The 71,177-nt window shown below is 47.1% G+C and overlaps 3 protein-coding genes across 4 annotated transcripts; 2 read left to right on the top strand and 1 right to left on the bottom strand.

Moving 5' to 3' along the window:
* Positions 1 to 2,287: 2,287 nt before the first annotated feature.
* Positions 2,288 to 18,804, bottom strand: hunk (hormonally up-regulated Neu-associated kinase). Its single transcript, XM_061247304.1, has 9 exons — positions 18,158 to 18,804; positions 13,819 to 14,111; positions 12,705 to 12,760; positions 12,129 to 12,264; positions 10,418 to 10,545; positions 8,552 to 8,678; positions 7,804 to 7,972; positions 6,220 to 6,373; positions 2,288 to 4,753 (listed from the first exon to the last, which is right to left on the bottom strand). The coding sequence occupies exons 1-9, from the start codon at positions 18,392 to 18,394 to the stop codon at positions 4,065 to 4,067; spliced, it is 1,989 nt and encodes a 662-aa protein (XP_061103288.1). The 5' UTR covers positions 18,395 to 18,804; the 3' UTR covers positions 2,288 to 4,064.
* A 1,805-nt stretch (positions 18,805 to 20,609) lies between these two features.
* On the top strand, positions 20,610 to 41,831 carry scaf4a (SR-related CTD-associated factor 4a). Of its 2 annotated transcripts, none has more exons than XM_061250332.1 (20): positions 20,610 to 20,805; positions 23,367 to 23,450; positions 23,702 to 23,746; positions 24,022 to 24,183; positions 24,639 to 24,780; positions 26,016 to 26,122; positions 26,489 to 26,674; positions 27,515 to 27,600; positions 28,148 to 28,268; positions 28,966 to 29,142; positions 29,895 to 29,989; positions 30,438 to 30,628; positions 31,443 to 31,543; positions 31,673 to 31,786; positions 32,348 to 32,504; positions 33,099 to 33,205; positions 36,568 to 36,727; positions 37,215 to 37,286; positions 39,153 to 39,272; positions 40,235 to 41,831. In XM_061250332.1, exons 1-20 carry the CDS (start codon positions 20,776 to 20,778, stop codon positions 41,344 to 41,346), a joined length of 3,369 nt encoding a protein of 1,122 aa, XP_061106316.1. In that variant the 5' UTR covers positions 20,610 to 20,775; the 3' UTR covers positions 41,347 to 41,831. The 2 variants fall into 2 exon arrangements, with proteins under 2 accessions (XP_061106316.1, XP_061106315.1); XM_061250331.1 differs by having other exon boundaries at positions 25,998 to 26,122.
* A 1,551-nt stretch (positions 41,832 to 43,382) lies between these two features.
* sod1 (superoxide dismutase 1, soluble) lies at positions 43,383 to 51,264 on the top strand. The gene is made up of 5 exons (XM_061247807.1): positions 43,383 to 43,580; positions 46,686 to 46,782; positions 48,219 to 48,288; positions 49,806 to 49,923; positions 50,817 to 51,264. The coding sequence occupies exons 1-5, from the start codon at positions 43,497 to 43,499 to the stop codon at positions 50,922 to 50,924; spliced, it is 477 nt and encodes a 158-aa protein (XP_061103791.1). The 5' UTR covers positions 43,383 to 43,496; the 3' UTR covers positions 50,925 to 51,264.
* The last annotated feature ends 19,913 nt before the right edge of the window (positions 51,265 to 71,177 follow it).

Below are 71,177 nucleotides of genomic sequence, written 5' to 3'. Positions count from 1 at the left end.
TTCTAAATGCGTTTTTTTTTTTAGACTGGTGTTGGTTTTTATCAATAACCCACATGTTGATATGACCTTATCTAGCGTTGGGATTTCAACTTGCAATCAACCATATTGCAGTCACATGGGGTATGGAAGGTAATGTATATTTGTTTACAAACCTCCAATGCACATGGTATACTTTGCAAAAAAACAAACCAAAAAAAAAAACTAGAAAGCTTCTTTTGTGGACCCCCGGAGATAACTGGCGTATCTCCACCCAACCTAGAGAGATTGGTGGAGAGTAAAAACAACGACTAAAATATTGAAGGCGGTGCAATCGACCAACCAGAAACCTGTATCTAAGGGAATGGAGCCGATGGAAACAAAGAGCACGTGCTTGCAGCGAGTCTGTTGCCACAGCGTCACGTCTCCGAGCCAGCCAGTCAGTCAACGAGCCAGCCAGCTTTAATATTCATACACTCTCCTCAGACAGCTCCGGGGCCAGCTTCCGCATGGATTAATCCCCGCACGTCGTGTTGTTGCGTCCCCGGTCACCCCCCAACCTCATCCCCGCCCTTCAGCCGCCGGAAAAAACAAGCCGCGTGGCTTTTGTTGTCGGCGAAGGCACCGTTTCTCCGTCGGGCGAATAGGCAGATAGTCGCTCGGCTAGCACCGGGTTCGTTGAGAGCCTTAGCCGGTGAGCTGTAATTGGCCAAAAAAAAAAAAAAAAAAAATAGCGCGTTCATTATAGGCTGGCGCTAACCAGGACATGAAAAGCTTCTAAGAGGCAGATTTTGCACCGTTATTTATTTTGGTTTCAAAGTAAGACGTCTAAGGTGGCTACTGCTTTGGTAATGTTGAAATGTTTGTGCTTCTCAGTCCCATCCATGCGCTATTGCACTTTATGGAGCAATGATTGCAGCAGTTCCAAGACGACCCCTCCCCACTGACAGCGCCCCTGATGTTTTTTGTTGAAAAACTAAATCATGTGGACAGAAGCTTTTGTTATAAAGTAGGGGGCGCCGTGTGTACAAAAAGGTGTAATGTAGCCGCATTATATATATATATATATAGGCACACGGGTCTCCGTTTTATATAGGCTACTGAAAGGAGAAATTCTATAGCATATGTCAGGCAACATAATTGTCAGATCTTTAATTGTAAAGTCATTGCTGTTATTAAATTAAGAACTTTGACATTGACAATTGTATATAGCCTACAAAACATATGTTAAAACGAAAAGCTATGGTTGTACGTTTTCTCATTTCTTATTATAAAAAATATATATTCTGCAATAATCGCAATGTGTTTGTTCCCTGTTGTGTCTGATGTGCCGTCTGTTTTGTTTTTTTTCCACGCTTTCCAGAAAAGAAAAAAAAACACACACCCTCAAAAGGATTAGTCTTGTTAGATTTGCATTTAAGCCTCAACAGATTGACTGAGACACGACGTCTGTGCACAACAGCCCGCGTGAAGCTCGGTCTGAAGCTAATGGGGGGCCCGACAGAGTTACCGGTTCGCGGGAGCCCCCTCGTTGTTAACGCCCAACCCTTGGAAACAGCGCTCCGATTGGCGCAGCAGTATGTTGCCGCTCGTGTCTTTGTTATCGGCTGCTGCTGCTCTCTCCTCCTTGCCCGCCCTTTCATATTACAGCCGCGCTGAAATGTGTTTTTCGCACCAGGGACCGTCTTGTTTTTAAACCTAATCCATCTTACATTTATGACTCCCTCTTGTTTTCCTGGCCATTTTGTTCATGCTCGGGGGTTGAGAGCGAGGCGGGGTTTTTTTATCTAAGGCAGCTGAACACTGCCCAAGGTTGTAGACGGGTTTTTTTTAGAGAACAAATAATATTCAGACGGCGCGCGTAGTTTCCGTTAAATAAGACTGGACAGTAGTATGTAATATGGGTTGTCTATCCAAAAACATAGCGGCACTAACTCTTAAGTCACCATACAAACAAAAGACTTGGGTGGGCGTTGATATTCGACAGCTTTTATCGGTTTAATCGTCCAGTTTGTTAAAAGTAAAGTAGGGTAAAGCAGTGTCTTTTCTAATATGCAAAGGGCCACCTAGAAACTTTCTTTTTTTTGTGCAGTGAAGCACCACGTGGTGACCATGCGATGGGACGTGTCAATCAGTCAAAACAGTTCTGCTACAAATAAATGAAGTTGATTCAGTTGCAAGCATCCTGTAGGGAAATCCGAACAAACCACGTAATGCACTGTCAAGGCTCAACTGAAGGCATGCCTTGCTTTAAGTTAAGTTTCGTCATAAGTAATGCATTATAGACAAAAAAAAATAGGCCAAACACAAATGCATTTGTAATATAAATATTTTAAATATTATTTACAGCATAAAAAATACTTTCACACTCAGACATTACAAAAGCTTTAAAAAAAAAATGTTTTTTTTGTATGAACAAAAGTTACACAGAATCTTAAATCAATGGATCAACAACTCTTCAACTCAACAACTCTTCATTGATATTAAAATGATTTGCATGCACAGTTGGTGTAGAAGTTTGACAAAGAAATTCAATCTGTCGTAAATAGCCTTGTGTATATAAAGCAGCTGAAAGATCAGAAACACATTTTTACTATCGTAATACTACCATGAAACTGCTGCAGCAATTAACATTGACTTTCAAAAACCCAAACCACCATAATACCCTTCACAGTAAAACAATTCATCCTTCAGAAAAAATAAAATAAAATACTCATCTACCATTTTAACAAGTAGGCTATATTCAAATCACAGGACCAGATTAATTCTGGATTTTTTTTGGCAGTGTTCTATGTGAAGACATTTCTAACTTTTAAGTATTGCATAATACATATTGCAAAAAATTCTAGTATTACTATTATGTGTTCAGATGACCTTGATGAGGGCTTTATGGAGTTACAGTCATACTTAAAATATTTAGTTCACCTTGGAGAGGCTGTGTCGTGAGGTTGTGTTAAGGCTTTTTAAATGTTCGTTCAGCATCTGTACAGAAACGCAGTTCCGTCCTTCAATAAGAGAAGAGGTGTACTGCTTACACACGGGTACACACACAATAACAATCGATACGCAGCAATTTCCCTACGGGGGTTTCTGATGGAAGTCACAAACCGCCGGCAATCACGACCGCTCGGGAGAGCGATCCGCGTTCCGGCGTTCTGAACAGTCGGGTCCGAAAATAAGACGATGCGTTCGTCGATTTCGGCAGAGGTCGCTTGTTTAAGATATCTATCATTCTTTAAAAAAAGTATTCATTAGTACCCTGCTGAAAAAAAAAACTGCTCAAGCTAGGTTTTGAAACCGCTGGTAGCTGGTTGACCAGCTCTATACTCAACATGGTTTGACCAGCTCAACCTCAAGTTTTGAAACAGCTGGTATTATTTCAAGCTGGTCATAGCTGGATTTTACACCAGGGTAGAAAGTTTAACGATCCATGACCCATACCCAAAAGACAGACAACACAATTCACAGACATCACACAGCACAGTATTCAGCTATATCATGAGGATTATACACGCGGCACTTCCTGGAATGAGGCCATGAACAATGACGGCACGCGTTCAGGATTTGTGATGTCACGTATGATGTCACAAGTACACTAACTCTTCCGCTCACTGGTGGCATGCAGCATCTATTTGAGGGATTTGTGATGTCACACAGGATTTGTCATGTTACGTATGATGTCACAAGTACACTAACTGTCTTCCGCTCACTGGTGGCGTGCAGCATCTATCTTAGAGGAATGAGGGTAATATTATGTAAGCGCAAATATCCCTGAATACATAATACAAGCCATGGAGAGCTAGAACTGCTTGTACTGCAAACGTGTACACAGCGCATCTAGGACTAAAGTGTGGTCACTCCCGTAGTGTTTTTTATTTATTTATTTATTTATCTTCTTACAGTTCACCTCGGGGAGAGCGAAAATCTCCGATGTAGAGAATGTGGAGGGGACGTGACCCTGCTTTGCTTCATAAAAGTTTCGTTTCGTTAGAAAAAGAGCAAAACAGGTGGGCCGCCACGGTGTCCCTTAGTTCATTTTTTTTTCTTTTCTTTTCTTTTTCTTTTCTTTTACATTCTCCCACAATGCATCAGCAGAGGGTCTTGAGTGCCCCGGACGCACAGAGCAGGGTCTGCATGTGGTAGGGCGGCAGGCCCCCGTGGGGGTCCATGTCCAGGGAGGGCCCCGATTTGGGCCCCAGCTGGGGGATCTTCTTCTTCAGGATCTGGCCCATGCCCATGGAGGGGAACTTGCTGCGGTGCTGGGGGCTTTCGGGGTCCGCCATCCCGCCCCCACCGGGGGGGCTCCCGCTGGAGTCGGACGAGCTGGTCCAGTCCGTTTTGGAGGGGGGGGGGGCCTTCCTGGGCGCGGCGGGCGGGATCAGGACAGGCGGGCTGGGGATGGTGGCCTTCTTCAGGTAGGAGCTGTCGGGCTGAAAGGCGGAGGTGTGTCGTGGGGGGGACAGGGCTCCGTTGGTGAGCTTGTACCAGGGCGAGGGGGGCTTCTCCACCGGCTCGCCGCAGAAGGAGTCCCAGGAGTGGGACCCCAGGCTGGCGGGGGAGGGGGCGGGCGCCGGGGGAGGGGCCAGGGCGGGGACGTCAACGTCGTGCGGCCCCTGCTCGGGCGGCGGCGGCGGGGGCTGGGTCCCCAGCCGCCTGATTGGCTGCGGAGTACGGGTGAACAGCGGGTGGATCTCCAGGTACTCGAGCGAGGACGAAGCCACGCTTCCTCCAGGACCCAGGGGCGAGGCTTTGCCCCCAGCCAGGGACCGCAGCAGACCTGGGGGGCACAGGGGACAGAGGGGACCCGGTCACCCGCCCGTTCCGGAACAGCCCTGTGATGTCATAAACCGTTTTATTCACAACAATGATGTCACACTGCATGGTAATCTACTCCATCCACCTGGAACTCTCAACAATGAATGACCTTTGACCCACCACCATTATGTCATCGTAACAAAGGATTGCGGCTTTAGCGATGACTAGCCCTAGCGCCCGTTCTCCGGCCATGATTTATGCATCTTTTCCGTGGCCCACTTTTCTGTGAGTCACGCTTAATGGCTAAACGGGAATTGTAAATGGTTCCCATTTAATTCACAACAATGATCGTTTGATATCTAATCTGCTGATCCCTTGCTCTGAACAATAAATATCCTGTTTGTGTTTTATTCTTTCTGTTACTCGAAACCTTCTTGTTTTCCATGTGAGTTTTTCCCTCTGTAGATTCTATTTTGAGTTCAAATGTTCCAGACCTCAGAGACCACATGGTATTAAGCTCCTCGCAATAAATGACGCGGTGAACGGTGTACGTTAAACTGGTCTTCCCACTATTTCTGTGAGAGAAAAAAAGGATGAAAACCCCTGCAGTGTGATTTTCACCTTTGCATTAAAAAAAATTAATGCAATTATTTTGTCAAACAAAGTGGTTCACAAGGGCCCACAAGGGAACTCCACCCTGAACACCATCAGGAACATTCTGTTTTGCGAGAGACAGCCAATAAGCAGGTGGTATACGGTGGTATTTAAGACCTGCAGCTAGGGTTGGGTGGATTATCTAAAACATAACAATGTGTCCTCAGACTATTGACAGATGTAGTGTTTTTATTGCAATTCATAACCAGTCACATAACCAACAGCAGCCATCACAAAAGTGTCAAACGTGAGTTGCCCGTCTCTACAAAGAGCCCTTTGCGCTAGACTGGTTAGCACTGGCTGCAGAAAGTTTTTCATACTGCCCCGTGTCAAAACTGCTAAAAGGCTCAATAACGGTGTGTGTTGGGGGAGTTAGTTCTCACTTTGCGAGTGGGAGTTGTTGGTGAGAGGTTGATATAAAGATCTGGCTGTTATTCTGTGAGGGCGTGTGTGTCTGTATGTGTGATGGCACTTGAGTTCATGTGTGGGTAGCTGTGTGTTTGTGTGTGTGTTTGCATCTGTTGTATGTTTGTGTGCAAAGTTATCTGGTGTGCGGATGTGTGTGTGTATGCATTTGAGTGAGCATATGTGTGTGTGTGTGTGCGCACGCAAGCGTGTTCATGTGTGTATATGCGTGTGTGTGTGTGTGTGTGCGTGCATGCCTTTGTGTGTGGTGCGTGCGTGTGCGTGTGTGTGTGTGTGGAGCGTGCGTGCATGCCTGTGTGTGTGTGTGTGTGTGTGCGTGCGTGCGTGTGTGGTGCGTGCGTGCATGCCTGTGTGTGTGTGTGTGTGTGTGTGTGTGTGCGCGTTTCTGCCCACGCCCTGGTCACTGACCTATTTTCTGCTTCTTGTCCTTGGAGGGGGCCTTGCTGAGGGCCAGGTAGATGGGGGTCTGCTTGGGGGGGATTGTGATCTTGTCGATGGGCTTCCTCCAGTGCGTCTGGAACAGTTCGTTCTTCTTCTCCTTCTCCATCACCTCCTCCTTCTCCTGCGGAACGAGGAGGCGGTAAAATGGCATCAGTCCGTCTGAAGGCTTCAACTCATTTCACAGCCCAGCTCTTTCCAGAAACTTCTTCAACAGACCGTGAGGCAGCAGAAGAGAAAGCCCCCACAGACACGCTGTACCGTTCTGCAGGGCTGTACCGGGGGGCCGGGGGGGGCGCTCCTTCAGCTAAAGGAGTTTGACTTTGTTTCATGGCCAATTCCCACACGATGGGGCAATTAACTGGGCCAGGCCTGAGCACGGCTGACGCTAACATTTTTCACAAGAAGCACCAAAGTTAAATTCCCACTTCCAAATTAGTGCTTCTAAATGCACTGCAAAAAGCTGCAGTCTTAAAACGCGCTTTAGTCTTGTAATAAGACTTATTTTCTTTCTCTCAAGTAGAACATATTAGCTAGGTTTAAGGTAGTTTGCTTGACAGGTGAAATTATTATTCTAAATCTTTGGCAAATCTTGAAATGTGTCGAAATGTCTTACCTCACCGGCAATATTTTTGTCTTATAAAGTAATAGAAATAAGTTAATACGAAATATAATTTTCTCAAGTAAATGCTCCTAAAATGGAGGCACTGGAGAGTCCCTGGGCCTGGGTCAAATATATACACATACAGGGCTTAAAATCTATATCACAATATATTTCAAATTTTGGACTGCAACCACATGTAACCATATATATTTATGGTATATGGTGTGTATATACACATATGTGTTCAGTTGAAATAAAAAATAAATAATAATAATAATTATTATATTTTAAATATATAATAATATTTTATATATATATATATATATATATATATATATATATATATATATATATATATATACACACCTTTTTTTTTTTTTTTTTTTTTTTCTCAATGTCAACAGAACATAAAAGGAATATGAGACAAAGGGCTAACTGTTCCCTGGAGTTATTTGAAGCATTATTCCTGTCATGTAACAGGGACGCACGCACACGCCTGCAGTCTCTGTCACGGGGGTGAACAGGCGGCGGTGCGCTGGTGGGAAAGGTGCGTTTCCCGTACGTTTCCCGGGCTCGACATGAAGAACACACCCCTGCTCCGCCCGCCCCAGGTACATTTCCACTGGCCCAGATGCCAAAATAAATACCATCGCTAAAAAGATTCCGCAGACAATCTGCATTAAAAAAGTGTCAAAACGCCAATCTGATGCGCTTACAGTGACTTTTTTCCAATGAAATGCTTTCTATTCTAATTTCGCAATGCTACCAGGATGGGTTTTTATTTTTATTTTTTTATTTTTTTTACATATTTTACATCAATACATATTTTTCCTCAATATTGGTAATACACTTTTTGCATGCGATCTGAAACGATTCCGACAACGCATCCGACCCAGGCGTGGGCGGGGCCCGTCCGGGCGCCGTGATTGGCCGGCCGGGCTGTCACTCACCCTGTACTCCTTGGACAGCCTCCTCATCTTGTTGTTGAGCAGGAAGTAGACGGCGAGCGTGTGGCTGGCCCGGTTGGTGAGCACGGCGCTCAGCACCTCGCTGTGCTTGTAGCTCATCTTCTCCGTCATGTGCAGCAGCACCATGTGGTTGATCTCCTCGATGTGGATCCTGCGGGGGAACAGGGACAGGTGCCGGTGTTAAGAGAGGGTTCGCTGGGGACCTAAAACCCCCGCCCCGGCGAATTCGGGCCAGCACGAGTACGCCATGCGGGGGCTGCCCGGAGCAGCCTGTCCGTTGTAATTGTATTCAAACGCTTTTCTGTGCTCGATTGATTTTGCCTGGTGCAATTGAGCCAATTGAGATTACCTGAGATTTGTAGGGTTTGCACTTTTTGAGAGCACTTCATAGGCTCCAATACACTACGTTACGTTAGACAAGCTCAGTAAAGGGTAGAAGACTATTTGAATCCAAAACAATGACATATTTGACCCAGGTCTGGTTCACTCTTTAACGAAAAGGCAGGGCATATCTTGTTATCTCCAACCAACCATTTTGGATTCATTTGGATTAATGGTGGGTGGAATCTATTGATCGATTCATCAGCGGACGGAATCTTTCAATTGATTTGTTGAGTCGAGAACTGACAGCTTTTAATTGACCCACCGATTATAGAGTTTAAAAAGAGCCTCGGTTCCCCGTTACCGTAGATATGCCGCTCCCATTTTTGGGCGCAGACCCCAGCCTCACCTGTTCAGGTACGGTGCTCCTGTCTGGGGGTTCCCCAGGTTCAGCCAGGGATCGGACATCACCTGGTGGATGTTGGGCCTCTTGATGGGATCGGGTTCCAGAAGTTTCTTCACCAGACTGATGGCATCTGTCGACCAAACACACCAAATAAATGAAGCTAGTCCACACATACAAAAAACCCCCCAAACCCATAAAAATGTGTAACCAACACCAGCCTGTTACATTTTCACGCATTTGCCTGAGAGGCAAGAAGCATAACAAAGACGCAAAAAACACACATTAACAGTAACTCAGCAATCCACTTTAAGCCAACAAGAGAGACACGATTGGGCAATTTGCCTCTTTAGCCGCTCATTAAACGCCCCCCCCCAGGCATTCAAGAGCTCATTTCGGGGAGTGTAATCCGGACACAATCTCCGGAAAAACAACTTGGAATCCCAGACCCGTTCTTTCACAGACAGGTTTACGAGGGGGCAGGTAAACCGGCGGATGGGACACGTTGTGCGTTTTATTCTCAGCCGTTTTCCGCTCTAAAATGTGAATCCCGTGACGGGTGCAGAAACGGGCGGGAATAATAATAAATAATAATAATAAATAATAATAATAACGACCAGACGTGTCGTGGGTCAGGGTGAGAGACTCGTCCTGACGGGGAGTTTGCATCGATTTCCGTCGCACCGGACTGCGGACATGCACAGACACACACACACAGAGCTCCCATACAACACCCACACAGAGCTCCCATACAAACTCCATAGACAGTGGAGTTATCCGCTTTAGGCCCAGGGCGACACAGCAAGACTGTATTTGCATAAGACGAAGATCGAGGTGTGTGATAACCTACAAAGGCCTTGACACGCCTTCCTAGACTCATGACGAATCCCTCGTTTTCTTACATTTACTTTTTTGACCCTGGAAAATTACAAAAAAGTGAACAAAACTGGTTAGTCCTGCTACCACTATTTAGCAAATATAATGAAGGAATTTCACTACTCAGTACAGATCATTTGTCATCACTTCTGAACGCAATGTTCATTTAAATGTTCCTTTTGTTTATCGTGGAACTGGTTTGCGTTGACTCATTTCCTGTGCGCTCATTAATTATGCAAATGAGCATAAAACAAAAGGAATAAAGAATACTGACACAGAAAAATAAAACTTTCATATTAATCTCTTTGAAATGTAACTACTGTGAGACGTGTCTTGGAGCAAAGGGCCTGGTAGGGAACACAATGTTATGAGCACAGGCATTTGCTGAAGTTCAGAATTAACGAGCCTGTAAAATCCTGAGATTTTTATGTTCGGTTACATAACTCACTGGAGGACCGCCAGTCTGTTGGCAGTATGTCATACTGTACTAACATGTTCTGATTTACATGCCAAAATGTGAAAGCTCTTGCTGGAGAAATGACTGTGGCTCCATCTCACTTTACAGCCTGCGGAATTTAAGCGTTCCAACAGTTCAACTGAAACACCGACTCCCGAGAGACAGAGACGACACAGCCAATTCCTCAAAATGTTTTCGACCAAAAAAAAGCTCCTTCTATTAGATTTTCTACTGGAGACTTGGCCAGAGCTACGAAACCGAGGCAGGCGGAGGAAAACGCGAGAGGCCGGACTTCAAACAGACACACGAGCAAACAGGAGACACAAACAGACTGAGGAGTTGTTGTTGTTCCTCAGGCCTAATTTGACCTTTTAATGGCTGATGGAGATGAGGTCGCGCACGCACACCCTCAGTAAACAAAGCTTGTTGTCGTCTTAGGCTGTGTGGTCGTGCACACACACGCGTGGAAAGTTCCAGAACAGAACGTACAGGCGTGGGTGAGCCCGAGGAGAACTCGTAAGTGCAGAGCGGGCGTTTACCTGTGGACAGGTGAGAGGGCAGGGGGTTCATCTCCTTATCCACCATTTTCTGATGCAGAGCTCGGAGGCTGAAGGGCTCCACGGTGAAGGGAAGGGTTCCGGTCAGCATGGCGTACATGTTCACCCCTCTGCACACACACACACACACACACACACAGACACACACACACGCCACACGCACACGCACACACACAAAAGAAAGAAAGGCCCAGGTTCAATAATACGATCACAATCAAAATCTGAAACCTTCATTTAATAGAAATTCCCTGTGAAAGTTGTCGCTTGGCTTTCTAAAATAACGAATATATTTCAGAGTGACCGAAAGTACGCAGCACCTACGCAAGTCAGCTCGGCTCGGCTGCGTCCTCCATTTTACAGCTTCACATGAAGCAGAATTTCCAGAATTTCACTGGAACAGTTCGGTTCCAGTTAAGAGCAGAGCGCAAAACAGCAGCACAATAGAGCTGACAACAGGCAATCAAAAAGATGACTGCCTGACAGGTCATAAACCACAAAAACATCTCCCTGACTTGACAACATGCAAATCACATTCAGGAATGTGTCATAGCCTCCGATCCAGAACCACCTACACGGGTTCCATTCTTTAAACACACGCCATCTATACCACCAGATATTTGTGCGCTGAATCAATTCAGGTTAGATAACTTTATCAGGGGCACGGACAGCCACGCGACATTGAAAAGCCGGTTCTGTACCCGTCACGCCGTACCGCTGGCCTTGCCGTCAGAGTAAACGGGGACACTGGCATTACATCAGTTTTTTTATTTGACGGGCACCTTTATCAAACGCGACAGGCACCGAGCGTGGCGAAGGTCGTCAGAACGCCTACAGAACACGGGTCAGTTAAGGTTCTGATTCTGATGAAGTATCGGTTATCCATCGCCCTGGACCTCGAGTCTAGTCACACGCTAAGCCTCGGCTAAGTCAGTAAAGTCATGGCAAGTTATAAAAAAATATATGTTAAAGGACAAATAAGGTCTTACAATATTCAAATAAAAATATTAGATGTAATTTTTAAGTAGAAAATATTAGCTTGTTTGGTGTCGGTTGCGCAGCCTGCAGAGCACTGACCGCATGCTCATTGCGAGCCGCGACGTCGGCGGTTCGAATCCGACCGTCTGACATTTGTCGCATGTCTTTCCCTCTCTCTCGCTCCCATTCTTCCTGTCTCTCTATACTGTATACTGTCCAATAAAGCTGAAAAAATATCTTTAAAAAAAAAAAGAAAAGAAAATATTAGCTTGTTTTAAGTTTGACTTTACCTCATTGCCAAATCTTAAAATGAATAAAACTGTCTCGCCTCATTGGAAAAGTCTTGACTTGCTTAGCAAAAAAAAGTCATAGAAATAAGATGAGAATAAAATCCTTTTTTTTTTTTTTTTTTTTGCAGGTTACAACATCAAGATGAAGATACACGCGGCGATACGACCGTCCCTAGAAATGAAGACCCGAGAGGAAGACACGATGACGAGCTACGACACGGGGAAGGTTCTAGAGCGCGGCGGGGAAGGTTCTAGAGCGCGGCGGGGAAGGTTCTAGAGCGTGACGGGGAAGGTTCTAGAGCGCGGCGGGGAAGGTTCTAGAGCGCGGCGGGGAAGGTTCTAGAGCAGGGCGGGGAAGGTTCTAGAGCGCGGCGGGGAAGGTTCTAGAGCAGGGCGGGGAGGGTTCTAGAGCGCGGGGGGCCACTCACATGGACCACACGTCCACCTTGGGGCCGTACTTCTTCCGGGACAGGAGCTCCGGGGCGGCGTAGGCAGGGCTTCCGCACTGCGTGCTGAACGGGTCCGAGTATCCCAGAATTCCTGCGCAGTTGCTCAGGCCAAAGTCTGGAGGGGGGGGGGAGGGGAGAGGGGAGAGCTGGGTAAATTAGGGCGTCTGAAGAGGGGGTGGGGCGGGCCTCCACGGTGGAGGTGTGAAGTGCTCCAGTTAAACGGCTGAACCTGTTTGCCACACTTAACGTCGGCCCATAAATTAGGCCGTTACCCGCCATGATGCTTTTACACAAAGGCGAGAGGTTATTTAGCATTAATGAGATACTCGCCGGCACTTAAACACGGCCACATGTGCAAACATGTCTCCTCTCAACCACAGTTAATGGACTCACAATTTCTGGAGTGAGGCGAACTATCACTGCCATCCCCAGTGATTCAATTATCTCTCAGATAAGAAACAATACCCTGAACGTGAAGGAGATTCTCGCACCAAGACCGAGAAATGAGAGTTGCGAATTGGATAGGTGCAAACGTTTCCGACGCTGATGAATTACCTATCAGCTTGATGTTGTCGTTTTCATCCAGCAGAAGGTTTTCGATCTTCAGATCTCTGCAGGGAAAGATTCACGGGTTAATTTAATCTAGTAATGACGGCGCAGACAAAGAAAGGTCTCACACAAGATGGCCGACACATTCACAAACCAAGTTCCTGCTGATTTACATTTATTATTATATTTTACTTTTAAAACTGCAGTCTTCACGATGTCACACTATGCCAATTTGCAAGCGTTTATTATGACACATTGGACTTCACACCAAAATTAGGTGAATACCCTGACAGTTAGAAGTTAAAAAGTATCAGAAGGTAAAAATGAATGCTTATAGATATGCACATTTAGCTCTCAGTTTGACAGAAGGGTATTCAGTTTTTTGGGCCGGAACGGTCAAACCAGCATCCTGAGAAGTGGTCACCGCTGGTGTCCTTAAATGAAGGGACACGATTGATGCCGAATCTAAAAAGATCCACCATTTCCCAAAAGAAGCGAAGGGGAACGGATGGACTGTTGGTTTCTGTGCATCCCACAAGGGGCACATTATGTCCCGTCACCAGGATTCACAAAAGCCAGACTGTCCGGTCCGGAGTCGGAATACTGAGCGATTCCCACCGGGAACGGTGACTCATCCCTGTACCGGGAAGCCCTCTCCTTCTCTCCGCACCGCGTAAAACAGAGCTGCTACACACACACACACTCTCTCTCATACACACACTCTCACACTCTCTCATATACACACACTCTCACACACACACACTCTCTCTCTCACACACACACACACACACACACACTCTCTCTCTCTCACACACACACTCTCACACACTCTCTCTCTCATATACACACTCTCACACACACTTTCTCTCTCTCTCTCACACACACTCTCACACACTCTCACACACACCTGTTCATCACAGGGAGAGCGCTGGTACTCACACCAGTCTCATTTGAATTACACCCGAAGAAAAACAGCAGTTATGCGTATGCATGAAAACACGCACACATATAGGTGTGTGTGTGTGTGTGAGAAAGAGAGAGAAACAGACAGAAAGAGAGGAAGGGAGGGAGAGAAACAGAGTGATATAGAGGGAGAGAGAGAGAGAGGGGGGGGGCTCACCTGTGGACCACGCCCGCACGGTGCAGGTGCTCGACGGCCATGACCAGCTGGCGGACGTACTTCTGGGCCTCGCGCTCCTCCAGACGCTTCTTCTCGTAGATGCGGTTCATGAGGTTGCCCCCGGGGCACAGCTCCATCACCAGGTAGTAGCTGTTCTCCGTCTCCAGCACATCCAGCAGCTGCGTGATGTTGGGGTGCCGGATCATCTGCTGGATCTGCCCCTCCCGCCGCAGGTTCTTAGTCACGTACGAGTCCTTCTTCGCCTTCCGCTTATCGATGACCTTCACCGCCACCTGAGAAAGAGGGAGAGAGGGGGGAGAGAGGGAGAGAGAGAGAGCAGAGAGGGAGAGGAGAGAGAGCAGAGAGGGAGAGGAGAGAGAGCAGAGAGGGAGAGGAGAGAGCAGAGAGGGAGAGGAGAGAGCAGAGAGGGAGAGGAGAGAGAGCAGAGAGGGAGAGCAGAGAGAGCAGAGAGAGCAGAGAGGGAGAGGAGAGAGAGCAGAGAGGGAGAGGAGGGAGGGGGTGGGGCAGAAAGGGAGAGGGAGAGAGGGAGAGCAGAGAGAGCAGAGAGAGCAGAGGGAGAGGAGAGAGAGCAGAGAGGGAGAGCAGAGAGAAGGAGAGCAGAGAGGGATGGAGGGAGAGAGAGGTTGAGTTAATACACTTTTATTGTAACACGACAACAAAGCATCAGAAGGCACAGAAAACCACCAACTGCCACAAATCACAAGGAGAGAGGGAAAACAAAGGGTGTTCCATTGTAGTCGTTATCGCAATGCATCACTCTTAACTATTCCTGGTTCTGTGTGTACGCTTTAGCAATATTTACAAATGTGTTTCATGCCAATAAAGCATTTTCAATTGGAGAGAGGGAGAGAGAGAGAAAGAAAGAGAGTAAGTGAGTGAGTGAGCAAGGGAGAGAGAAAGAAAATGGGGAGACAGACAGAGAGCAGGTGGGTGAAGAGGAGAGAGGGGGAATGGAGAATAGAAAGAACAGGAGTCTAGACACTGGAGATCTGAGATTATGGTAATATGCTGCCGTCCCAACCGCCATTGAAGAGCTGAGATTATGGTCATGTGCAAACTGAGTGGACTTCTGTTTTTTTTTGTTTTTTTTTAGCTGAAGGAGTAACGCTACGGGAGTTTGCTGATGGTTAATTAAAAGTCTCTGTGCTTAACGGTGTGTGTCCGCCGCCCAGCGGAGGGGAACAGGTGAGCTGGACACACACGGACCCCCTGTCGGGTATATCGAGCCCCGGGACCCTAATTTCACAGCAGCTCTGAGAGGAAGCACAGCAGGCAGGCAGGCGTATGAGTGTGTGTGTGTGTGTGTGTGTGTGTGTGTGTGTGTGTGTGTGTGTGTGTGAGACAGTGTGTATGTGTGCGTATGTGTGTGTGTGTGTGTGTGTGCGTGAGACAGTGTGTATGTGTGCGTATGTGTGTGTGTATGAGTGTGTGCGTGTATGAGTGTGTAACGGTGTAAGTGTGTGTGTGCGAGACAGTGTGTGTGTATGTGTGCGTATGAGTGTGTGTGTGTGTGTATGAGTGTGTAACGGTGTAAGTGTGTGTGTGCGAGACAGTGTGTGTGTATGTGTGCGTATGAGTGTGTGTGTGTGTGTGTGTGTGTGTAAGTGTGTGCGCGCGCGAGACTACAGGGGTGAGACACTCGACTGTTCTGAAGCGAAATGACTTCACAGCCAGTGAAACCGCCAAATGGCCTGTTCGCTCAGCCCATTTGTCACACGCTATAAAGGGATGCCTCGGAACAAAGCACCAAATGTAAGAATCCAGTCACCCTGAGAGGAGACCAAGAACTCTCATTTTCCATTATTATTAGTATTATTATGATTATATAAAGACTCATGCACTTTGATAAAACATATCTATGCAATATGACAGTATTATATAATGCACTTTGACAAAACACCTTGACGTGTCAACTGTAACACGCGTTATTAAATCATCTCTTTGTTTCAAAGCCATTATGAATTCTGCTACCGTCGGCATTTGGCACCGTTCCGAGTCCTCCGGTTGAAAACTGGCGTGACTACATTGTGCACAGACCAAGGGCACACATACGGCATCCACACTGGCGTGTGACTGTTGTACAGATTATGTAAGATGTAAATGTATTATTTTGTTTTTAGTTGACTCGGCCAAAAAAAAAAGAAAGAAGAAAGAATTCAAACTGAACTGGATTCCCAGAAGAGGCTCGAAGGTGCAGTTCCTCCTCTTGCATATTTCTCACCCAGTTGGTGGAGGCGCTTCGGAAAACATTGTTAAATTAGTCTACACCTTTGTCTAAGACGCCACCTTGGTGAGGTCATTCCTTCCTAGAGAGTGCACTTAACCGCCTTCTGCATGGAGGTCAGCGGGCAAACAGACATGCACCTCCAGTGGAGCAAATAATTGCATCGGTTACGTTCACTGAGAGTCTTTTTTTTTTTTTTTTTTTTTTGGGGGGAGGGGGAATGGATGAGAGCCCCAGCCCCGACCCCTCCCCAATGCCAGGAGTCACCCCAGATACCAATCTGGCATCCTGGCACCCTTAGCCATCACTACAGATATCCCTGTTTTTCCTGCCTCTGATAACATGGAAAGGGGGGTACGGGGGGGGGGGGGGGGGGGGGCGCGGCGAAGGTGTGGAGTAGGGAGAGGAGGCAGGGCTGGGGGGGGGATCTGTCTGACTGGCGCCCCGTTTATCTTCACCCCTCAGACAAAGAGCCGGGGTGAAAATCTGGGTTAGACATGTTCACAGACCCAAGGAGCATGTGCTACACTCCCACCCCCCTGCTCCCCTCATAACCCCCCTCCCCCACTCGCTGCCCCCGGTGATGTGACGTGAGGTTAAACCGCGCTAGGATGAACGCAAGTGAGCGCAGAGGGAGAGCGAGACTGTAAACATGACGATGAGACGCTTTCTGATTTCCTGGGTTTGCATCATCCGGAGAAGCGTGCCCCCGTTTCTCCCCGGCAATAGGGAGTGTTCCCCCTTTTTAACGGTTGTGGTGGGGGTGATACTAATGAACGTTTTTGGGGAAGGGGGGGGGGGGGGGGGCTTAATCCTTCATATGCTAAATAGGAATTCCAGGTCACCCACAAAAACGAAGACAAAAAAAACAAAAAAAAAACACAAGTGCTTGTTTTCCCATATGCTAATGAATGGAGCCACGGATCCCCAGCACAAAAGCAGACAGACGGCAACCAATAGCAGAGAAGATCAGACTGTGTGGTCGACCAATGGGAGCGCAGGCGACGGCTGGCGGTTCTCGTTGCTCGTTAAAGATTTCTGCGGCAGAGGTCAATATCTGTGCGCCACGCGCGCGCAGACCATGAATAAATGCATCACGTCTTCAATTCATGGGTGTGATCAGGGAGTGTCTGCCAACACAGAAATAAAAGGTACGAAAAATGCCCAAGGTACAAATGCTTAGGTACCCTATGTAAGTTCTACCCCTTGCTAGCAATATATAATTAATTTGTACCTTATTAGCTTGGAAAACGTAATCATTTGTACCCAAAGAGAACATTACTCTACTTTCTACCAGGATACATTCGGGAAAGTTTAAATCCTTGAAGAACAAAAACGTTTCTCCACTGCCACTTTATTTCTCAGAGTGTGTTGTCTTGCATTTTCAGTGAAGGAACCCAAGTGTGCTCGGTACACAGTAGCCTACAGTAGAAAGAGCAACAGTCCTCCTCGAAACTCAACTGCCAACAACCCAGACCTGGAAGTAATGCGCATTACAGAACCCCACAAATCTACATAATATGCTTAATAATATGCTATGCTATTACACCCATTATTATCCTGATTTGCGTCAGTCACTTTCTCCGGGGCTTATTAACTCAATAAGCTTCCGATTGTCTTGGTTACCCAATAGCCCTGACTGGAAGGTGTGACTAATCGAGGATTGCGTTATCCTAATCACAATTACGCTGCTTCTGACCAACACCTTTCCGAAGAAATACACGAGAAATCAAGTGTTTCAAACGAATGGATTATTAAGTATTGAGCAACTAATTTGGAATTCAAACATGATTAACTATGAGTTATTATCACTCACTCACACACTCACTCACACACTCACACACTCTCACACACACAGAGCATACTATAAAAAAATAATCTCAGAATAAGTTTACAAGAGAGAAAAGAAAAAGAAGACGAGCATGAATGGAATCGTTAATATAGCCCCGAATCGTTAATGTCGCCTAGTGTTTTTAAATTAAACTGTTGACTGTTGACATCGTGAAACATATCTGTCCCATTTCTAATTTTCTGTAAAAACTTGTAAAAAGAGATTCTCCTCCACATGTAACTGCGGAATGCACAGAGACATACCTTTTCCCCGGTCATTGCGTGCAGACCCTCACGAACTTTGGCGAAGGAGCCCTCTCCAAGCTTCCTTCCGATAAGATAATTCCCAACCCTTTTGGTGTGGTAAAAATTGCGAAGTATGTCCCCCGACGTGGAGCCATTCAGGGGCGGCGGGGCTACGTTCTCTGCCACACACGCTGTTGGTTTAAAACCAAAAAGTCGAGTACCGTCAATGACCATTTCTCTGTCCGCTGCGGGCATCCCGATACCTTCCGACGCCGTACAGTTTGCTTCAGTGATAGTGCGTAGTGCTGGAAAAAGTGTTCGGCACCAGCTCGTCCTGTGTGTGCTGAAACGGGATTAGTCCTGTCAGCAGTGGACATCTGAAGCAAAGTCCCCTCTGTATGAATCCAAACGGCTAATTCAATGCACGTAACGCACGACACCTGTAAGCTTCTGAATCCGCTGTACTCGCAACTCTCCAAGCCGAACTATTATGTAACTGTACCATTCGTGGCTGAGACGAAAAGTTTAAAACAGTTGCTCTATTGGAAGATAAACACTACCTCTCAGTATAATGACAATAATTCCTTATGTTGCCGTGGTACTGTAACGCACGTGAACACTATTCCTTACACAAAACCGTTGACCCTCTGTACTGTAGCAGTAGAACGAAGTAACTGTTTCGCGGCAGTGCAAGCAGGGGTTTCTAGTTTGAAGCACGGAGCCCCGCCTCACTGCGCAGTTATGGTAGGCTGTAACCCGACAACAGACTTCGGTGGGAGCAAATGTGCTCGCACCTCCAGCTCGTAAATCATCCGAGCACCGCCTCCAGCCAGCCCCCCCAGATCAGCTCAGCAACAGCGCAGACAACAATGAAAAACCAAAGTACAGCGGAAACTTTCCTCCTCGTCCTCAGCGGATGTGTATGACTTCTGACATTTCCCCATCCCGAGGATCAGACACTTCATCTGTTCTATTTGTCCCGAAGCAGCTCCTTAGAGGCAGGTTTACGTGACAAATAGACATACCCTACGTTGTAATATCTTGCCTTTAGATAAGCCCCGGGTCCCCAGACGCCAATATTGAACCAACGAAACATTTGTTTTTCCATAAATGTTTCAGGAATATATGTAAAGTAGCTAAGAATGTTATGACATGTTAACCAAAATCGGTTACAGGTGGTTGCACAATTCATCTGTTAGGATCATGTTCAGTCTTTGGGCTATGTTATTGTGAACATTTTAATACTTAAATTGATAAATAACAATGCAATAAGACACACACACAAAAAAAAGATATACATTTCTGTCTCTTTTTATCCATAAGGTGGCACGTGGCTCCGCAGTTCATTGGCAGGTAACACTCGTTTGGCTGCTTCAGAAAGTGTGAAATTATTTAGCTACAGTAACATTGGCGGCGAGAATAGAACCACCTACTGGGAAATGTTCTCCTCCGCAGAACAACAATCAATTAAAATGCTGGAATGATAACAAAAAAACAAAAAAAACAACGGGCACTCTTCTGAAATGTGCATTTTTAAAGGATGGGCTTTTGCAACGTGTGCGATCAATCGAGTGCAATTGCCAGCGAAACAAGCGAGAGAATGAGGAATACAGTAATAATTAACAAAGCGAACCTTTTTCACTGTTTGCGGCAGAGGGACGTGAGAGGTGGTCTACTGTCGCGAGCAGACTGCCCTTTTCATTGTCCTTATACAGGCTAATGATGAGTTATATATCCCGCAGTGAGATAATTAGCATTCTCTTTCACTGCTTTTCGTGAGACGGTCCGCATTTATTTAGATTTCTTTTTTTTTTCAGCACAAAATAACACATTTTCTATCCGATTTTTTTCCGTACAAAATGACACGGGCTGTCTAAATTGTGAAACGTGAAAACAGCTCGCACGAGGTGAATATGGATCTGTCAAAACATTGAAAAACGGGAACAACACACCACCTAGCGGTCTTTATTTGCAACGCAAGCGCAGTTTTCGACAAGCTGTTGAGTGTTTTGTAAACTAGAAAACTAGAAAATGTTCCCAATTTTGAAAAAGTAGCCTACATTCAGCACAATTAACACTTATTTGCTTAGGGCGTATATATATTTTTTGATTATTCTATTCATTAATTTTCAAATGACCGCATTGATAAAATAAATATTACATAAAATTGTGAATTATTCTGTTCAAAGTACCCGACTAAATGTAATGTACATGTATATGCATACAATTTATTTATTATTATTTATTATTATTTATTTATGCATATATTTTTTTTTTAGGACAGTTCAAGTTACTGATCCAGTCTGGTTCCATTTGAGCCATTGACCAATTTGTGATTTCACTTGGAAAAACTCAAAAACAATGCACTATGTGGTGCTCCAAACAAAAGTAAAGGATGCAACACGGTAATATTGGCAATGTTTTATGAAGGAAATCTCAGACAACACCGCCACATTGCGGAGATCTGGGAGATTGTAGCAATCCCATCCTGCTCTGCGCTCGGCTCCATACCCGCCGACCGTCTGCTGCTTACAACTGCTGGAAGCGGACATGTTAGACCGGCCTATCCGGAGATAAACATTGGCAATATTAGAGTGCTGGACGCTACAGAGGAAAGGTCGTAGAGACGGGAGACAATGGACGCCGTCAACGCTTTCAACCAGGAGGTAAGCCGGTCTGTGTGGGCGACTGGGGCCTGAAAAACTCTTGGAACCGTGGCGGCTCCCGTCAAGAGAACTCGGCCGTCCGAGTCTGCACTTGTGGAGGCCGCGGACGGAGTAGTCTTGCTCTGGCCGCAAGCTTGAACTGCACACCTGCTGTGAAATTGATAGCACACGGACACTTTGCTGTGTGCTTTAGGTACACCGTGAAAGCTCCGGACCAGTTTGTGCTTGTTTAGTGCATGCAAAACCCCGCCGTACTGTCTAGCTGCCCCAATGTTGCTGGAGTGACGTTCTGGTCTCCCAAAAAGCGAGCTAGCTGCTAGCCAGCAAACTAACCAGGTTCAGTGTGGGTGTGTTACTAACCAGGTGTCATTTGTAATGAGCTGCAACGTAAATAGTTACATGTGTCTTGCTTGGTGTATTGCAGTAGTCGAATTGAGCTTAAACTCGGGAAAGGTATAGTTATGTGCAGAGAGCGTAACTCCAGTGGTAGTGTGTGGTTACCAAGGTAGCTAGCAAGCTAATGTTAGCTGGCAGCTTGCTAAACTAGGCAATACGCGGGGAAGAAGGTAGTACTTCCTCGTTGGGGCTCCATCTGATTGTGTGTATGTTTGCGAGAGGTTGTGCGGTGTTATTGGCTAGCTATGTCTAGCTTCTTGCAGTCTTGCTGTTTCCCAGTTTTGTGATGCAAGTGGGTTAGCCCCTCTAGTGTGCTATAATAACAAGATAGCTAACGGTTAGAGTGGAGAGTTCATGCGGTATCCGCATGTGCCCTCGAACTCACACCCAAAATCTGAAGCATAGTTGGCTAAATCTCTCTCATATGTCTCCGAGTAAACTTAATAAAATAGTTCTCTTGAATGTGTCCGAAAGACGTTTTTCATATTTAGTGTTCTGTATTCAGTCTGACACTTAACTTGTAATATAACAACCATTATTACTTTCCATCCATGCCTCAGGTTGCTAAAATCTGCTTGTAAGGTAATTACAAGCAATTCCAAGAAAGACAGTCGAATAAATTATTACTTGGCCTAACTTTGGAGTTCCTAATAAGCATTGTATTATAGCGTATATATAGCCGTTAAACACGCGCACACACCCAGGCAACATATACCAAAGTTGAGTAAAAGTAAAGAGACTGTCAGACAACTGTCATTTGTTTTATTAAAGATGTCTTCACAAAAACTGCACAAGTCTTGTATTTGTTTAATAACATAATAATTAGACAGCAATTAAAGGTTAAATTAAGGGTGTTAAAATATCAGACATCACTTTTTTTCTGTAGCTTATGCGGTCATCTGCTGATTAACAAGGAAATGTAGCCCTGATCCGAATACTGACATATCGCTTCTGGTATTGCCTGGCGTTTAGGCCCTGTATGATTGGAGACACGTTTTCTCCCTCCCCACAAAGTGTTCTGGTTGCGTGCGTGCATTTACATGACATTACATACATTGTAAGACAGGACTGTCGAGAATTATTAGCCAGTTTATGGGAGGGTATTGCATGTGGTTAGATAATGAATGAACCACAGTGTCTTCCTTGAAAGAGTGTTAGGAAGCTCTGATAGAGATCGTCAAAGTGATTTTCGTTCAGGCTTAAAAAATAAATGAATAAAATGAAATCAAACCAAGTGAACACGAGGGAGTTTGCGTTGTCGAAGGCTGAATTTCTCTTGATTCAGGATGCCGAACTATTTTAGTATTTGTATTGGTCAGCTTTTGTGTTGCTAAAATAATGGCCTAATATGACTGCTATGAAATGGAACATAGATGCCACTGTGTTTGTGTGTGTTTGTGTGTGTGTGTGTGTGTGTGTGTGTGTGTGTGTGTGTGTGAGACAGGTAGTTCGAACGAACACACATTTACCAAGTGCTGATTTTATTTTACTTGACCACTTTTGAGCTGAGAGGGGGACAGGCAAACAGAGAGAGCTCACACATCATTACTAAGTGCTTTTTTATATGACCACTGTTGGGCTCTAACAGTGTGTGTGTGTGTGTGTGTGTGTGTGTGTGTGTGTGTTTCTTCCTTTCTTTGTGTTTGACAAGCCGTCTGATGGTGCCTGAGGGAGCCCCGAGTAATTTTAGAGAGCAGTTGTGTCTGCTAGTTTTCAGCGTGTTTTCAGGATGCAAATGCTTATCACCGATTGGCTGAAGAGTCCGAGATCCTAAATTGGCTGCTGATTGAACGACAGCCCGCAGACTGTGCGCCCTGCAGGACGGCAGGCCTAAAACCCGTGTGCGTAACGGAGTAGCCCCTCATTTGAATGTCCTGTAACTGTATCCTGTTCTGTGTCTGTCTGTGGTAAACAGGGAACATGACCTCAGCTGCTGTGCCGCTGTGGTGATGTGACTCATTCTGGTGACATCCATCCTTTTAGTCGTTGGTGGCGAGGCATGTGTGACCCCCAGTTGTCAGTCTGCCATGTTGGTCCTCCAGTTTCCCCCCCTCCCTACCCTTTTCCCCACCGCCGTGCGGCAACCGGGCACCTGCTGGTGTGAGTGCGGCTCTGCACGCTGGTACACTGCATTCATTGATGAGTTTTACGCGTCTCTTCCACAGTTGTTCTCCTTGATGGACATGAAGCCACCCATTTCTCGAGCGAAGATGATCGCCATCACAAAGTCGGCCATTAAGGCCATTAAGGTAAGCCATGGATTGTGCCGAGGATATTTACTGCTGTTGTGTTAGTCATCGTTTTACTGTCAGAACTGTAGGTCTAGTTGTGTGTGTGTGTGTGTGTGTGTGTGTGTGTGTGTGTGAGAGTGTGTGAGAGTGTGTGAGTCACTATTGCTGTGTCATCAATGAGTAAGAGAACAGACTTGGTCTGTGACTATGGGCTGTGCAGAGAAGCTGTTTCTGCACTGAGTGAAAAAATGTCTTGTTGTCGTTTTTAGTTGTACAAGCACGTCGTCCAGATTGTCGAGAAATTCATCAAAAAGGTGAGCGAATTAAAGAAAGCACGTGGACTTTCTGCAAAAGAAACAATCTTATCTTTGCTGTATTGTTATCAACAAAAATACATATGCTATAGGGGAGTTATAGAGGAAAAATTCGGATTTTTGGCCAATTGGACTTCTGAATGAGGTCATTTAGATTTCTCTACAAAGTTTTAGATTTTGAAGTAGTTATTTTTGAATGAAACCTGAATGTGACTGAAAGGCTCTTTTCTGTCTTTAACTGTGATCTGAATCCCCCCCCCCCCCCCCTCCTCCAGTGTAAGCCGGAATACAAAGTCCCGGGCCTGTACGTGGTGGACTCCATCGTGCGGCAGTCGCGGCACCAGTTCGGGGCAGACAAGGACGTCTTCGGTCCCCGGTTCACCAAAAACATCATGGGAACGTTCGAGAACCTCTGCCTGTGTCCCAACGAAGACAGGGTAGGTCTCTGTGACGCTACGCTAACATGCCGATGGTGTTGAGATTAATAGCTGGAGGATGTGGTACAAGTCTGCACGAAGACAGGCTAGGTCTCCGCGATGCTACGCTGACAAGCTTTCACTGTGGTGAGATGCAGTGTACATTACTAGTGTGTGGTTTTTGGTTACTGATATTTACACTACTTTTACTTTGAAGAGTTTTTGTACATTTTAAAGTCCTCAGGATTATGTGTGGGTTGGTTTCAGAGTACACTCGTGCGCCTGCTGAACCTAGTGTTGTGTGTGTTTCAGAGTAAGATCGTGTGGGTGTGTGTTTCAGAGTAAGATCGTGTGGGTGTGTGTTTCAGAGTAAGATCGTGCGTGTGCTGATCCTGGTGTGTGTGTGTGCGTGTGGTGTGTGTTTCAGAGTAAGATCGTGCGTGTGCTGATCCTGGTGTGTGTGGTGTGTGTTTCAGAGTAAGATCGTGCGCGTGCTGAATCTGTGGCAGAAGAACGGCGTGTTTAAGATCGAGATCATCCAGCCGCTGCTGGACATGGCTGCAGGTTCCAGCAGCGGTGGAGCCCTGCCTGACACAGAGAACCACCTTCCAGACCCAGGTAACGCAGCGGGGTCAGGGGTCGGGGGTTTCACTGCAGGGTAGGGTTGCATGGGATACTGATAGCATTATATACCGCGGTATTAAATGTTTTTCATGGTATCTATTTTCAACACTGCTTCACCAGATTTGCTTCCCCATTCCAAAACATAATCAAATAAATTCAGATAAGTGACATTTTGTGTGTCACATGAGGTCACAGTCATGCCCACCAAATTCGAACCTCAATTGAATTTTGGTGCCATGGTTTTTGATTGACAGGTGTCGTGCACAGGCTAAATGGCAAAGAGTCTGGCAGTGTACACATTAAGTGATAAATAGGCAGAGCCAGATATCAAATCATTAATTTCGCCAGCTCTATTTTCATCAGGGAATTTCTGTTACTGCCACCTCGTATGTCAGCGCCATCTAGTGGCTGGAGAACTGTGAAGACTACTTTTCCAGGAATAGAAATAATTGTCCTGCAAGTCTGGTGTGCCAAGCCTATGATTTATGAAATGACAGGAATGCTGTATACTGGGGTATGACAAATCTGATACTGTGCAGCCATACTGCAGTCTTTCACAAAAATGTCTTCAATGTCAAATTTTAAATGTCAGCAAGTTTTTAAAAAGGATTAGAGAAGCAGAGCTGTAGAAAAGAAGAAATTGATTTTGTGTGTGCCTGTGCACTTGCTTTGTGTGTTTGTCTGTCTGTGTGTGTGTATGTACGTGTGTGTGTATGTATATACGTGTGTGTGTGCGTGTGTGTATGTGTTATGCATGTGTATGTCTGTTTGTGTATGTGCTCTGTGTGTGTGTATTGTGTGTGTGTGTGCGTGTGTGTATTGTGTGTGTGCGTGTGTGTATTGTGTGTGTGTGTGTGTTGTGTTGTGTGTGTTGTGTGTGTGTGTGTGTATTGTGTGTGTGTGTATTGTGTGTGTGTGTCTGTGTGGTGTGTGTGTGGTGTGTGTATTGTGTGTGTATTGTGTGTGTGTGTGTGTGCGCGTGTCTGTGTGTCTGTGTGTCTGTGTGTGTGTGTGTGTGTGTGTGTATTGTGTGTATTGTGTGTGTGTGTGTGTGTGTGTGTGTATGTGTGTATTGTGTGTGTGCGTGTGCGTGTGCGTGTGCGTGTGTGTGTTGTGTGCGTGTGTGCCTGTGTGCGTGTGCGTGTGCGTGTGCGTGTGCGTGTGTGTATGTGTGTGTGTGTGTGTGTGTGTGTGTGTGTGCGCTCCTGCAGGCTCCCCCTCTCCTCCAGTGCAGGCGGTCTCTGAGGCTCCAGTCAGCTCCATGGTGCCTCGGCTGCACAACTCCGACGCCTTCGCCGCTGTCGCCCAGCTCTTCCAGTCCTCCCAGGGCCAGCAGGTCAGCCCCGCCCCTTCCTGCCCGCGCAGGCAGCTGTCACAGGCTGTACCGTAGGAGGCCAATATCGTCTGCACATTGCGTCATTTCCATTTCAGTTCAGACAGGCCTGGAAATTCATTGGAATTTCAGTTAATTGGGAAGGAAAACCCTCTGGGCAATTTTCAATTCAGTATTATGTATGTGAACAAGTCTTTATCAGGGTAAACCTGTTATTTTCCCTTGTCACATTCAGCAGAAGTTCTGCTTTAAAACCACATTTACAGCCTACCTCGAAACCGAACCTGCTATCTTGCGCCAAGAGTCCAGTTTCATGCCCATTACAGTACACTACCGTCGACCTTTGACCTTTGACCCTTCCTCCACCAGCTCCAGCAGATGCTGCAGACGTTCCAGCAGCCAGGCCGGCCCCAGTCTCCCGCCGTGGAGAACAGCGTGTTGCCCCAGCAACAGCGCCAGGGCCACGCCCCCGTGCCCGCCCCTGTCCCCGCCCCTCAGCACCCCCCCCTCGCCCCTCCCCCCAGGGAACAGAAGGCAGCCTTCGACAAGGTCACGGTGAGCCCCACTTGTTGATTTCTCTCTTTTCCCCGTCGATTAATTAATCTCTGTCTCTATCGCTTTCTGACTCTCCCTCTCTTAAACTCATAATTCAATTTCAATTTCGTATTGCCGAAGCATACAGTGTTGTAAAAATGTATATTTAAACAGTAACCGCACATTAAACCAAGATCTTTCCTATGACGGGGGGGGGTATTGAGAAATAAGAATAAAAAAATAAAAGTAAAAGATAAAATCTATCGTGGAAAACCTAAATCACTCTCCCTCTCTCCCTTACTCTCTCACTCCCCCCCTCTCCCTCTCTCTCTCCCCTCCCTCCCTCTCTCCCTCATGCACACAGGGGAAGGTTTGTTTGATAATGCATACAGGGTTGGGCTCCTCTGTGATTAATGGGTTCTGATTAAAACTGGTCCAGCAGAAGAATCTCTGAAACAAAATCAATGTTGTTGATTTCTCCATGTTCAGCTCCCCTGCTCGGTTATTCTGCTCAGTGCTGGCTCCGCTGGGCGGCTCCTGTAGAAAAGGGGCCGGGCTGTCTTTGTTGCTAATGTAGGACGCGCTCCTTTGAGTTGTGTTATTTCATCATCAAATGAAATCTTGTGTGTGTGTGTGTGTGTGTTCTCGTGTGTGTGTGTGTGTGTGTGTGTGTGTTCTCGTGTGTGTGCGTTCTATGTGTGTGTGTGTGTGTGTGTGTGTGTGTGTTCTGTTTCTCGTGTGTTATTGTGTGTGCGTGTTCTTGTGCGTGTTCTGTGTGTGTGTTCTCATGCGTGTTCTCTGTGTGTGTGTGTGTGTGTGTGTATGTGTGTGTGTGTGTGTGTTCACGCGTGCGTTCTGCAGAAACTTCTGGACCGCTTCGACTACGACGATGAGCCGGAGGCGGGAGAGGACGCCAGGAAAGAGGACTCGACGGCGCCGCCTCCTTTGTGAGTTCACTGTGTGAGAGAACAGCGTTCTCTGGCACTCCTCAACCAATCCTGGTCCTCAACCTAGCCCTTCATGAGTACAGTCAGGTGCCTTAGTGCTGGGATGACACAGAAACCTGCTCCCACACCAGCCCTGGACACCTCCAGCGTGCAATGTCCCTCAGGCAGAGAACTACCGAGCTTCCTGCTCAAATGTAAAATACAACCCTGTCCTTACAGAAATATTATAGTATTGAAATGATAATGATATCATCATTCAGAGCCCTTGCAAACTTGTCACGAGATGACAGCTTTTTATTATTATTTTAATTTTAATATTGTACGGTATCTGAGAGAATTCATAATAAGATGCCTGCTTTTTTGAAGTTTTTTTAAAATCTGGTCATGTTTATGACAAGATGGCGGCTTTACCATGTTGTTATCCGGCGAAGTGTGACACAAGATGGCCGCTCCTTCCTTTTGTGTTGACTGGTTAAGTGGGTTGTGTGCGCGCGTGGCTCATGAGAGGGTTTCTGTGCGTTTCATCATCATCATCGGCGGCGCTCAGCGGGTTCCCAGAGACGGGGCAGCAGCACCCCAACTTCCCCCACGCCCCCGCCCAGATCCCCGCCCATATGGAGCACTTCCCCCCACACATGATGGGCCTGCCGCAAGACCCCGCCCAGCAGGTACACAGCGCTGCGTGTGCGTGTGCGTGTGCGTGCGCGTGCGTGTGTGTGTGTGTGTGTGTGTGTGTGTGTGTGTGTGTGTGTGTGTGCGCGTGCGTGCGTGCGTGCGCGCGCGCGTGCGTGTGTGTGTGTGTGTGCGCGTGCGTGTGTGTGTGCGTGCGTGCGAGAGGGTGGGTGTTATTCTGATGTCGTATGTGCAATGCTTTGATAATGTGTGAGCTTTGAATTGCAGGGTTCTATCTGATGTTTTTGGGGGGTTTTTTTATTTATTTTTTTAATTGCAATGTTCTTAATTTTCTTTTTTTATATCCAACATATGCATGTAATTTTTCGTCTTTTAGTCGTAACATTTCTTACACGTTACGACTAAAAGGCAAAATGATACCATTGAACGCTGAAGTAGAATTAACTGTGAAGTTCTGTGAGATGGCACACAGACATGCACACGTACACACACACACACACACATATACACATACGCACACAGACATGCGCACAGACACACACACACACACACACAGACACACACACACACACACACACAGACATGCACACACACACATACGCACACAGACATGCACACACACACATACGCACACAGACATGCACACGCACGCACACACACACACACACAGACGCACACACACACACACACACACACACACGGTCCTAACACACATTCGCTGCTCTCCCGCAGGTCTCTCTCCCTCCTAACGGACAGCTCCAGGGCTACAGCATGCTGCATGGCCAGGCCTTCCCCATGATGCAGCCCATGGGCCAGTCCCTGCTGCATCCCACAGCGCCCCCTGCCTACCCGGGGGTGTACCCTCCGCAGAACGAGGCCTTCGCCCAGCACCTGGCACAGCAGAGACAGGTGAGGGGGTGACCCGCTGAAAAACACAAAATAGCTTTGCCTTGTTGTTTCCCCATTGCAGTACTTTGTCTGAAAATAGTACACGGTCTCCTGTAATATTCATGAAATCAACAAAGGAGGTAACTTGGAGTGGCAACCTCTTGCAACGTATTGCAACATTTCAAAAGCCCTCGGAGGTTTTGGTTTGGGGCCTGTCTAGTATACCAGAGGACACGCTTGTTATTTTCCATAAATGCACATAGAAAAGCAATATATTTTTAGAAATTGCCTTTTGACCCCCTTAGAAGTTAATACGGTATATTGATGGTGATGCATTGCATTTGCCTGGCCCCCCCATCCTCAAACAAATAACATAATAACTGAGAGATATCTGATGCACTAGATTAATACTTGATGTCATTATTTGTTCAATGGCCATTTAGAAAGATGCAGCAGAAAGATGCAATTATTAGCCACATTCTTCTCAGTTCTTAGAGTTGTTATGGAAGATGTTTGCAAAAGCAAGTAATGGGAGTGAGGATTCCACAGTGGTTTCTGGGTAGTGTAGTTTACAGATAAAATATCAATAAGAACTACACATCCCTGCTCCTCTCTTCAACCTCTTGTATTCATGTCGATTTGAACTACGACTGTTAAACCCTCTCTGTTGAACCCTCTGTTGAACCCTCTGTTGAACCCTCTGTTGACCCCTCTGTTGACCCCTCTGTTGAACTCTCTGTTGAACCTCTCTGTTTCCTGTCTCTCTTCCGTAGATCCAGGACGTGTCCATGGAAGTAGATCCGCCCTTGAACAAGGAAGGAAAGCATCGGCCGGATGGGCGAAAGTCCAGGTCCAGGTCAGCTTCCAGGTGGGAATATCGACTTTTTCCCCTGGAATATTTAAGTATGGGGTGTCTGTTGAGCAGCAAATTTTTGTGTTGTAAAATTGCCAAACGATGTGGACTCTTTGAACCAGGTGAGGTGAGGTTAAACGTGCATTGAACCACTTAAACCGACGACATGGCTCAGGCAGTAAGAGCAGTCGTCTGGCAGTCGGAGGGTTGCCGGTTCGATCCCCCGCCCGGGCTGTGTCAAAGTGTCCCTGAGCAAGACACCTAACCCCCAAATGCTCCTGACGAGCTGGTCGGGGCCTTGCATGGCAGCCAATCGCTGTCGGTGTGTGAGTGTGTGTATGAATGGGTGAATGGAGAAGCATCAATTGTACAGCGCTGTGGATAAAGGTGCTATATAAATGCCTGCCATTTACCACTTAAACCGATCAGTGAAGTGCTGACCCTCCCCCCCGCTCGTGTCCAGGTCGCCGAAGAGGAAACGGTCGCGGTCGAACTCTCGGTCGCGGAGGCCGCGGCACCGCAGGTCCCGGTCGCGGTCGCGGGACCGGCGTCGGCACTCGCCCCGGTCGCGGTCCCAGGAGAGACGGGAGCGCGAGAGGGAGCGGGAGCGGAGACAGAAGGGCCTGCCCAACCTGAAGAACGAGACGCTCAGTGGTACGCTCACACGGTCCAATCACACGGTCCAATCACACGGTCCCCTCACACGGTCCAATCACACGGTCCAATCACACGGTCCAATCACACGGTCCAATCACACGGTCCCCTCACACGGTCCAATCACACGGTCCGCTCACACGGTCCCCTCACACGGTCCAATGACACGGTCCAATCACACAGTCCAATCACACGGTCCGCTCACACGGTCCAATCACACGGTCCGCTCACACGGTCCACTCACACGGTCCAATCACACGGTCCGCTCACACGGTCCACTCACACGGTCCACTCACACGGTCCGCTCACACGGTCCAATCACACGGTCCACTCACACGGTCCGCCTCCACCCCATTGACCCTGTCAGTCCCCAGCCCGATATCAAGGGCCTCCACCCTAATCCCAGGGGCTTTTGGCCCTTTGGTTAAAAAAAACTCAGTGAGAAGGTTGAGAATTTAGTTGGGTTTTAATAGAGGCTCAATAGTTTAGTTTAGCAATTTTGATTGGTTGAAGAGGATATGACACCACGCGTTGTCTAGCAACATATTTTCTGCATATTAAAATAGCTTATTTGTAGTCTAAAGACTGCATTGTAATTGATACTGTCATCGTCAACATGCTCAAAAACACCTGACAGTCATATAACAGTATTATTATTCATATAATGATAGTATCATTGGTAATAAATTAAATGATGGTCCTTATCATTTTAAAAGTGATTAAAATACTCCTATGATGATGATAATAATAATGATGATAATGATAATAATACTGATAATAATAATAATAATGAGTGTGGTGTGTGTCTGGTCAGTGTGCAGCACCACGCTGTGGGTGGGGCAGCTGGATAAGAGGACACAGCAGCAGGATGTGGCCTGTCTGCTGGAGGAGTTCGGCCAGATCGAGTCCATCAATGTGAGTCTGCACATCTCCGATACTTTACCTCCGATACTTTACCTCCGATACTTTACCTCCGATACTTTACCTCCGATACTTTACCTCTGATACTTTACCTCTGATACCCCGTCTTCACCCCCCACTCAGATGATCCCCCCCAGAGGATGTGCCTACATTGTGATGGTCCACCGACAGGATGCCTTCAGAGCCCTGCAGAAACTCAGCCGGGGCTCCTTCAAAGTCAACCAGAAAGCCATTAAGGTAGAGAACAGGAACTCTCTCCTGTAAGCCGTTAAGGTAGAGAACAGGAACTCTCTCCTGTAAGCCGTTAAGGTAGAGAACAGGAACTCTCTCCTGTGAGCCATTAAGGTAGAGTACAGGAACTCTCTCCTGTAAGCCATTAAGGTAGAGAACAGGAACTCTCTCCTGTAAGCCGTTAAGGTAAAGAACAGGAACTCTCTCCTGTGAGCCATTAAGGTAGAGAACAGGAACTCTCTCCTGTAAGCCGTTAAGGTAGAGTACAGGAACTCTCTCCTGTAAGCCATTAAGGTAGAGAACAGGAACTCTCTCCTGTGAGCCGTTGAGGTAGAGTACAGGAACTCTCTCCTGTAAGCTGTTGAGGTAGAGAAGAGCAACAAACATTTTGACATGGTAATGACAACATTGAGGTGTAAATAGCATTACCAAAATGATTTAGTCTAATATAAACACATGTATACTGTAGGTTTGAAGAAGGCTTTTAATGTGTAATTTGTAAAGAAATGCATTTTAAATATGAAATGTGGTCAAGTATATTAGATGCAGAGTGTCCCTCTCTCTCAGATTGCCTGGGCCCTGAATAAGGGCATAAAGCCAGAGTATAAGCAGTACTGGGAGGTGGAGCTGGGGGTGACCTACATCCCCTGGGCTAAGGTCAAAGTGGAGGACCTGGACAGCTTCCGGCAGGGAGGCATGCTGGACTCTGAGACGCTCTGTCCAGGTAACCACTACACGCCACCTGGGCTCCAGCTGACTGTCCCAGTGTTTGTGGGTGTTGTAGTTTTATAGTTGTAGTTTTGTTGTAATTGTATCCGGGACAACAAACAATTACAACAAACTATAGAGTGAGTTTTTGTGGGGTGTTTTATAGGGTGTTTGTGGGTGTTGTTGTATAGTGAGTGTTTGTGGGTGTTGTAGTTGTGTAGAGTGAGTGTTTGTGGGTGTTGTAGTTGTGTAGAGTGAGTGCTTGTGGGTGTTGTAGTTGTGTAGAGTGAGCGCTTGTGGGTGTTGTAGTTGTACAGAGTGAGTGTTCGTGGGTGTTGTAGTTGTGTAGAGTGAGCGCTTGTGGGTGTTGTAGTTGTACAGAGTGAGTGTTTGTGGGCGTTGTAGTTGTACGGAGTGAGCGCTTGTGGGTATTGTTGTTGTACAGAGTGAGTGTTCGTGGGTGTTGTAGTTGTGTAGATTGAGCGCTTGTGGGTGTTGTAGCTGTATAGAGTGAGTGTTTGTGGGTGTTGTAGTTGTGTAGAGTGAGCGCTTGTGGGTATTGCAGTTGTACAGAGTGAGTGTTCGTGACTGTGTCCCTGTTCTGTCTCAGAGTGGAAGGGTGCACTGACTGACGGAGAGAGGCCAGACGAGGTGGCGCAGAACGGCCGCTCAGACTCCGTACAGGTGGAGGAGAAACCCCCTGCTGCCCCAGTACAGGTAAAGCCTCCCGGATTTCAGATGAGGCGCATTAGACCTGCTCACCTGTGTGGGACTCAGTCATAAAACCAGCCGTCGCTGAATTCACAAGGCAGAGAGCCTGTGGCTGTGTCTAATTATATGTGGGCATGTCTATTGGTATGTGGGTGTATTTAATTATTTGTGGGTGTGTCTAATCTGTCTGTGGGTGTGTCTAATGATCTGTCTGTAGGCGTGTCTAATAATATGTGGGCGTGTCTAACAAACTGTCTCATGATCTGTGTGTGTAACTTTATGACCTGATCCTACTAATTTCAGTTTGCACCTCAGTTCAGTGATCCGAGACAATGCAAATCCATCCATCCATCCATCCATCCATCCAAATGCTTTACATATTTAGGATGCACATATGGAGCTGGGTCAGTATGCTTGCCTGTGTGTAACATACATACGTTGTCAAACGTTGCTTGCCTGTGTTGTCAAACGTTGCTTGCCTGTGTGTAACATGCTCTACATACGTTGTCAAACGTCATTACTGATGTAAAATGTCTTCAAAAACAAATGTTTGTGAAGATAACATTCTGGTTAAAATGACATATTTGCTCCGTATAAATGCAATAAAACATTTTCTTTGATATAAGCCACCATGACACACCAAAGCTTTTCAGATAAACTACCACCAGTCCTGTCAGTGGCCTAACACAGGTGACTGTTTAGAATAGAAGAGGACTTCTTTTTTTGGATTTCTGCATCTACCTTCTGACTTGAGTGTAGGTTGCAGTGGCCACAAAGGCGACCCCGCCTCTGTTTCTACGGTAACGAGCCTGGTCACAGTTCCTGTTTGACATGGCCGAGTCGAGGCAGTCCGAGAGATTAAATTTCCTCACGCCCAACTTCAGAAACATTGCTCGCCAGGTCACTTTCTGTACCCAACCCCAACCGAAACTTCAAACGGCTAATCTGAGCGTGGATAAGCGGGTCTTCACTGCACATACGCGAGTTATTTTGGAAGATTGTGTGGAAGATGTGTTGGTGACTGATAAAATGGGCGTTTGTGTGGGGGGGGATAGGTTGAGCAGAACTGGCATTCTGGGTATTGTTTTTATCAGTAAGCGCTGTCTGTGGATCCCAAGTCTCCCCGGTGAAGCTGCCAGTTCCTCCTCCGCTCCGGCGTGAGCGTTAAACGTGTGGTGAAGTAGCGAATGCTCTGTCGGGACCTCCCCTGGGCGCACGCGAGTCAGACGCGCATCACACGTGCACGGAGGGAACGCGTGTTTCCATAGATACGTCCACTCCTGTTCCCACGGCTCCTCTGGGTTTGTGTCTAAACGCTCTTCGTGCTCTGTCGTGGTCGCAAATTCTTTATGGTCGCGTGTGTGCGTACACCTGTCCAGCTGCGTGATGGGGTGGATTGTGAAACGATATACTGAAATACGCAGTTCAACTCTATTCACCCAATGTGCAACAAATATGAACGGGGAGCTTCACCGACACAAAATGGCCGCTCTGTCTGAAAGCGCTGAATAGGAACTGAATGCTGTCCGAATGGCATACCACAGCAGATTGGTTAAATGGTCACAGATCCCGCGGGGTAGTCCTTCAACACAAGAAGAGCCAGGGCCGCGCACATGTGTGTGTCTGTGTCTGTGTCTGTGTCTGTGTCTGTGCGTGAGTTTGTGTCACGTGGAGAGGTCAGGGGGAAACTTGTGTTTCTTTGTGTGCCTGTCTGCAGTTCAAACACTGTGCGCTTAGACCAGCGATCAGCCTGCACGCCCCAGACACTGTTTCTATCCACCGCTGTGGCCAATAAAATGAGTCAAAGTGGTCTGATGTGCCGCGGTAATCTGGATGTGCCGGTTGTCATGACGACAGTCTGGCTCCTACAACTGGCTTGCGAGACTGATGACCTTTTGTGACACGAGCGGGTTCGTATTTTAGGACTTTACCGCTAAATAATTATCCCGTTCCTGTAAGACGTTGTGCAGTCTGTTTGCTGAGCGTTCGCGCCTCGTTGCCAGTCGTGAGCAGCTGACGAAGCCGGGAAGTGTTAATTGGTCAGGCGCGATGATATCATAAGAAATACAAGCGGTGTTGAATTTTTTGTGGGGTCGTTTGCGGTCACCGGGACTAATGCACAGCGCAGTGGCACTCTGTTGAGTTACTGGAGGTGCAAATTACGCCGTCTGGGACCTGATACTCTACACTCATTGGGCTTGACTGCGGGTGTGACTGCAATGGGCGGGGCTAATTTCACAGGAAGTGATGTCGGCGCCAGACCCTCCTCGGTTGCCGGGGCGATGATGAGTCAAAGGCAGAGCTCGTGATGTTTATGACACTGTAAACACACCGTGTTTGGTGCTAATTGAATGCAGTCTGTGATCTGGAGCGTAGCAGCGTTAATGGCTGTGATTATAGTATATACTGTGGCTACGCTAACCGACTGGCAGTGTCTGAAACGGCACGCGTTCCTGCTGTTGAGTACAGAGTAAGTTGTCAAAGTTACACTTGAACTGATTGCTGAAGTTTAATCACCTCCATCACCGACACAACTCCACCCAATTCAGTTGATTTTTCTGATACTATTTTATGATATATTTTTCTGAGGAACGTACACTCCCAGCCAAAAAGATTTTTTATTTTATTTTTTTATCCAGATTTTTCCCTTTTTCTCCCAATTTGGTAGCCAATTGTACCTCGTCTGATTCAATTGGAGGTAGTCGTATTAGATGTACCGCCCACACCCCGTCCCTCGGCGGCCCGAATGAGAGTGACACGCCTTCTTCAAGCCGTCTCGTCTCATGCCCGTTGCCGTGATTCCGAGGCGCCCGAGGTGCTTATTGTGCGGCGATCTAATAACCCTGCCAAGTCCCTCCCTCTGGAGCAGCGAGCCAATTATTGCTGCCCCACGTGAGCCGGCCAAACTTGGCTTTTGGCAGGACCGAGAATCAAGATTTAGTACTCTTAACTTCAGACATGGCCTCTGTAATCAGCACTCAATCGGACTTTTAAGCGACTGAAACAGCCGAATCATTGCCTTGGTTCATTTTGAGATTAAATGTGGTGCAAACCATGTAAGCCAGTGCTACAGGACCGAAGCAGAGGGTTCCAGGTATAAACATCACCTGTTTGTGTTCTGACTCGATAATGGGGTAGACTGCTTTAACGCCTGGTCACCCTGGGCAACCCTTTCAACACTTTTCTTCCAAATAAACATTTATCGTTCCGCATCCTGTGAAGTCTACACAGATTTATCTCCCAGAAGGCCGACAGAAGAGCTTCGGATGGCTGGACTCTGTGTTGTGAAGAATTGCCATGGAGACGTAATTCCACCTGAGAAGACACTGAAATTGGTCTCTTGTTTTGCCCCTCTCTCTCTCCCTCAGGTGCCCCCTGTCCAGCCCATGGGGGCAGTCGGAGCCATTCAGCCCCCAGTGTTCCCCGCCCACATGGGGCTGCCGCCCCCAAACTTCCCCCCCGGTGTGCCTCCCCCTCCGCCGCCCCCGTTCCTGAGGCCCGGGTTCAACCCCATGCAGATGCCCCCAGGTACCCCGTTACCCCCGGAGAGAGGCTGAACACAGCCTGGGGATACGCTAGTCAGATAAGGGGGGGTACTAGATTTACAGACACAAGGTGCACACTCCCCGTGTATGTATACATGCATGAGTGGATATATGTGATCTATTGAGTGTCCACTCGGTTTCAGTTCAGTGAATATAGGAAAATAAATTATTGGCCAGTTGATTGAAATATCCATAAAGAATATTGTGGCCTTTTCTCAGTTTGTGAATTGAATTTTAGCTCTGGTCTGATGTCGAAATTAAACTGACGCACACAATGCTATCCACTGGTTTAGTTTAAATGTGCCCCCCTTGTCTCATGTTGTGGGTAAAGAGGCCAAATAATAAATATAAAAGGGTTCATAATCGGTGTGTGTCTCAGACTTTGACCCAGCAGTGTGTGTTGGGTTGTGAGTGTTGGGTTGTGAGTGTTGGGTTGTGAGTGTTGGGTTAATTATGGCTGTTTTCTCCAGGATTCATGCCTCCGGGGCCCATGCCCCCCCTGGGGTCCCCTCCTCCAGCCTCCTCCGTCAGCCTGCCTACCTGTAAGCACCGCCCTCTCTCACCCTCTCTCACCTGCCCCCTCTCTCACCCTCTCTCACCTGTCCCCTCTCTCACCCTCTCTCACCTGCCCCCTCTCTCACCCTCTCTCACCTGTCCCCTCTCTCACCCTCTCTCACCTGTCCCCTCTCTCACCCTCTCTCACCTGTCCCCTCTCTCACCCTCTCTCATCTGTCCCCTCTCTCATCTGTCCCCTCTCTCACCCTCTCTCACCTGTCCCCTCTCTCACCCTCTCTCACCTGTCCCCTCTCTCACCCTCTCTCATCTGTCCCCTCTCTCATCTGTCCCCTCTCTCACCTGCCCCCTCTCTCACCTGCCCCCTCTCTCACCTGTCCCCTCTCTCACCTGTCCCCTCTCTCACCTGTCCCCTCTCTCACCCTCTCTCACCTGCCCCCTCTCTCACCTGTCCTCTCTCACCTGTCCTCTCTCACCTGTCCTCTCACCTGTCCCCTCTCTCACCCTTTCTCACCTGTCCCCCTCTCTCACCCTCTCTCACCTGTCCCCTCTCTCACCTTCTCTCACCTGTCCTCTCTCACCTGTCCTCTCACCTGTCCCCTCTCTCACCCTTTCTCACCTGTCCCCCTCTCTCACCCTCTCTCACCTGTCCCCTCTCTCACCCTCTCTCACCTGTCCCCTCTCTCACCCTCTCTCATCTGTCCCCTCTCTCACCCTCTCTCATCTGTCCCCTCTCTCATCTGTCCCCTCTCTCACCCTCTCTCATCTGTCCCCTCTCTCATCTGTCCCCTCTCTCACCTGTCCCCTCTCACCTGTCCCCTCTCTCACCCTCTCTCACCTGTCCCCCTCTCTCACCCTCTCTCACCTGTCCCCCTCTCTCACCCTCTCTCACCTGTCCCCTCTCTCACCCTCTCTCACCTGTCCCCTCTCTCACCCTCTCTCACCTGTCCTCTCTCACCTGTCCCCTCTCTCACCCTCTCTCACCTGTCCCCTCTCTCACCTGTCCCCTCTCTCACCCTCTCTCACCTGTCCCCTCTCTCACCTGTCCTCTCTCTCACCTGTCCTCTCTCTCACCTGTCCTCTCTCTCACTCTCTCACCTGTCACATCTCAGCGAGGAGGTCCCGGGATCCCAGCCCGGCGGAGGCCTGTCTGTGTGCTCATGTTCTCCTGCTCTCCCTGTGTCCTTGTGCGTTTCCACCTGCAGTCCAAAAACATGCTGGATTGGCTGTTTGAGACGACACAACAGGGAGTTGCTGTAAATGAGCGTGCATGCTCAGTCACTCTACCCTGTATAAATAGTGGCTAGAGTAGCCAAATTAGGTGATTTTATTACTGGTTTACTCTAGCCCTTCTCAGAAAGGACCGGGGACACTCCCGAGGCCCTACCCTATGTCATACAGGGCTTCTGTCAATTCCCCCCCCCCCCCCCAGTCTTTTATTTGGTTAATCAAGAAGTATATTCCAGGCCCTTAATGTCTCCCAAGTTCTTTGCGTGATCACTTATGACAGAGGGTGGGTGACCCTGGGCCTGGAGTGCCAGAGATGGTCCTGGTTTTTGCTCATCAATGTTTAGTTACAACTACATAATCGGATTCCCTTTCATTAGTGGTAATTAATCGGGTTTGCTGAAGGCAGAGAGACCGTCTGCTGGAGGCACTCAGCGTTTCAGCACTCAGAATATTCAGCCTCAGACGTTTCAGCCATCGATCAAACTCTCGTGATTGGCCTCGGATGGAACAAAAACCTGAAAATTTGGTTTGGTTGCCTGCCCCAAATCTATGGTCTGAAATTCAGCGTTTCTTGATTTAATAAGGGAAACCCACATTGAGTATACAGGAGAGCTGAATTTTGTTGATTAAATTCATAATTATATTTTATCCCCCCTCCACCCAAGCGGGAGGTCCTGGGGGCTTGGTGGAAGACCCCTCCAAGGACGTGTCGGGGGTGGGGTCCCGGAACAGCAACGAGGGGGCCGACGGCTCCAAACTGTACGGCTCTGTGCCTCCACAGATGGGTAAGACACACGCGCAAGCGCACGCGCATGCACACACACGCACACGCACACACACTCCCGCACATGCACACACACGCAAACACACACACACGCAAACACACACACACACACACACACACACACGCACACACACACGCAAACACACACACACACGCACACACACACGCGCACACACACACATACACACACACGCACACATACACACACGCACACATACACACACGCACGCACACACACACACACACACGCACACGCACTCACACGCACGCGCACACACACACGCACATGCACACACACAAACACACACACGCAAACACACACACAAACACACACACACGCACACACACGCACATGCACACACACTCACGCAAATGCACACACACACACACACACGCACATGCACACACACTCACACAGACACACACGCACATGCACACACACACACGCACATGCACACACACACGCACACACACTCACACGCACACACACTCACACGCACACACACTCACACGCACACACACTCACACGCACGCACACTCACACGCACACACACTCACACGCACACACACTCACACGCACACACACACACGCACACACACACACGCACACACTCGCACACGCACACACACACACTGTCTATTCTACATACATTCCTTTGTGTGCATCAAGAGATTTGCAAGATGTTTTTATTGAAATGCAGAATCTTAGTTTGTATCTGGCAGGTCAGGGTCCTGTTCCACAAAGCAGGATTACTGAGTTAGCGGGATAACCACACTGAGTAAAACCTGGGAACCTCCAAAATCTGGAACATCAATTGAAGTAAAAAGAGCAGTTATCCAGCTTAATCCTGCTTTGTGACACGGGCCCCAGGTGTTGAAGTTGTGTGCATTATGAGATTTATGAGTGGTTGGTTTGTGTCAGGTGGGTCAGGTGTTGAAGTTGAGGTTTGTTTCTCCTCCCAGGTAACCAGGTTGGCGCTCCGGGGATGAACATGCAGGTCCCGTCGGGGGGTCTCCTGGGGGCCCGCCCGGGCCTGATCCCGCTGCAGCGGCCTCCAGGGCCCCCAGGGCCCCCAGGGCCCCCGGGGCCACCGCCCCCCCACATGCACCGCTTCCCCCACCACCCGCCCCGCCCAAACATGCCGCCCATGCCCCCCCCTCCCATGATGCATCGGGGCCCGCCCCCGGGCGGGTTCGGCATGCCCCCTCCGCCCCCGCACCCCCACCCCATCCGGGGCCCGCCCCCGCACCCCCACGGGCCCCCCTTCATGCGCCCCCCCGGCGGGCCCCGGGGCCCCGAGGGCCCGGACGAGAGGGACGGGCGGCCCTTCCGAGGCGAGAGGCCCGGATTCGGCCGGGACCGGGAGCAGGAGCGCTTCGGAGGGGGTGAGGGGAGGGGAGGGGGGAGGAGGCCGTTCGGAGGGGACCGCGAGCGTTTCGGGGGCCGGTCGGAGGACCCGGAGCAGAGGGGAGGGTGGGAGCGGGACGGAGAGCAGAGGGGACCGGGGTGGGAGAGAGAGAGGGAGCGACGGGACTGGAGGCGGAGCCCAGAACGGGAACGTGGCCCCGAACGGGAACGTGGCCCAGAACGGGAACGTGGCCCCGAACGGGAACGTGGCCCAGAACGGGAACGTGGCCCCGAACGGGAACGTGGCCCAGAACGGGAACGTGGCCCCGAACGGGAACATGGCGGAGGGGGGCGGGACTTGGAGGACCGCCCCCCTCGCCGCCCCGCCCCGGGGCACAGGGACAGAGAACCGGGAACGCGGGAGAGGACCACGCGCTGGGACCGCGACGACCGCAGGGAGGCCACGGCGACCGCCGAGGAGGGCGAGGCTCCCAGCATGCACCGGGGCGAGCCGGCCCCCTCCGAACCTCCCCCGGACCCCGCCGAAGAACCGCCCCAACCCGAATCACAGCCACAGCCACAGCCCCAGCCCCAGCCCGAACCCGAACCCGAACCCGAACCCGCCCCCGCCCCAAAACAGCCCCCACAGGAAACACTGGAGCCGCAGGCTGCCCAGCCCGGCCTGACGACTGAACCGCCCGGGGAACCGCAGGAGGGCCAATCGTGACCGAGCACCGGCACGCGCTCAGACTCGCAGTGCGCATCCAGGACGCCCGCGAGTCATACTGCACTCGGGAAACACAAAACATTTCTCTTCCGGGAAGACGTGGAAAGCTGCTGTTCCACGGTGTCCCACTTCTGCGGAACTTGAATGTCGTATGAAAACAAAAAGAGAAAGAGAGCCAATCGCGCTGTAAATACGCTTAAGCCACTCAGCACCATATTTGTAGTTTTTTTGGGGGAAGCGTTTTGTTCAGGCCCCTTTGTGTTGCAAAAACGGAATATAGAAAATGTATGGAATCAAATGCAAAACCGACAGTAAGGCCCTTTTTCCGTAATGTTTTTTAACTTTAACTGTTTACAACTCATGGGATGTGAGATGTTTCTATAATTTTTAAGTTAAAAATAAAAAAAAGACAAAACATGAAATTAAATCTCCTCCAATATTTCAGCATTAGGGATTTTGTTTTTAATAAACTATTTTCGTACCAAGCCAGTGTGGTGTTTGCTTCTGCCATGTTAGTAGCGTTGCGGTTTTTATCGATGCGATTGTTTCGCTGTATTAAAGCATTTCAGTTATCCTTTGAAAATTATGTTAAGGGGAACGCATGAAAACGAATGTTGATTGTGTTTGTAAGTTAAGCATTTGGAGACCTCGAATAGGAACATAACATATGAATTGTGTACAGATATGATTTAGGGTCATGCGTACATGAACTGTTCTGTGTCTCTACAACGGTGAGTCTTGAGCATGCTGAGCTTTGCCTTCGAGCTGGGGTATCAAACTCCAGCCCTGGAGGGCCGCAGTGTCTGCTGGTTTAATTCCAGTCCTGGAGGGCCGCAGTGTCTGCAGGTTTAACTCCAGTCCTGGAGGGCCGCAGTGTCTGCAGGTTTAACTCCAGTCTGAAGAATAGTGAGTGGATAGCATTTCGGTCTAATCCCCAATAAATGTACATGTATTGCTTACAGACGTGGGGCAAATACGTAATACTTTTCTGTGTTCGAGTGATCTTGCCAGGTGCAACTGACACAACCAAGAGTACCAGAAGGCAGGGTTTGCACTTTTTTGAGAGAATTTCATAGGTTCCATTATGCCGGACAAGCTCAGTAAAATTTTGAGCTGATTGCTTGTAACATTTAAATGTATAAGTCATAAGAAATGCACTGTAAGCTCACTGAAAAGAAAGCAACTATTAGAATAAAACTTCTTTCAGTTTTGGAGAAATAAAAATTACTAATTGTTTATCATAGGGGAAGTTGTCACATGGGTAAGATTTCTCTAAAACGAGGCACTGCCTCAAAAATGGAATAGCCATTTTGTGTGACTTCGTGTTCTAACGTGACTTCGTGAGGTAAACTTCCTATTTACATGTGTTCAAAATTACACAAATTTGAGGTGAGAATCGTTTTCAGATTTGTCACCTTCCAAGGTAAAAAAGCAGCAGTCATACCTGGACTACACAAGATAGGCTTGTCTGACTACCAAATTGATGTTTATACACAAGTTCAGGTAATTTATACATTCATATGTGCCAGAATTGTGAATCTGACTGAAGAGTTAGATTAGTCCGATATACCGTAGACTGCAACTGCCACATTCTACAGTGTTCTGCCGGTTCGTTACCAGAACCGGAACAGCGAGTAAAGATGCAAGTGAGGCTCTACACCTGTGCATTATTAGTTTATTGTTTGTGGCTATACATGCGGAAAAAAAGCACAAAACGACTGATCAAATGAATGACTCGAGTACATCAATTATTTTGAAAGCTGTAATGAAATCCAGAAACAGACATAGAGCCCTTGTTATACACCTCTGACATATTTATTTCAAATACAGATAAACTTTAAATTAAACTGCTCCGTCTCAGTAAACAGCCGATAAATTCAAGCCTGTACGAACCCCCACCGACTATTGGTTAGGTGACTCGCGTATTTCAGAGATATTTTTAAAGATCTTTCCGAATCTATGATCAAATGCCTTATCTAAAACTGCATGATGTTTGGTCACATTCTGAAGTCGACTGAGTGTGCGCACTGCGGGCGGAGCAAGAAAATCTCCAGTCTGATTGGACGCACGTTTGAAGGCTGTCTTCCCGTGCAGCGATATCGTTCCTGGAGTTACTGTACTGCGTTTTCTTCGTCGACAGCGTTACTAAAATGCAAGCAAAAATGGCACTGAAGGCTGTTTGCGTCCTTAAAGGTACTGGGGAAGTTACCGGGAATGTGTTCTTCGAGCAAGGGGTAAGGCTGAGATGCATTTTAATTGAAGCAGTTTATCTTTGCTAACGTTATATTTTCCTTGCAGGCCTCTACTACGGTTATCGGTAGCTTGCAGAACTCCTCGCTAGCTCGCCTAATTTTCCCACTTCATCATGCCAAATGTAGCTTCATAACCTCTGCCAATTCATGGTTTAACGTTTATCTGAAGTCGTGGTAAATTAATCCCGAAATTTGACATGCAGTGTATGCAAACTATTTCGGTTGTTTTTTGGGGTTTTTTTCTTCAGATCAGTTTCTGACTCGTTTCAAATAACTTGTTGGCGAACGTTAGCTCCTACCACCACGACATTCATTTAACGTCATCAAGACAAGATTAATGTTCAGCTGGTTCAGCTTTGGCCAGATCGGTTGGTGTGCCATGTGCAGCGACCTTTGGACAACGCGAGGAAGTGGTCTTGCTAATGCCCCCGCCCCCATCTCTGCAACTTGTATTAAATTTCTGTTTTGTAGACTAATTGAAATCGTTAGCCAACGTTAACTAGTGTTATCGTTCATTTGTTGCAAGTTAGCTAGCTTGCTATCCCGCGCAATGTTTTGGCTGAAAACGACATGAGGTTAACGGTATTTCGCTAGAGCCAACTTCTCTTGCTGTGCGGGGCTTGCTGTCCAGCTAACGTTAATGACTTCGTTAGCGATGTAGTTTTGGACCATATTCAAATTAAGATGCGCATTCACACAACTACAACCTGTAGCCTACTTGCGTCGCGTTCTGGTTATATTTTGCTGAGTCATTATTGGTTGGCCTCAAGTGACGTTTATTTAACTCCTTGACAAGACAATATTTAGCCAAGTCATTATGACATGGGAGTCTGTTGCTTAACCGCTAACAGGAGTTGTCTTTACACAAGTTACGTTAATTAAAACCGTGAGGATACAATTTGAACTTAGTACATGCTACCTTGTTACCTGCACGCAGTTGCTGCCAATTGTTAAGGTTAAATGCAGCTCGATGACCAGACTAAACCTGTCGTTCAGGAAAAGCACAGTAGAACTTTTTTTTTTTTGTTCGCGAATGAACTGTATGACTTAGTATTTAACCCGCATATTTGCGGAGCGCCATTACGTCTGCAGACGTGTAAACTTTATGTAATATGTAGCTAGCAACCCAACAATTATTACATGGGTGTGTTTTTCAGTTGCAAGTTAATCCACAAGTCGATTACATTTTGGAAACTGACGACAGATTTTTAAAGCCGTTGTTTTCGTTCTAACATTTCAAATCTGTGCCAAGAATGCAAGTTATGTGTCACGAAGGTTGGTAGGTTATTACCACGTTCAATCCATCTTCTTTCTAAGGACAAAATTCGACCTCGTCCCAACGTCATTGGTTCATGACCACAGCGCAAATCCGTCCCACCCGACTTCCCAAACTGTGCGTAAATGCATTTAGTTCTGATAATTTGTTCCCTTCCGTGGTGAATTCCAAGATCAGGGATGGGCAAGGCGGCCGTATCTGTTTCTGGATTTCAGACCAACTTCTGCTCTTCATTATTTAATTAGCCCAGTCATTTCCATGCATGATCTGTCATTTTTGCCACAATCCGTTATATAAACTGCACCTGATAAATGTTCTTGTCTTGTAGCATTTTATTATGGTCTAATTTACGAGCGAATCGGCCATGGTGCATACGGCTAATTGGCTGATTGAGCTATGGTAACTGGTGGCAGCAAAATCGTGCATACACACCGGCCCTCCAGAACTAGTCATTCATTCATTATCCTAACCCGCTTATCCTGAACAGGGTCGCATGGGGGCTGGAGACTATCCCAGCATACATTGGGCGAAAGGCAGGAATACACCCTGGACAGGTCGCCAGTCCATCGCAGGGCACACACACCATTCACTCACACTCATACCTATGGGCAATTTAGACTCTCCAATCAGCCTAACCTGCATGTCTTTGGACTGTGGGAGGAAACCGAAGTACCCGGAGGAAACTCACGCAGACACGGGGAGAACATGCAAACTCCACACAGAGAGGCCCCGGCCGATGGGGATTCGAACCCAGGACCTCCTTGCTGTTTATTTATTCACATTTTGGGTACAATTCTTGACACACTTGACAAATGACTGGGCTGTTCTTGTGTCCCTGAGTGAGAACATTTTACAGTGGTCTGAAGTTATGGCTAAACCAAAGTTGGTAACTGGCTAACTGATGTAAACCATGACCAATGCAACCCTGATCTAACGGATGGTGATTTATTGTAGTTTTCCGAGGAGTCTATCCATATCCAACACTGAACAGTTCTGAACCGATTGTTTGCTTAATAAACCACACCCAAGGCAATGCTCATAGCTTTCACCTCCACCTGTTGAATTCCTGGGTTCCTGGGACTGATTATAGTGTTTGAATACAAAAGTGGTAGAACTGCATTCCTGTTGGGCTATAATATCTGTGAATGGTTTTTATTCCTATTGTTTCCCTGAATTACCCATGCTCGATTACCCTGCTGATTGTTTTACACCAGGGACAGTCAAATCTGGTTCCAGAATCCGGCCCTGATGTTTGTTCTGTCCTAGTAATTAACTGAACAGTTAGTGCTGATGATTGGCCCGACTGTCTTCACACCTGACTCCCAACACTATACAACTGAAGTTAAACTGAATTTACTATAGGGATACAAGATTAGTCTTCACAAGCTTATCTAAATGTAGGTGAAATATCAGATTGGCTACATGCTGGAGGGATAAATTGGATAAAGATTGGATCAGATTGCATAGTCCTGGAGGGCTGGCCTCTGCTGGTTTTTGTTACAACCAATTACATTATTTTTCTGACGGCTCTGAACTATACTCACCCGTGGACGTCAGGACAGTAAAATCTTCACGATACACTGTCACTGGTGCTTATACTAATGTAAGATCAAGATACAATTGAGCTGATTGAATAATTAAGAGCAGAAGTTTGCACAGAATCCTGAAACAGACCACCCTTTGGCTTAATGGTTGAGCTGACTGGAGTTGTCATGAAATCCAGAAGTGGACCAGCTCCCAGTAGAGCTGGATTCCCCACAGCTGCTTTGACGCACACAGTGGCACTGACTGCACGGCTCTGTTTCCGCCAGGCTGACGTGGATCCGGTCAAGTTGACGGGAAAGATCTCCGGTCTCACCCCGGGAGAGCACGGCTTCCACGTCCACGTGTTCGGGGACAACACGAACGGTGAGCCTTCCTCCTCCCGCCTCTTCACAGCTGTGGTCTCCCACCCTGGTCCTGGAGAGCCGAGAGAGTTCTGGTTTTCATTTGTTACGCCTCACTTAATCATCTAGAGCAGATGATTACACACTCTCCTCGCCTGGTCAGCTGGGTCTCAACAGGGTGCTGATTTTAAGGTGAAAGTAAAAACCAGCCCCTGCACCTCTCCAGGACCAGGGTTGGAGACCTGCACTCACTGGCCGTGTCTGAAACCGCCTTCTAACTAATGTGTCCTCAAAAATACATACTGTCCACTAAACATACTGCCTACTTGTGTTCATACGCAGTGTGCTCCCGAATGCACTGTGAGTACACTAGATGTGAGAGTTGTTAAGTAGGAGTGTACTCAATGGAGTGTACTTGAATTGACATATTTCTGGGGTTTTGGTTACCGTATTGTCTCAGACTTTTTCGGGAAGTAAATCATACTTTTTAGGAGAGGAAGAGGCAGGGCCATCATTTGGTCCAATAACAGAACGGGTGGAGGATTGTTAGTGCAGGGGCAGCGTCTTAACCTCCTAAGACCTGGCGTGCACATGCGTGGAATCCACATTTTGGGCTGTACAACCATAATACTTGGGAATTCAGACCAAGAGTCCACATATGTGGACATCATTTTTCTCAAAAACTACATCATGTCAAAAGATGATGCTTAGTTTTTATACTTATCAGGTCCCAATAAGCCCAAATAGCAAAGAGAAATTAAAAATGCATACCAAAAAAGAGTGCGGGTCTTAGGAGGTTAAGACATTTCCGCCACGCTGTTTGGAAATGGGACACAGGTCACACAATAAAGGCCCACACTCAGCAAAACCCTGGAAATGCCTACATCGTCAGTGCTACATTTAGAGAAACCTTTTGCCTACTTAACATCTTTATCATCCAGTGTACTGAATTTATGCACGCAAAAGTAAGCAAATAAGCCGTTTTGGATATGGCCACTGTCTCAGCCTGTCTCCCCCTGCTACACAGTTTTAAGAAATGCTTCCTGGAGTGGGTGGAGTCAGTGTCCATCTATGCAAATGAATTTGTACAGTGCAGCTGTGCCCGACTTACGAAACTCGGGTTGGACAGTGAAAGAAGGCACCACAGATTACGAGTCAGGATTCCGCAATTATGTGGCCCTTTTCTCTTCCTTGAACTGGAGTGCACACAGATCTTTTGGTTTTGTTTTCAAGCGCAAATGTACCACTTCTCATCCTGTGGTTTGTATCCTTGTTTCCTTCTGCTGTGCATGGTCCCATCTGCCCATTCACTCCTCCCAACATCCTGCTTCCGCCAGTGTCAGGAAACGCACGCTTGTTTAACCTCTTCAGACCTGAATTATGTTTCAGGGATGGGAAGATACAGATTTGTCATTGGTTCTTGGAGAGGCTGATTGAGGAATGATTTCTGTTTCCCAGGGTGCATCAGTGCCGGCCCCCACTTCAACCCGCACGGCAAGACCCACGGTGGGCCCACAGATGAGATCAGGTGAGGGAGGGAGGGAGGGGGGGGGCGTCAGCTGCTTGTGACTAGTAGGGGGTAGGGGCGCAAAAGCCGCCAAATCCGCTTGTTGTCATGACGACGATTCGAAATTTTCACGGGCTTATCTGTTCCAGACTGGGGGGTTGGGGGTTCCTGCAGGACCCACAGTGTCAGTAGCACAGCCACTCTGCCTTATTCATGTTGTCATGGCTGTTTGTGGCTGGGCCATCTTCTGGTTTTTACCCCTTCAAAATAAAAGCATTTAAGAGACGGGTGTGACTGTGCTGGTAGAGTTTTTCTGCAGTGGCCACATCAGACAGCAGTTTCTGGATAAGTAATCTACTTCCAATAATACCCACACAAGGGTAAAAGCAGGAAAAAGCTGTTCATTGTAACATCGGAACTGTAATTCAAATGAAACGTAGAGCAGCACTTTGCATTGTTTGGGTGAACACTGTGAGCGGTGTGTGCACCCGATGAATGTCTTACTGTGTTTGTTGAATTCCCTGGCAGCTCTCCTCAGTGTTATTTGCTTAGACGAGCTTTCAGACTCAGAGAGAGGGAGTTTGTGATCTGTAACGGTAAACCAGTGGTCTCAGTCTCATTGCCATGGAGGGCCATGTCGTGTGTATGAAGGTTTTCATTCCAACCCGTTAATGCTGCCTCAATTTATTCCGATTACACATTCAGCCATATCCGTGTAGCTGCATTAAAGCGCAGAATGTAAGCAAGGGGTGTTATTTAGACAACACATGGCACATTTAACTTTTTATACATTATGTGCAAACCTACGTCCATAATTTAGCACATAATTAAACTAATGATATGATCTGAGGCTGGAATAAACTCCAGAGTCAGCAAACTCCAGGGTCCCGACAAAATGTAGAAAAAAATGTTAATTTAAACCGAAACAGTGGCACATTGAACCATGTCGCAAACCACAGTACAGTTTGCTCCTATAGCGTCTGAGAAGGGGTTCTCCGATTTTTAAAGCATAAACCTACGTCCTTATTGATTTGGGCCACGCCCCCTACACACCCACCAAACCGGAGTAATCATACCTCCAAGCCTGTTGCAAAACATTGCGCACCGTTGGAAGGAAACGTATGGTGTAACCCGAAAACCGCTGCAAATTTTTTTCTGATTGAACGTGCCCCTGTGTATTACATTACATTACATTTACATTATTGCCATTTGGCTGACGCTCTTATCCACAGCGACGTACAGTTGATTAGACTAAGCAGGAGACAATCCTCCCCTGGAGCAATGCAGGGTTAAGGGCCTTGCTCAAGGGCCCAACGGCTGTGCAGATCTTATTATGGCTACACCGGGATTAGAACCACCGACCTTGCGGGTCCCAGCCATTTACCTTAACCGCTACGCTACAGGCCGGCCGCCCTATATGTGTACACAGGGTCCTCCATGGAGCGTGAGACCACTGCAGTGAACTGTGTACACAGTGTGATGTCATTGTGTGTGATGGTGATGTCATTGTCATTGAGTGTGATGTCATAAACCCGTAGGCATGTGGGAGACCTGGGGAACGTGACCGCGGACGCCGACGGCGTGGCCAACATCACCATCGTGGACAAGATGTTGACGCTGACCGGCCCCCTGTCCATCATCGGGAGGACCATGGTGGTGAGGAAACCTGGCCCCCTTTCTACTCCTGCTTTTAATCCTCTGAGCCAGGGGTGTCAAACTGAATTCCCAGGGGGCCGAAGTGTCTGCAGGTTTTTGTGGTTTCCTTTCAATCACCTGTCAGTTAAGGCCCCGAGAACAAGGTGTGTAGATTCCTTAGCCAATCAATGACTTAAATGAAACGGGTTCTGAAAACAACCCAAAAACCAGCAGACGCTGCAGCCCTCCAGGACTGGAGTTTGGCACCTGTGCTCTAAACCTTTGAGGCTGTCGTGTGCAACTCCGGGCTGACCTCGTGTTTCTGCGCTTCATTTAAGTCTGTGATTGGCTCAAGAGTCACACCTTGTTTCCAAGGCCTGAAATGGCTGCTGATTTAAAGCAAGCCACAGAAACCTGTAGACCAGGGGGTTCAACAGATCTGGCCCTCATCCAAATCCTGGTTTTCTTTTCTCCCATGTTTATTACTTATACTGATTTGACAGACTGGCTTTACACCTGACTCCCAGGTAAAGGGAGGGTGAACAAACCTGACTCCCAGGTAAAGGGAGTGTGAACACACCTGACTCCCAGGTAAAGGGAGGGTGAACACACCTGACTCCCAGGTAAAGGGAGGCTGAACACACCTGACTCCCAGGTAAAGGGAGGGTGATCACACCTGACTCCCAGGTAAAGGGAGGGTGGTAAAGTGGTAGTTCTCCTTCCTCGAGGACTGTGAGTTACGGAACCCTACTGTGGGCACTTCATCCCTCCAGGACTGCAGTTTGACACACTGCCCGAAGCTGACGCGAACTCTGCCGGAGAATCGTATCTTGATCTGAAAATGGCTCGCATTGTTATGCTGAATGGCCTGTTCATCGTCGTTATAGTTCATCGGTTTTCCCCGTCTGTTGCAGATCCACGAGAAGGTCGACGACCTGGGCAAAGGTGGCAATGACGAGAGCCTGAAAACCGGCAACGCTGGCAGCCGATTGGCCTGCGGGGTGATTGGCATCACTCAGTAGCCCCCCCCCCCCCCCCCCCCACCACCCCCGTGTAACTGGAACCACTGTAGTGTAGGTGACCAGTAATGTCCCACGAGCATCGGGAAGCTCTCAAAGATAGTTTTATTTTTGCAAATATTACTATGGAGAAACCAGTGTGTGTAAAGCTTAGCTCCTGCGTCCCATTTTGAACCAAAAAAAAGAAAAAAAAAAAAAGAAGAAAGACGTTTCCAGAGTGTTGGCCTGTAATGTGTGTGTATATATCGGTCTGCTGTCTTTGTCACTGCGCACAGTAAAGGGTGTTCGGGGAGTTGGATTCTGTTCACGTGGTCTCTTCACCAAATAAAACAGTCGCTGGAAACGTGGGCTCGTATGTGATGTGTTCTTTTTTGTGATGTGATGTGATGTGCGTGCGTGCGTACGTGCGTTCGTGCGTTCGCGAGCTTTGAGTCAGTTGTGAACTGAGCAAGCTGTTTTTGTACGAGTAGTACTGCCGATTTGACACTTGGTGGCACAATTTATCTTTGCTGGCTTTACTGTCTGGTAGTAGTACACTTACAGCACACTAGAGGGCGACGAACGGACGTTTCTTCCCCATTCTCTCGGCTTTTTTTCCACTAACCACATATGGGTATGGACTTTGCTAATAGGTGTTTGATTTAAATGACAGAATAAAATCACACTGTTATGGTATAGTGCTAAAAATGATAAAAGGAAGAAGTGCATATTTAATTGGAACGATATGGGCAAAACCTAAACGGAAGTTAAATGACGCGTTTTGCTGACGGCCACCACTGCAGGCAATTCCGTCTCTACTGCTAAAATGTTTTAAGTGTTCTGGTCTGCTGATGTTCTTTGTTCAACTCCCCAGTTGTGTAGAGTGATTCCTTGTGACAGACTGACCAAAACTGCCGTTACACTTGGACTGTGTCTCAAATCCAAATAGTTTTCGTGGTATTCAGGTGGAACATGCATACAATTGATGGCTTGGACGTTACACTTTCCTATATCTTAATGTAATGGATTCGCACTGGAAACAAGGCAGCGTGAATTTGACCGTTTTAATTACTTATTCTAGTTGAAGGTCTGTAAGTCCACTGTTCGCAAATGATTGCGCCTTGTGCACGCCGGTGCGTATTTGCGTTACCTGTTTTCTATCAGCTCGCAAATAGCCTGTTTTAATGGAGTGAGTGACACATTGGCTCTCTGTAGAGCAGGGTTACACAACTCCGGTCCTGCAGGGCCAACCACTTACCTTAATTTATTTTTCTGACGGCTCTAGAAATTATGTTCGTTCACTCCTGTATTTGAGTACGGTAGAATCTTTAGGATACGCTAGCAGTCTGCAGCTGTAGCTGGTGCGTATACAAATGTCTGACCAAGACATTATTTAGCTAATTAAATAATTAAGAGCAGAAGTTGGCACGAGATCCAGGAGCGGATCGCCCCTTGCTGCGTACCCCTGCTGTAGAGCATCCATCTAGCCTTCCTTTCCGCAACGGTAAAAACAATACGACCGCTGTAATGGAATGGGTTTTTTCCATGAATGACACAATTAACGCAGTGAATGCTGACCACCGTGGCGGTACAGCCGGGGCAAAGGTGCAGTTCCAGGCACGTACAGTAACTTAATAACACGGACATTCACAAACCACAACTAGTCTCCCCGTTATTTGCTCAAACTATGTTGATGTTGCTGACAGACTATCCAACAAAAACCCGGAACACATTTGAAGAAGAAAAACATCTCAATCTGAATTTGGTGAACGTTTTATTCCCCAGGAATAACTTTACGCACAATGTGTTCTCCATACTCCATCATTGGTTATTTTGACCTATAATTAATATCTTTGGGTTTTGATATCCAGGCTAAGATGAGATATTGAGCTATTTGGAAGATGATCCTGTGTTTACGTGGCGCATCGTGTGCCATTTCAATTTACACACAATGAGACCCTCCATTTTGTGGTGGAGCATATCAGCGGACTTCGTTTTGGGAACGTGACTGTGTGTCATTTGCATCCCTGAAGTCTCCCAACAAATTCCAATGCGAGCTGACGTCATGCGCGGAGATGACAAATTTGCTTAAGCACATGATTACACGGGGGATTGCGCAATTAAAACCGCAGGCCTAATTGGCAATTTAAACGTACATTAGCCAACTGCAGACAAGGAATACTGATTTGATAAAAATCTTTTTTTTCTTCTTTTTTTTCCCTCCATCATTCGCTATTGTCCTTGTAGATGGAATGCGAGCATGATTGCTAAATATTACCCTTAAATACAACTAGCGAAGTGTGGCCTAAAGACTATGGCCAGCTAATTAATGAAGATGTTTCATTCTTCTTGAATGCAGTGTGGTAGGTTTTGTATTTCCAGTTATATTTCCTGTCCTTTTACCCGAAGCCTTTGAATTTCAAAACTCCTTGTGTTTCTCTCCTTCCTGCCACTCGGGTCACAGTGTGAAAATGGCACAACTGAGGCCAGGGTGGTGTTGAGGAAACTGGCCTGATAAATAATCATATTTATGCAGCCATTCAGTTAAAACTCCAAACCTTCTGGGCTTTTAAGGACCAAAGGTTTTAAAGAAGGTTTTAGTTTTTTTTTGTTTTAAAGGCCGAAATCAAGGCAAAAGTGGCATTCCACAGCTACTCAAAATGGTTCCTGGTTGAGCGGTTCTCGAAATAAGGACAGATGGACCCCTAGACCGTGAGGAAGAACAGTTTAGAGACGGTTAGAAATCGCAGAGGACACACAGTTGGGGGTTTGTAAATTGACATCTTCGCTGAGGCATACGCGCCCAGTCGAGCGTGATGACACACAATCCTGATATAAATAGCCGTATCAACAATATTTACGGAAAGGAGAAGCAATGAATAATGAATAAGACGTCCAGTGGGGGCAGAGAACTGGCAAACAGCCAGCCCAAGCCCCGATAAGCCATCGTGAATAAAACGTATGTGGGGAAAAAAGCCGATATCGTTTGTTCATTTCTTTGTGTGTGTGTGTGTGTGTGTGTGTGTGATTGTTATTCACGTTTGACAGGTACATCTTTTTATCCCGCCTCGCCTCTAACGTCTATGGTGCTTATCCTAAGTGCATAATGTTAGCAAGAGCATTGTTCATGCACTTCAGATAAACACCAGCAAACATCTATGGTACTAATTATAGTACAGATATATAGCAGGAAGGTAGTCTTTTGACAGATTTATAGAAGTAGGACACTGAGCAGGGGTGTGTGTGTGTGTGTATGTGTGTGTGTGTGTGTGTGTATGTGTGTCTGTATGTGTGTATGTGTGTGTGTGTGTATGCTCCGGTTTCTTAAAATTGAGTAGGGAAGGCTTTTATGTCACAGCTTTCAAGTCACATGAGGCATGATGGTTCTCCTGATGACAGGGTCATCGTGTGTGACCCTGCTGCATTACTCCTGTCGTACAGCGATTCGCAGCGGGGGGCGGGTTGGGCTTCTGTGACTGGTTGGGTGGGCCTGTGGCTCATCGAGAATTAGTCCCTGGAGACGAAGAGAAGCTGTGTGAAGATGACGGAGAGGGCAGGGTGAACAGAAATAGCTGAATAACACAAACTAGTCACATTTTCTATCCCTCCTCTGCAGACTCTGTCCTGCCCTGCTGTGACATCCGGCTATGCCAGCTCGACCAGCTTGATAATTGAGCTAGTCATAAGGTGATCTAGCTGGGTATGAGCTGGTCGACTAGCTAGTGCTGGTAGCTTGTCTGAGCTGGCTGACCAGCTACCGGATGTTTCGAAACCTCGCTTGAGCTGTGTTCTTCAGCACGGTGTATACCAAACACACTTAAGTGGTTTTACTGCTGAGACGCAGATAAACTGCAAACCAGCTTTTTGTTTCTAGAACAGTCTTTACATCCAAAAACTGAACAAAGCCATCGTTTCTTTTTGTTCTCCGAAACTGAATTTTCCCTGAATCCCCAACCAAAACAACGAAAGAGTCTTGTAAGTACCGAGGCGGTACACCTCCTTAAATCATTGTTCACACTCGAGGCCAAACCGTTTTTTTTCTCTTCCGAAGGAGCGGCGAACCTGCTTTCACCAACACGCAGCGGCGGATTATAAGATCCGGCGTGTCTGGACTCGGTGCGGCTTTTCAGCTCTTGAGAGATTCTCAGGGCGCGATCGCTCCTGGCGATGGGGCGCAACAAGCGCTACTTTGAATTCGACTTCTTCGAGTCTCACGAAGTTTAGTGGAGGTGAGAAACCAGCTCCGCTACGGGGGGGTCGTGTCTGGGAATGTCAGCGTGCAGCCGGTAACGAGGCTTCTTCTTCTCAAGCGGCCGGCCGGCTACCATCCCCCTCCCCGCTTGACCTTGACCTCCAAATCCCCCAAATTGACTCTGCAGTCATCTCCGGGCTGTGCGCATTGTCTGTGTAATAGTGTTCGCATCTTATCAAACTCCGCTCTGTGCTGTTTCCAATTTTTTCCCACCTGATTGATGGTTTTGAACCTAAATTGTGTCTCAAGTAAGTCAAGGTGGCAGTTAAATAGAGCCCCTGTCTCCCCTGCTGTAAAAAACGGCTCAAGCTAGGTTTGGAAACAGCTGGTAGCTGGTTATAGAAGGGAACCTAATGCCTTTTGCCAGCAAAAAAGGTACAAATGAATTATGTATTGCTGGGTAAGAGTACAATTTTATGTAGCTATAGGAGTAACAAAGAAGATGCTAATGAGGTGCTAATCATCGAAAATGGCATTAACGAAATAAATGATTGCAAACACTCTATGCTCCTGAATTGTTTTATTGTATCTAGGGCACAAGCAACGTTTTGGCAATGTGTGCCTTCGTCAGGGTTTGTGGTTCTTCACCATACCAGATGGGATGCTGCAGGAATGGCGGCCATCTTGTGTGCGTGAGTCTGAAGATGAGGGTGAATATGCAGGACAGGAGCGGCTGACTGACTGAACAGGCTGTGTGGCCCTGTGAGTGTGTGAGTGTGTGTGTGTGTGTATGAGTCACAAGGACACTGCTCCCCAGACTCCCTCCCTGCTGGGTGTGTGACTCTTCCTGTCACACATACACACACACACACACACACACACACACACACATATGCACATATACACACCCATATATGTCCCAGTCACTCATATACATACACATATCCAGTGTCCCAGTGACACACACACACATAATCTCCCAGTCACACACACACAGTGTCCCAGTGACAGACAGACAGACACACACACGCACATACACACACCCAGTCTCCCAGTCACTCATACACACACACACACACACACACACACACAGAGGCACATACACACAATCTCCAAGTCACTCATACACACACACACCCAGTGTCCTCGTGACACACATACACACACATACACACACACACACACACAGTGTCCCAGTGACAGACACACACACACACACACAGTCTTGAGACTGCACGGTCTGAGCAGTACGCAGAAATATGTATGTGAAGGTTGACTCTCATGCGGGCCAACTTGGGTCAAGTGCTGAATTTCATGTACAGATTTGTTGACAAATTTAAAATAAATATGTCTAAGAACTGCTGTAATGTCTACACGGTGGAGCTAAAACGTATAAAATACCCTTTAATAAAAGCTGAGGCTGCACTTTAAGCGCATGTACATTGTTTGATTAGGAATGTAAATTTGTGGGGTACAGAGCAAAAACAGGAAAAAACATGTCTTTGTTCCAGACATTATTGAGGGTACTGTATTTTCAACATTGGGAATAAAGCTATTATACATATGACTGTACATTTTGGTTGGTAACATTTTGTTGAAATGGGATCCAGGCTCAGAGTATTTAAAAATTGTACTGCCAACTGACAAAACAGTTGAAGTCTTTTAAATTGGTATTTGACCCAATTCTCATACTGAAGGGGTCAAACGGTTAGGTTATGAGTGGAGTTATGTTTTTAATTTGGGAACTTAGACCTGCCTCCTAGGGGGCTTAGTAATATAGTAAGATTTATCCTAGGAGAATGAAACTCGGTGTAGGCACGCAACTTTGTGGATAACGTGTGCACAGAAAGTTAAATGAATTGGTCTCCTTCAAAAGGTAATTTTGAAAGGACAGATGGTGGTCCCGGTTAAGAGGGAACGTTCTGGGAACATTCACTGACGTTATCTATAGATTCTAAAAAGGTTAAACAAAAATGACAAAAATAACGTTCCTGGAATGTTCTAGAAACATGTGATTTGAGAACGTTTTGCGTCACAACATTTTTAGAACGTTGCACAGAACTTTCCCCAGTTGCCCAAAAAATAATATGTTCAGGTAACCTACAATAAGGTTCATACAACCTTGTACAACATTGTGAGAACGTTAAGAAAGGTTACATATAGACGTTCTAAGAACTTGCAGAAAACTTGATAAATTGAACTTTCTGGGAACTAAAACTAACCTTCAGAAAAAGTTCAAAGAACCTAAAATTGTTAGCTGGGGTGTTGACTTTTTTTATAATTGAGAAGGAATTGTTTACTCTCTCCCTCCGAGCGTACAGAAATTAGTCTGCTATAAACGAGGGTTTTTGAAGTTCTCCGCTCAGACAGAGATTTGGTTTGGAGATACGATTGTTGTGGTTGAGCAGCGAGTCAGGGCACAGTTTCTGGCTGAGTCATCATTGTGTTGAAGGCGGTGATGTCAATTTATTTTCAAGACCTTTTTTGGGTTTTCTCTACATTGAGTCTTCTTGACAAGACAATATATCTTCTTCGGGCCATTGCATTGGGCAAAAAAAAGTCTCATTGAAGTTTCCTTGACTGTTGAAGTTGACCTTGGAGGAACACGGTAAGCGCCCTGACCCACACAGGTTCAGCTGTGGCTCCATTTCGTGCAGGATCTGATCCCCCGCTCCACTCGTGCGAGACTACACAGGAGACTTTCTGTTGTTCTGCGATGTGGAGGGGTCAGAGGTCAAACGACACTTGGCGCCCTCACACTAACCGCCGGGGGGGGGGGGGTCAACGAATGCACCACTTGATTTGCCGAACCTGGTGACACGACCTTTCACCTTCGACCTTTCCCATCATTAGCCTAATTGGTCTTAAATGCACTGTTGTGTCAAGGGCTTTGAGGTCCAGGCTCCGGTTTCTCGTGTTCGCGAAATGGACGGACGCGCTGGTTCTTACCGCCATTCCGCCAGGGGAAGCCAGTCCCTCGGCTCTCGTGCGGCGCTTGAGCGCTGGGCTCCTCGTCTCTGAAGGTGAAATCCAGCGGGCCGCGGTTTAAACTGCAGCCGCGGAGCATCGTGCCGCTCCGCAGATAACCCGGTCTGTGAACCTGTACATGTCTAGAGGAACTGGAAGGGCATCTCGAAAGTGGAAAGTGGAGAGACGTCTGCTCCTGATTTTCACTGGGCCTTTTATTAGACAGGTTCGAGTTTTCAGAAAAAAGTGGGGAAAAAGTAGAAAGATACATGCACACACACACATGCACACCTACACACACACACATACACAAACAGACACACACACGTGTACACACACGTACACAAACAGACACACACACACACACACAAGGGGACAATGATGAGCAGCAGTGAGAGGGCTGGAGGAGGCCGTTGTTCAGCCTCTCATTATCAGCCTTGTTACCCGAGTGGTCCAGGATTAATGAATGAATCACAAGCCCCATCTCTCCTGCGTGGAGTCAGAGCGGGCTGCTCATTGTGGTTTCATTTCATTTCGCCAGACCGTCCCAAGGTCAGGCCAAGGCTTTCCACTCATTTATACAGCTGCGCTTACCCCTCCTGGTGTTGTTCTTGGGGCCACAGCAGCCGGGCCTAAACCAGCAGGATTTGAACCCGGGAAGACCCCTGTGAACCCGGGATGAATGGAGGTTGACCTTCTACACCCATCGCCTGGCAAGGCCTGGCTGCAAGGGGTCATGGGTCAAATACGTCATTGTTTTGGATTCAAATACGTTTGCACACTCAACTGAGCTTGTTCAACTGATCGGAACCTATGAAATACTTTCCAAATGTGCAAGCCCCGGACCGGATGGTCCTCTTTGTTTGCTCAGTTGCACCAGGCAAGATCAGTCGAGCACAGAAAAGTATTTGACTGCAAGTCAATTACGTAGTTGACCCAGGTGGGTCGCCTTCTGGCTCGACGCTCGTCCAAATCTGCCAGCTGGGGTCGGGCGACCAGGTGGGGTTTGCCCTGGTTTCCGCGGTGATCTCCGGAGGCCAAGGGACGGCTCGCTGGGAATATGAGTCACATTCTGCTCGGAAGTACCACAGCTCAGTACGACTCTGCTCCATCGCGGTCCAAACGGGGCGGGCCTGAGCGTAGAGCACACACGCCTGGTCGCTTTTAAAGATGGCCTAATTCTTTTGCCATTTTTTTTCTCATTTATCTTTTGAAGGCCAAAATATTCTGAGCAGACCATGAGGGAAAACCAACTGAATTTTATGTGAATAGAACGGTAGAGCCACAGGCAGGTGTGCTGGCTTTCGTTATTACTCAGCACATAATTGATTAATTAAGCAGATAATTACACAGTTAACTCACCTCACCTGGTTTCTTGGGTCTGAATTGTTTGCTGATATTACGGCGAAAACGGAAAATGGCACACCCTGTGGCTCTCCAGGACCAGGAGTGAGGACCCCAGCACACCCTGCGGCTCTCCAGGACCAGGAGTGATGAGGACCCCAGCACACCCTGCGGCTCTCCAGGACCAGGAGTGAGGACCGCTGGTATCAAATTTTGAATGTAAGTGAGATGGGCCACAGGTGCCTGCTACTTACAGTACGACATCACTCGTTACATGCGAATCGGAGGTGGAGTGCTCTCCTCTTGCCAGCGTGTATGCTCGAGAGACTTGGACTTTTTGGTCCGTTCTTGCCGTGGTGCACGCCAGAGCTTCAAATGTCTTAAAGTGGTTACGTCGGCCATCTTGCTCTCAGATTGTCATAGCGACAGGCCGGATGCACAGAGGAGGGAAGGGAAGACTGCGTTCTGAGACGAAGATCAGGAGTCTCGTCTCGCTTCTTAGAATCTTTAAGGCATCAAGGCAGCACGGATGGTGCAGTGGGTAGCACTGCCGCCTCACAGCAAGGAGGTCCTGGGTTTGAATCCCCGTCGGCCGGGGCCTCTCTGTGCGGAGTTTGCATGTTCTCCCCGTGTTTGCGTGGGTTTCCTCCGGGTACTCCGGTTTCCTCCCACAGTCCAAAGACATGCAGGTTAGGCGGATTGGAGAGTCTAAATTGCCCGTAGGTATGAATGTGTGAGTGAATGGTGTGTGTGCCCTGTGATGGACTGGCGACTTGTCCAGGGTGTATTCCTACCTTTCGCCCAATGTATGCTGGGATAGGCTCCAGCCCCCCTGCGACCCTGTTCAGGATAAGCGGGTCAAGATAATGGATGTGTTCAAATGTGAAAGGGGAGATGCAAATGATTGCTAAAGTGCAGCCTCAGCTTTTATTAAAGGGTATTATATACATTTTGGCTCCACCATGTAGACATTACAGCAGTTTTTATTCATATTTATTTTAAATTTGTCAACAAATCTGTACATGAAATTCAGTATATGACCCAAGTTGGCCCGCATGAGAGTCAACCTTCACATACATATTTCTGCGTACTGCTCAGACCGTGCAGTCTCAAGACTGTGTGTGTGTGTGTGTGTGTATGTGTGTCACGAGGACACTGGGTGTGTGTGTGTGTGTGTGTGTGACTGAGAGATTGTGTGTGTCACTGTGATGACAGTTGGTGGAGGTGGGGGCGTTATTTAAAGCAAACCGCCATTTTGTTGCCGATTCAGGCAGCAGCTTGTGTAACGTAATTTGGGCCCCCACCCTGTAGGAGAAAGCGGTATGAAAGGGTGACGACCCTGCTGGAAAAAAAACAGCTCAGGCTATGTTTTGAAACGGCTGGTAGCTGGTCATTTCAAGCTGGATTTTACACCAGGGCATGAAGGTCTATACTGCAGCAATGAGGGGCGCTAGATGCTGACAAGGTCAACGACAACAACGGCTGCACGGCCACCGTATCTGTCAGGCCGAAAGGAAGATGAATGCAGGATGAAGTGGGGAGTGTGGGGGGAGGGGTGTCTGGTGGTTAATAGGGTGGTCTCTTGCGTGTGTGTGAGATCTTCCGCAGATGTGGAAAGTGCTGTGGCCCTCCCCACGGTGGAAGGTGGGGCAGGGGTGCGGTGGGACTGGAGTCTGGATTGGGTTTTTTTTTTGGGGGGGGTGGGGAGGTGCTCCAGTCGCACCCTACGGCTCTGTACCTTTTGTCTCTTTGCGGGCCGATGCTTTTCATTTTTTAAATGGAACAAATTCTGAGCATTCAGATGTGAGAGAATGCCTCTCGCTCTCAGCATTGTCTCGTGGGTTACATCATTTGTTTTCAGTTCTTCACTGTCTGAAAAAAAATGTTAGATAACACTCAAATTAATTTAGAGGTAAACTAATGATCGCCTAAAACGTGCGTATTCTGCATTTTTTTAATGAATTCACCAGGATTCTTTTTTTTTTTTATCTCCCACTAATTGTCTGTTCTATTCGCAAAGGCTACTCAATAAGTAGTTTGCTGTTCCTTTGTATTTTTGTCTGCATATGTGTGTGTGTGTGTGTGTGTGTGTGTGTGTGTGAGAGAGAGAGAGAGAGAGAGAGAGAGAGAGAGAGAGAGAGAGAGAGAGAGAGAGAGTGCTAGCGCTAGCGCAGAGAACTGAAATAAGTTCAGTTTTGCGTAGCTGCATTTTTATCAATTGATGTTGATTCTCATTCATGAACGTCAGAAGAAGTGGAGATTAAACGGAGAGTTTCTGTAAAAGTCTGCACTTTTACAGTTTACGTAACCTTCAGAAATTCCACACAGTTTGAGTCCTCCTTGCCAGCAAGAGTAGATCAATGAATCAGGACTCAAGTTGAAGCTATTGCTTCTGACGCACTGCAGTGCAATCACAAGTAGACTCCAACTGCATTATGTAAGAGCTTTAGGAATTCCGGGGAAGTTCGCAAATACGTTTTTAAAACAGCCGTGCTGCAGCATTCCTGGTTTTGCGTGGAAAAAAGGTATTGCAGTAATTTCGCTCATTTAGTCGGCTGCCATCTCACACCTCCAGCTCCAATCAAGGCTCCTCAGACCTGCGCTGTAATTAGCATGTTTTAATTAAAACGCCGATGTATTTGTCGGAAGAAATTAGGCGCCTCCAGCCACCACACTATTAAAAAAGGGAGAAGTAATTGGAAAATAATGTCAATGGGAGAGTTGTGTGTGTCTGTGTGTTCCCCTAGCATTTAAATGAAGCTGAAAAGCAACTGTTCACCAGTCGTCAGTAACGGGACCTTGAATTTCGGTTAATTTGGGAATAATTCTGTCAAGCTTGACCCGAAAAGTAATTCTCTGCCGTCCAACGAGAATTGTCCGTGTCACACTCAGTAGATGGGATGTAGGGGTATAAACATTTATGTTGTGTCCAATTTCATAATGCGTTTTCCCCCTGACAGATGTATTGACGTACCGTTTGCAAGGTCGATTGGTTCGCATCGAACATGACCGCAGACTAATTGCAGTCCGTTTTGTTCAACGACTGTTAAGGCGAGAACCATGATGACTGGAGGCAGAGTGGGCGAGGAAGGTACAACGTTATTTAAAAGCACCCTTTTAAATTCCCCAATCGACCTTCCCACGTTTGACACGCTAATGGCTCCCTTTGTGTCTCCGGATAGAAATTAACCTTTGCTTTAGCCCGGCCCCCTTTTCCACGATGTGACACGGTCCCTGGTGGAGTGGCTCAATTCTTGTTGACCTCACCAACTTCAGTAACGCTGCTTTTAACGAGGTTCTGCTTACAGACCGCAGCAGTGCAGGCGTGTTGACATAAAACCTCAGAGGAGCTGTTGAAGAGGCTTCCCTCCGCATTTTTCCCCCCGTTCTTCTCTTTTTTGTGCGATGTTCTGGCAGCGCGTGCAGTAGCCTTACATAAAGGCTGACTAAATAATTCAGCAACAAATACAGGATCTGTCACAACGAAGAAAGAATTGTTAAGAGTGCATTAGCACAGATCCCTGCTCCACTTTCCCAGCGTTTCCACCATATAAATGTGTTTATTAAAAAACATTCTCTGTGTTGCATTGCATTTTGGGGAAACTGTTACCCATCTTGTTGTTGTTAGTCTGTATGTACAAACTAGGGCTTGGTGTTGGTCTCATTTCATGGACGTTTATCTGTCAAGAAGATAAGCAGTTCAGTGAAGTTTTTCTGTTATGCATTGCCCTGCATTATCGGTCGATCTCATCCATCAACAACGTGCTATACATATCTCTCATTTCTTTCCCATTACCTGCTGATGTAACATGTACTGCAGTTCACAGCATGTGCCATTCTCCATGTACCATTCTCCATGTACCATTCTCCATGTACCATTCTCCATGTACCATTCTCCATCTGCCATTCTCCATGTGCCATTCCCCATGTGCCATTCTCCATCTGCCATTCTCCATGTGCCATTCTCCATGTGCCATTCTCCATGTGCCATTCTCCATGTGCCATTCTCCATCTGCCATTCTCCATGTGCCATTCTCCATGTGCCATTCTCCATCTGCCATTCTCCATGTACCATTCTCACGGCTACAAGAGCAGGTACCCTACTGCGGCCTGTTGCATAAATGTGGGTGCATTCACACTCACGCACACGCACACGCACACGCACACACACACGCACACGCACACACACACAAACACACCCACACCCACACACACTCACACACACACACACACACAAACTCACACACACACACACACACACACACACGCACACGCACACGCACACGCACACACTCACACACACACGCACACACTCACACACACACACACACACACACACACAAACTCACACACACACACACACACAAACACACCCACACACACTCACACACACACACACACACACACACTCATGTTCACAGACCAAAGGAACATCAAAACACATAAACAACATAGACACGTGCAGGTTCTGAGGTTCAAATTTGGCAGCTACCTATTATTGCTTACATGGAGCAATATCTTGCCATCTGCTCGCAATTGTGACATTCCAGCCAGCCACACACACACACACACACACACACACACACACAAATGCGTAGAACTCATTGACCACTTTATTAGGTATTCATTAGACTGATTTCTTTCCGTGTATTGGTATTCTGCTGCTGTAGCCCATCCACTTCAAGGTGTGATATGTTGTGTGTTCAGAGATGCTCTTCTGCATGCCACTGTTGTAACGTGTGGTTATTTGGTGTTACTGTCACCTTCCTGTCAGCTTTGGCTAGTCTGGCCATTCGCCTGCAGAACTGGACGTGACTGTAACCTCAAGTTCTGTGTGAAAATCCCTGTTCTGCGCTACTAAAAACATCCTGTCTGGCAACAACAATCATTCCAAGTCCCTGAGATCACATTTTGTCCCCATTCTGATGTTTGCTCTTCACAACTGAATCCTTTGACCATGTATGCATGCTTTTATGCATTGAGTTGCTGCCACATGATTGGCTGAAATATTAGTATTAACAAGCTGGTTTACAGGTCTACCTAATAAAGTGGTCACTCAGTGTATGTCTGTACTGTATGCATATATCTTTAAAGTATCTGTATGTGCATGTTTCTGCTTGTTGTTTATTAATCTTACAAAGGCTAATTGACAGGTTTGTCTTGTAAGGAACAAGGGAGGCCTTATTTTTTAAACCCACAAAAAAGTAACGTTTTTTTTTCATTATTCTCCCGGAGTTGGGGAAAACCCTCAGTTCTGTTGAGTAGAAGCCAGTTGTTTCCCTGCTTGGGTTACAAAATGGCAGACGTGCCAATGTGGGGGAAATCTCATGTCTCATGAATAATTTGTCTCAGAAGATGCATTGGCTTACTGTGGCCATGTTGTTTAGGCTTTTAGCAAATATATAGAGAAGTTGGATTGCGGTAGAATTTGTATATAATGTTTATTTGCTGGAAATTATATTGAAATGATTTTTTATATACTGACCTGTGGAATAAAGTGGGTGATGCTGGGGCTTGAGGCAGGTGGTGGCAGTTTAGCGTCTTTATCAAGGACGGATTATTCCAAACTTCTCCTGTAGGACGAGGTCTCAGTCTGTTTTCCCAGGAATAGCCTCCACAAACATCTGCATCTACATTGCAATTCTGCCTGCTAGTTCATTGAACACACACACACACGTACACACATGTACAAACACACACACACACAGACACATACATACAAACACACACACATACACATACACACACGCATGTACACATACACACACACGCACACACACACACACACACACACACATATAAACACACACACATACACATACACACACATACAAACACAGACACATACACACACACACACGTACACATACACACACATACAAACACACACATATAAACATACACACACACACACACACGTACACACATGTACAAACACACACATACACACACACACGGTAAAATAAGTCAAAGGTCGCTGCTGATTTAACAGCAGAAAAGGGTACATTAGTCTGAATGTACTGCACTGTGTGTGCTCTGAGGTGATTGAGCACTTCATATTTTGTGGTGCGTTCTGTGACGCCCCACCAACCCAAGAGGAACAAATCAATCTCAAACCCAGTCAAAGTGGGACAGGATCCCCGGCGCAGAGAGAACAGGGCCCCGACCACAGCTGGCATTAATAAAACATATTCCAGGTGAGCCGGGGTCTGAGAAACGTTACCCTGCTGCTACTCTTCTTTTGGAACAGTCAGCGGCACGTCTGGTATGATCCTCGGTGGCTCGCGGAGACCCGGACCGCGTCACGGTCTGAAGAGTAACGATACTTTCGCGCAGGAGGCTAACGGGACACGACAAGTGGAATTATGAAGGCAGAACTATAGTCCGATTATGTCTCTGTCGCTTGACCTGGAAATCAGGACGGGGGGAAGGGGGGGGGGGGGGGGGGGGGCGAGAGGCGCCGGGGGCGGACTTTACTGCCCTCGGAGTGTCAGCTTCTGTTTGCATGCTCCGTGTCTCTCACACACGCTTCGTGCATTTTATATTTCAAAGGCGCGTGTGCTCGGAAGGGCTGGGTGATTCGGAGGGGGGGACGGTGGGGGACGAGGTCGTACTGTATAATTTTAATGTATGTAACTGTAATTGTAATAATGATGCAATTCAGGGCAGAGACTATGAGGAGGGGCATGTGCTGTCCTTGGAGGTTAACGTTGCCTTTTATTAATACTGCCAGGTTCACTCTATACGATATCCATGTGTATGAAAATACACAACAATAAAGAGAGAAATGTTGGGACTGTGAAAACAGGAAAACACTGTTACAAATAGCCGAGCGCTGAATTCCCAGTCACCGACGTCTAACAATCTAATGCCGTGACCGGTTATTTATCTCATTCTTGTCATTGGCAAAAACATTCAGGCTATATCAGGGTTTTTTAAAATAGATTTGGGTTTTACTATTTTTATTTTGTTTGTCCTTGTGTCACGGGAAGGACTTTAGGAAGGGGAAATGCGCCTGCGGGTGAACGCAATCGTTCTCGGCGAACACTGAAGGTATTGCGACAGCATCATCAGTGGAGGTATCACGTCTGGTGGCATCTCTTTATAGCGACGTTGACATCGCCTCACTTCGACGCCGCGTTCCGCAACGAGAGCAAACACTCTGACTGACACGCATCCTGAGGGAATTCCGCTGCGGAACCTAATCCGGTTCTGTTCCATAAGCGTTCCAAACATTATTCATTCGCGCCGCAGATGGCCGCGTTTGGAATAGAGTACATTTTTCTCATTACCTGTTGACGTGACAGGATATTTACTGCGGTTGCAGTCGTGCGCCAAAGTCACAGCGGGTTTGTAACCTACTGACGGCCTGTTACATAACCGTGAGGAAGAGGAAGAGCAGGAGGAAGGTGGTGAGAACAGGCCGTTCTAGGACTGTCCTATACTGGACCTAAAACTCCAGAGTTCCCAGCACTGCAGCAAACTCCTGCATTTACTCAGCCCCTAGGGCTCTGCTGAATGGCGCGGCAAGCTGTTCCTCAGACTGATTACTTTTTAATACCTGCGCAGAGTGAACCTCTTAGAGACACACACACATACACACACACACAGCCACACACACTCACACACACACACACACACTCACACAGCCACTCACACACACATATACACACACACACACATACACACACACTCACACACACATACACACAGCCACACACACACACACTCACACAGCCACTCACACACACATACACACACACTCACACAGCCACACACACACACACAGCCACACACACACACACACATACACACACACTCACACAGCCACACACACACATACACACACACTCACACAGCCACACACACACACATACACACACACTCACACAGCCACACACACACACATACACACTCACACAGCCACTCACACACACACACACACACACACAGCCACACATACACACACACACACTCACACAGCCACTCACACACACACACACACACACACAGCCACACATACACACTCACACATACACACACACACACATACACACTCACACATACACACACACTCACACAGCCACACACACACATACACACACACTCACACAGCCACACACACACATACACACACACTCACACAGCCACACACACACACATACACACACACTCACACAGCCACACACACACACACACATACACACACTCACACACTCACACAGCCACACACACACTCACACAGCCACACACACACACACACACACACACGCATGCACGCACAGACACATAGGCTAAATAACATTAGATACATGATATCAGTTTTTCTTTTTTGCATCTGCGTTCATTTAAAGCTGCAAGAACACAGGTAATATGTACTTATACATTCACCGTACTGTACTGTACTTTTTCACTTTTTATTTTGAAATGTATGGAGTAGGTCTCTGCTGCTGCGTCTCAAATCACGGTCCTCAAGGGCAGAGAACCGCTGGCTTTCTAGCCTCCCTTCATCCGGGAGTCAGGTGTGAAGACAGTCTGGCCAATCAGTCGGATTGTAATGAATTCAAGAGCATAGCCAATCGGTAATTCTACAGTTAATTAGTTGGAAGGAAAAAAGACCAGGGCTGGATTTGGATTTTATGGTCAGATTTGACTCTTTCAGGAGTAGGTTTTTATTTATAACAAATATCTTTTCCTAAATGAGTGTCATAAATTAAAGCTATACAGCAACAAAATGTGTAAAGGGATAATGTGTATAATTTTAATACCAATAAGGTTGAATATGAGTGTGTTCTTGTTTGGTTTCAGCATCGTTAGTGGGCTGGTTGCCGGGTGTATCTTGTGAGAGATATTTCTGTCTCCCTGGGAGAACAAGGAAGGCCTTATTTTGCGCGGGGGGGACTTGCGAGGTCACCGGTCTGTACAGGCCGTCTTTCCCATGCGGAGATTCCCGTAATGTGCCGGTTTATTCCGGACCTCGCGCTGAATGTGACAGTGTGCGTCTCAGATGACTGGGCCGTTTGTCCGCCGGTCGTTGTGTTGTGGAGCGCGTTCGGACACGGTGGGTATTATTCAGCCCTGTCGGCGGAAACATCCGGATCAAGAGCGGGCGAGGGACAGGACGAGCTCCGTCTCTGACCTTTTTCCAGCAGTCTGCAGACACGGGTTCACATGTGCATATGTACTCACACGCTCAGTGTGTCTGGCACCGTCAGCTCCTGTGAGGTCATCTCTGCAGCGTCTCCACGGATACCGTTCACACCTGGGCCAAATACTTGTATACAAATAAATGTTTTTGATTCACATGTTTTTCTACGGTTTTCTGAGCTTGTCTGGTGTATTGGAACCTATGAAATACTCTCAAAAAACTACAAATCCCACCTTCTGGTCCTCTGGGTTAGCTCAATTGCATCAGGCACGATTAGTTGAGCACAGAAAAGTATTTGAATGTAAAACAATGACATAATTGACCCAGGTCTGATGTATTTTCTCGTTCCGTTCTTGCACCACAGCAGCTGAGCTCATGGACATCCTGTAGATCTGGGGGGTGGACGGGGGGGTGGAGGAGAGGGATGGGGGAGGCATCCTTCCCAAACTCAATATTATCATGTAGTATTGGGTGGTACTGTGTGTTTGTGTCCCCTTCCAAAACACATTTTTAAAAAGAATTCTGGTGTTGCCCCCCAAAAAAGTTGAAATGAGATCTATGCCTTTGACTGGGCTGGCCATGTTTAATGGTCTCTATAAACCTGGAGGAATGGGGACACAGTTCCGAAAAAGAGTATGCTGCACTAATATATCTTGATAATATATTTTATCTCAATATAAGAAAAATATTTTGCAGTACTTTACAGTATATGGAGAAACATACAAATGTTTAATGCGTTCCTGAAATGTTGATGTATAATCTTCTGAAAATAATGTTCTAAAATGTATTGGTCATTCCAACATAAAATAAAATAAACTGTACGTGAACTGTGTTTCTCCAATATGAGCAGTGTATAGTGTGATAAAGGTCAAAGTACACCATCAGACAACATTCTCGCACTGTAACTGTTAAATATTTCATTTCATTTTCAAATGCCATATTGCATTTGCCACAAATATGTTTTTATGACCGTACTTGGTCGTTTTAAATAATGGCCCTGTAATAGATCTATCCACCGAGGCCATTTCATGTGTATCCGTTTCTGGATAGTCTTCCGTCCTCGTAAAAACACAAATAAAACGTGGTATTGGTTTTACCACCACCCTTGCTCCTGACATAAACATTTTAAAGAGCTTGATGGGACGTTTTCAGCCTGGCGTTAAATCTGCTGAGTGCTGTGCTGGGTGCTGTGTAATTGCACAGAGTTCAGTCAGGCAACTCGCCGGATTGATTTTAACCGAACGAATTAAGTAATGTTTGCTGAGATTTAATGCGAATGCAACTTTAGCATCTTGGCTCTTATTGTTGCCTCTTTGGGTTGGGAGCTACTGGGACTCATTCCAATTGCTTATTTTTCACATTTTCCACCTTTGTGTACTCCTAGCTCCGCCCATCAGCAGAGGCTATGAAAAGAGGCAAGAAAAAGAAATTAAGATAGGGAAATAAAAAAAAAATGACTTTCAAACTTCAGTTACAGACGTGGCAGGTGGATGCACAAGTAGATCCTCTGGTCGATACGTCTGGCTTTTCAAAACAGTATTTCCACAAAAAAGATGCGCTTACGTTTGCTAACTTCTACTTCTAGCTCTTAGAGGGAACATTTAAGGGGTTGGAATGTCCTTAAAGATGGCGGACCTCGATCGACTTCCGGGTCAGGAGCAAGAAGAAGAAGAAGAAGAAGAAATAGGAGAAAAATAAGAGATCGGAATGAAGCTCTGGTCTAGGGCACGAGGGAAGATTTCATGATTTGTTTTTCATGTAGAAACAGGCAGGTGAACTTATGGTATTTTTATCAAATCTACACTTCATGGCAAAGGACAGGTTTACCTGTGATCTTGTCTTGTTTCCTGAGAAGCGCTCTGTGGGCGGAGCTATCAGATCCAGGATGGGAGGGTGATAAAGTTATACCCTGCCCACGAAATCGAGTGGAAGCTGATGGGGAGGAAAATGCCACCACAACAAACTTACAGACAGGGATGATAAAGTTATCTTAATCTAAAGATAAGGGTGTGTGTGTACTGACAGGGCCTCTTTAGACTAAACCACTTCGTCAGAGCTGTCGTGAGAGAAAAACAAACAAACAAACAAACCAACAAACATACAAAACAAGGATTTTGGCTGCAGAGTGGAATGATTTGCAACAAAGACCCGTAACGACTTAAATGCAGTATACACACACACACACACACACACCCACACACACACGCACACTCACTTGTGCCTGCACATACACATGTACAGACACACAAACACGTACACTCTCACACTCTCACACATGCACACTGTCTATCTCCACCACAATTCCTCTTCCCCGATCTCCATCTCCATCTCTCTCTCTCTTTCTCACACACACACACACACACACACACTCCCTTGTGCCTGCACGTACACATGTACACACACACAAACACGTACACTCTCGCACTCTCACACATGCACACTGTCTATCTCCCCCACAATTCCTCTTCCCCTATCTCCATCTCCATCTCTCTCTCTCTCTCTCTCTCTCTCTCTCTCTCTCTCTCTTTCACACACACACACACACTTGATTCCAGTTGTCAGAAATGCAAAGTCAGGGGTTTTGGGCTCTCATAGTGGATTGTGCCTTGGATGTGGCAGACACATG

The sequence above is a fragment of the Conger conger genome, chromosome 7 (assembly GCF_963514075.1).
Source record: "Conger conger chromosome 7, fConCon1.1, whole genome shotgun sequence".
NCBI lineage: Eukaryota > Metazoa > Chordata > Actinopteri > Anguilliformes > Congridae > Conger > Conger conger.
Note: the sequence above shows the minus strand (reverse complement) of the source record. Positions and strands in the feature narration are given on the sequence as shown.

Excerpts from the sequence above, each read along its gene's own strand:
- hunk (XM_061247304.1), bottom strand. The coding sequence starts at position 18,394 with ATGCCCGCAGCGGACAGAGAAATGGTCATTGACGGTACTCGACTTTTT. Across the intron at positions 8,679-10,417 it reads GCCCTCTCACCTGTCCACAG|ATGCCATCAGTCTGGTGAAG; the intron begins GTAAACGCCCGC and ends TTTGGTCGACAG. Across the intron at positions 7,973-8,551 it reads GGAGCACCGTACCTGAACAG|GATCCACATCGAGGAGATCA; the intron begins GTGAGGCTGGGG and ends GTTCCCCCGCAG.
- scaf4a (XM_061250331.1), top strand. The coding sequence starts at position 20,776 with ATGGACGCCGTCAACGCTTTCAACCAGGAG. Across the intron at positions 20,806-23,366 it reads TCAACGCTTTCAACCAGGAG|TTGTTCTCCTTGATGGACAT; the intron begins GTAAGCCGGTCT and ends TCTCTTCCACAG. Across the intron at positions 24,781-25,997 it reads GAACCACCTTCCAGACCCAG|GCTCCCCCTCTCCTCCAGTG; the intron begins GTAACGCAGCGG and ends GCGCTCCTGCAG.
- sod1 (XM_061247807.1), top strand. The coding sequence starts at position 43,497 with ATGCAAGCAAAAATGGCACTGAAGGCTGTTTGCGTCCTTAAAGGTACT. Across the intron at positions 46,783-48,218 it reads GTTCGGGGACAACACGAACG|GGTGCATCAGTGCCGGCCCC; the intron begins GTGAGCCTTCCT and ends TCTGTTTCCCAG. Across the intron at positions 49,924-50,816 it reads TCATCGGGAGGACCATGGTG|ATCCACGAGAAGGTCGACGA; the intron begins GTGAGGAAACCT and ends CGTCTGTTGCAG.